Raw genomic sequence first — 72,089 nt, 5'->3', positions numbered from 1 at the left:
TACGAAGAGAAGAAGGGCGCGCTGAAGGACCTGCAGCTCGTCGGGTCCCAAGGCGCGTACGTGAGGTCGCGGATCCAGTTCCTGCGGGACCTGGACCACGGCTCCCCCTTCTTCTACTCGCTGGAAAAAAGACAGGGGGTCCGTAAGCAGCTCTTGGGGCTGCTGGCCGACGACGGATCTCTGGTCTCGGATCTGGAGGGAATCAGCGCGGAGGCCCGCGCCTATTACGGGGCTCTGTTCTCTCCGGATCCGTCCAGCGAGGATGCGCGCAGAGTTTTGTGGGAGGACCTGCCGAAGGTCGGCCTGGAGGGCGCCGAAAAATTGGACGCTCCTCTGAGTCTGGAGGAGCTGACCGGCGCCCTCTGCCAGCTCTCCAGGGGAAAGTCCCCGGGGCTGGACGGGCTGACCGTGGAGTTCCACAGGGTGTTCTGGGACGTCTTGGGGGCGACTATGCTCGGGTCCTGGGGGAAAGCTTGGCGACCGGGGAGATGCCCCTCTCTTGGCGCAGGGCGGTTATTGTCCTGCTGCCTAAGAAGGGCGATCTCCGCCTCCTTAAGAACTGGCGCCCGGTCTCCCTCCTCAGCACGGACTATAAAATTTTTGCCAGGGCCATGTCTGCTCGCCTTGGCACCGTGCTGGCCCACATGATCCACCCCGACCAGTCCTACATGGTCCCGGGCCGGTCTATCCACGATAACATCCATCTGGTCCGGGACCTGGTCCACCATTCCCAGAGGGCTGGTCTGCCGGTCGCCTTCCTTTCCCTGGATCAGGAGAAGGCGTTCGACAGGGTGGATCACGAGTATCTCTTCGGGACTCTGCGCGCATTCGGGTTCAGGACGCATTTTGTCGCCCGGATCCGACTTCTGTACGCTGCCACAGAGTGTCTGATTAAAGTTAACGGGTCCTTGACGGCGCCCCTTCGCTTTGGGAGGGGGCTGCGTCAGGGATGTCCCATGTCCGGTCAGTTATATGCCATTTGCGTAGAGCCTTTCCTGCGCCTCTTGCGGAAGAGGTTGACGGGACTGGCTCTGCAAGGGCCGGGCGTGGAGGTGGTCCTCTCGGCTTACGCCGATGACGTGCTCCTCACGGTCACTGATCCCGCTGACTTGCGGAGGATGCGGGAATGCCAGCAGATTTACTCGGACGCATCCTCCGCCAAGATCAACTGGGAGAAATGTTCCGGACTCCTGGTGGGTCAGTGGTGGGTGGACTCCCTGCCGGAGGAGTTCAGGCCCTTCGCCTGGAGCACCACGCACCTCCTCTACTTGGGAGTCTACCTCAGCCCTGCCGAGGACGCCTGGCCGGCGAACTGGCACGAGTTGGAGGCCAAAGTCACCACTCGCTTAGGACGCTGGACAGGACTGCTCCGAGTGTTGTCCTACAGGGGTCGAGCGTTGGTCATAAACCAACTGGTGGCCGCCATGTTGTGGTACCGGTTGGTCACTCTGATCCCTCCCCCTGCGTTTGTCGCCAAGATACAGAAGAAGCTCATCCACTTCTTCTGGGGCAAAAGGATGCACTGGGTCTCTGCCGCGGTTCTGAGTATCCCGCTTAGGGAGGGCGGTCAGGCACTGGTGTGCCTTCGCACCCAGGCTGCGACTTTCCGTCTTCAGATGCTGCAGAGATACCTGTACATCGAGAATCCTCCGAGATGGTGTGCGCTGGCGACGTATTTTTTCCGCCAGCTGCATGGCCTCAATTACGACATGCAGCTCCTGTTTGTGAAAGTGGGCGGCACGCGTGCCAGCCTGCGGGAGCTGCCTGTCTTCTACCAGGAACTGCTATGGGTTTGGAACTATGTCGCTTCCAGGCGGAGCTCTCCCCCGTCAGGAATGGCGGCTGTCCTTTGGGAGCCGCTGTTCAGGAATCCGCACCTCCACGTCCGTGGGTTCGGGTGGCTGGCAGAATGCAGGGCTGTGCCTGGCAAGGTGACTAGAGTCAGGGACCTGCTCGATGGCGGAGGAGCGGGCTGGATGGCGCTGGAGGAGTTGGCGCGGCGCATGTCTTGGGCCAACGTCCGGCTCACGGTCAATGCCATCGAGTCGATGAAAGCGATGCTGCGCCCCGGCGCCATGAGGTGTATCGAGGCGGCTCAAGCGCGTGGGGCGATCCCGTCCGAGCTTTCCCCGTTCGGATGGAATTCCTTATCGGCGCCCAGCCCCGAAACCCCTCTCGGGAAGCGCCTCACAACTTGAGCCGTCTCGAGGAAATACCCTCCGTGCCTTTTCATTCCGCACGGAGGGGTTTCCTGTACGGGCTGCTCCTGCACACTTTCCACTTTGTCATCTTCGCCTACCGCCCGGACACGCCATGGCGTGCCGTCTTGCCTTCCGGCGGAGGTGGAGGTCCCCAATGGAGGGCTCTCTATGCGGGAGTCCTCCCTTGCTCTATTGGGGACTTGGCCTGGAGAGTGTTGCATGGAGCAGTCCCGTGCAATATATTGTTAAGTAGGTTCACGGACTCCCAGACCGCCTGTTTGTTCTGCGGCCTGGAGGAGTCCGTTTTTCACATATATGTAGAATGTGAGAGGTTGCAGCCCCTCTTCCATTATTTGAAGGGGCTGCTCCTCGATTTTTGGTTGCACTTCAGTCCCACGCTCTTGATCTATGGTCACCCGGTGCGGAGGGGAGCGGGCAGGTTGGAGGACCTCCTCGTGGATCTGCTCCTGGGCCTGGCTAAAAAAGCCATCAATTGGTCCAGGCAGCGGGCAGTCGAGGGGGTCGTCCAGCCAGATTGCCTCCCTCTCTTCCGCGGCCATGTTCTCGCGTGGGTGGCCCTGGAGATGGAGCACGCGGTGTCCGCCGGCGCGCTCGAGCACTTCCGTGACCAATGGGCACCGCGGGGACTGGAGTACATAATTGGATTGGACAACCAAATTTTAATTTGATTTGCTAAGGTTTATTTAAAGTTTTAGAGGTTTAATTACAGTTTATTTGTTTAATTTACTTGGTCCATTTAAAAGAGGGACAAAAACGAACAACTTTATTAACTAGCCGAATTACTCTGATGAGATCAATTACTCAAGAAACAGGTGAGGAGAGGGGCCCAAAGGCATGGCAGCAGTGCACCGAAGCCTCAAAAACCGCCCTCAGGTGGCGAGTAGAGGGAAGTGCCGCTGAAGCCGTTACAGCCATGGCCAAGACCACCAAACCGTGGTCCGCTCGTCAATGTCACTTGACGTTCATTTCCGAATTTACTACGGCCATTCAACATGTGTCTGGTAAGGACAAACTGTTGGCAGATTGCTTCTCCCGTGCGACGCTCCACGCGGTGCACCTGGGGATTGACTACGCCCTCATGGCGAAAGATCAGGTTTCGGATTCGGAGATCCAATCATATCGAACCGTTCCCTTCAGCTTCCAAGCGACTGACGTCGTCTTCCAGGACGCAGGTGCCACGCTCCTTTGTGACGTTTCCATGGGAGTCCCTCGTCCCATAGTGCCAGTCGAATGGCACCGGACGGTTTTTGATGCCATACACGAGTTGTCGCACCCAGGGATGAACGCTTCGCAACGGCTTATGTCAGCCAAGTTCGTCTGGAAGGGGATGCACATCGATGTCCGTGACTGGGCTAATACCTGCGTCGTATCCCAGTAGGCCAAAGTCCAGCGTCATGTCAAGGCTCCAGTAGCTGCGTTCATTGTTCCGGAGCGTCGTTTTGATCACGTGCATGTGGACCTCGTGGGGCCGCTTCTGCCTTCTCAAGGTTATACTCATCTCCTTACCATAGTGGACTGCACCACTAGGTGGCCAGAGGCAATTCCTTTGGTTTCCACCACGTCAGCAGACGTCGCTAGAGCTTTCATCTCCTGTTGGGTCGCCCGTTTCGGAGTACCGGCGGACATTTCCTCTGACCGCGGGCCGCAGTTTTCCTCAGACCTTTGGAATGCTGTGGCTCAGGGGCTCGGTACCAAGCTTCATCTCACCACTGCCTACCATCCTCAGGCAAACGGTCTTTGCGAGCGATTCCACAGGTCGCTTAAAGCCTCTCTGCGGGCCAGTCTTCAAGGCACAGGATGGGTGGACAGACTCCCATGGGTCCTGTTGGGTCTCCGTACGGTGCTCAAAGATGATCTACAATCGTCTTCAGCTGAACTCGTCTATGGCCAGCTGCTCCGGGTGCCAGGAGATTTCCTCCCTTCGGCCACAGAGCCATGGTCCACCTCCCGGCAACTCGTTCGCCACCAAGAAGCGGCCAGATGCTTTGCCCCGATCCTTACGTCCAATCACGGTTTGCAGACCTCTTATGTGCCACCGGGACTGAAGACTGCGGAGTATGTATTCATCCGACACGACGCTCACCGGGATCCACTCAAGCCTCCTTACGCTGGTCCTTTCCGCGTCATCGAACTGGGTGACAAATCCTTTTTGGTCGAGGTCGGAGGGAAACCGAATCACATCTCAGTGGACCGCTTGAAGCCGGCTCATCTGGACCTGGATCACCCTGTCGTAGTCGCTCAACCACCCAAACGTGGCCAACTGCCTGTGGCCACCACACCTGATCAACCAAAGCCGCCTGACATCCCGCCTGCGCTCACCGCGCCTGCTCAGCCGCCACTGTCTGCCAACACGTCCACCGGTCGTCAGCTTCCTCTACCAGGGTATCGAAGTCGATCGGACAGACTCATCAGGCCTCCTCCTCGCCTAACCTTTTCTGTTAAAGACAATTCTGGGGGGGCGCATGTGGCGGAGCCACCAAAGGACTCAGAGCGGTTGTACATAATTCCTTTAACAGCGATGTAGTTACTGTCTGTACCTGTACCTTTAATTACACTGTTTGACTGTACAATGCCAGTTACCTTTACAGCACGTGATGACGTCATGCCGTTAGTCACGTGATGCCCCAATGGCGGGAAGAACGTGATGACGTCATGACGTCACTCTCCTGATCAGGGGATCAGTCCTCGTGGAGTCCTCAGAGAGATTAGACCTGTTATTGATGTGTCCTAGCAGTTTCCAGTTTGAACTCATTTCTTATCATTAAAGTTCATTCATTTAATTATCTGAGTCGAACTCAATCTTTCGATAGGAACCTCCATTCCTACAATACTTACTTTTCCTGTACGGTGAAGGTGATAGAATCGCTCCCTGCACTGTATCCAGGTTCTTCTGGTGACTCCCAGAGAGTTCACATCTGCTGCCACCTGTATCCATGCAGCCTTGGTCTCAGTGGGAGGCCTCTTCCTCCCTGACCTAGGGAAGAGGACCTCCCTGTGGGCCCTAACCCCATCCTATAATGTCTGTAGTGACAACTCGTCGAATTTGATGGCAGCTCGGGGTCTGGCACTGGCCACAGCTGCTGCAGGCTCCTCGGCCATCCTGAATGGCTCATTGGGAAACCTGCAGAGGAAGCAAAGCTTGCTATAGACTTTAAAGCGCCACGAATGATATCATACTGTGGGGCTTTCTGACTGGAAATAGTCAATTAGCAAGGCTTCCCACATGCTGGAAATGAATTGGCCAATTGAGGGAAAATTGCATCAATCTGCCAGACCCATTTAGATTCGTGTGGGAAGCCCGACATTTGGGGAGCCCGACAATTCCCCGCACCTGTGGGAAAATCGGCCCCTAAGTGTACACACACCGATTTAATGGACTGCATCTGTACACACACTGATTTAGTTGACACTATCTGTACACACATTGATTTAATTGACACAAAATGTACACACATTGATTTAATTGACACTAACAGTACACACACTGAGTTAATTGACACTAACAGTACACACTGATTTAATTGCAACTAACTGCACACAAACTGATTTAATTGACACTAACTCTACACACACTGATTTACTTCACACTAACTGTACACACATTGATTTAATTGACACTAATGGTACAAACAATGATTTAATTGACACTAATTATACACACACTGATTTAATTGACATTAACTGCACATGCACGGAATTAATTGAGACGAACTGTACACACTGATTTAATGGACTCTAACTGTACACACACTGATTTAATGGACTCTAACTGTACACACACTGATTTAATGGACTCTAACTGTACACACACTGATTTAATTTACACTAACTGTACTCACACTGATTTAATTGACACTAACAGTACACACACTGATTTAATTGGCACTAACTGCACACACACTGATTTAATTGACACTAACTGTACTGACACTGATTTAATTGACACTAACTGTACACACGCTGATTTAATTGACACTAACTGTACACACACTGATTTACTTGCCACTAACAAAACACACACTGATTTAATTGACACGAACTGTACACACACTGATTTAATTGACACTAGCTGTACACACACTGATTTAATTGATACTAACTGTACACACACTGATTTAATTGACACTAAATATACACAAACTGATTTAATTGACACTAACTATACACAAACTGATTTAATTGACACTAGCTGTACACACACTGATTTAATTGACACTAACAGTACACAGACTGATTTAATTGACACTAACTGTACACACACCAATTCAATTGACATTAACTGTAGACATACTGATTTAATTAACACTAGCAGTACACACACTGATTTAATTGAAACTTATTGTACACACACTGATTTAATTGACACTAACTGTACACACACTGATTAAATTGACACTAACAGTACACACACTGATTTAATTGACACTAACAGTACACACACTGATTTAATTGAAACTATCTGAATCGACACTGATTTAATTGACACTAACTATACACACTCTGTTTTAATTGACACTAACTACACACTTATTTAATTGACACTAACAGTACACACACTGATTTAATACACACTAACTTTACACACACTGATTTAATTGAAACTAACTGTACACAATTATTTAATTGAAACTAACTGTACACACACTGATTTAATTCATAATAACTGTACACACACTGATTTAATTGACACTAACTATACATAAACTTATTTAATTAACACCAGCTGTACACACAGTGATTTATTTGACACTAACAGTACACACACTGATTTAATTGAAACTATCTGAATAGACACTTATTTAATTGACTCTAACTATACACACTCAGCTTTAATTGACACTAACTGTACACACACTGATTTAATTCACACTAGCTTTACACACACAGATTTAATTTACACTAACTAAACACATGGATTTAATTGACACGAACTGTACACAAACTGATTTAATTGGCATTAACTGTAGAAACACTGATTTAATTGACATTAACAGTACACACACTGATTTAATTGACACTAACTTTACACACACTGATTTAATTGACACTAACTGTACACACACTGATTTAATTGACATAAACTGTACACACACTGATTTAATTGAAACTAACTGTAAACACACCGATTTAATTGACACTAACTGCGCACACATAGATTTAACTGAAACTATCTGTACACACACTGATTTAATTGAAACCAACAATATACACACTGTTTTAATTGACGGTAACAGTACACAAACTGATTTAATTGACACTAACTACACACTGATTTAATTGACATTAACTGTACACACACTGAATAAATTGACACTAATTGCACTTACACAGATTTAATTGGCACTAACTGTACATGCACTGATTTAATTGGCTTTAACTGTAGAAACACTGATTTAATTGACACTAACAGTATGCGCACTGATTTTAATGACACTAAGGGCTAGAAATTGACTTTGGGGCGGCCAGCTCGCTTGCGCCCAGAAATTACCGCTGCGCGCGGAGCCACTTGCGCCCGCCGGATATTCAGTTTCAGCGCCCCAAGTCGAAGCCGGCCGCAAATCAAGGGTTTCGGCGCCCCCACTTGGGGTGCTGAAACTGAATATCGGCGCGCTAAGTGCCGCAGCGCCACCCGCTGCGGAGCGGCAGGCTGCGGTACTGCAGGCCTTCCTCCCTCTCTTAAGGGGGAGGTGCCTGCAACAGCGCGATCGCCACTCGCTAGTGCCGGCAAATGAGCCCGGCACCACGGAGAAGTGCCGGGCTCCCGGGAAAACAGCCGGCAATGCGCGGGGGGGGGGGGGGTGGAGGAGGCCGGGGAAGGAAGTGCGGGCAGGCGGCCGCCGAAAAAGCGGCCGGCCGCACATCCGCCTTAACTCGCCCCACTACCACATCAGATAGGCCCCGTTTTCTGGTCGCTGTTTGCGGCCGCCGTGGAAGAGGCGGCCGCAACTCAATATGGCGGTCGGGCCGGTTGCGGGGCGGTAGCAGGGCACTGCGCACACCGATGACGTCATCGGTGGCGGCGCAGCGCTACTGACTAACGCTGCCATTACCGCACCGCTGAATATCGGGGGAAGTTTAGCAAGTGGCGCAAAAGCCCTCTTTGGGCGAAAACTGGGCGCAAAGCCAACCGAATTTCTAGGGCTAACTGTACACACACTGATTTAATTGAAAATAACTATACACACACTGATTTAATTGACACTAAGGCCTAGAAATTCACTTTGGGGCAGCCAGCTCGCTCGCGCCCAAAGGTTAGCGCTGGGCAGGGAGCCATTAGCGATCGTCAGATATTCAGTGTTTGCGCCCCAATTCGGAACCGGGCGCTATACCAGGGTGTGCCCGCCTCCGCTTGGGGCGCTGACACTGAATTTCAGCGCTCTTGGCGCCGCTGCGCCAGCCGCTGCGGAGCGGCAGGCTGCGGTACTGCAGGCCTCCTCCTTCTCTTAAGGGGGAGCTGCCTGCAATGGGGAGATCACCGCTGGATAGTGCCGGCAAATGAGCCCAGCACCACAGAGAAGTGCCGGGTTCGCGGAAAGCAGCCGGCAATGCCGCGGGGGGGGCGGGGGTGGAGGAGGCCGGGGAAGGAGGTGTGGGCAGGCAGCCGCTGAAAAAGCGACCAGCCGCACCTTCCCCTTTAAAGCGCCCCACTAAGGCTACAGCACGGCCCCGTTTTCTGGTCGCTGTTTGCGGCCGCTTCGGAGGAGGCAGCCGCTACTAAATATGGGGATCGGGCCGGTTTCGGGGCGGAACCGGGGCACTGCGCACACCGATGACGTCATCGGTGCCGGCGCAGCGCTAACGGCTACCGCCGCCAATACCGCTGCACTGAATATCAGCGCAAACTCATTTTTGGCGCAGAAGCCCTCTTTAGGCGGTAACTGGCCGCAAAGCTGGCAGCGCCTTAATGAATTTCTAGGCCTAAATGTACATACACAGATTTAATTGACACTAACTGTACACTCACTGATGTAATTGATACTAACTACACGCTGATTTCATTGACACTAACTGTACACTCACTGATGTAATTGATACTAACTACACGCTGATTTCATTGACATTAACTGTACACACACTGATTTATTTGAGACAAACTGTACAAACTGATTTAATTGAGACTAACTGTACCTATATTGATTTAATTGACATTAACTGTACACACTGATTTAATTGACACTAACTGTACACACACTGATTTAATTGATATTACTCTACACACTGATTTAATTGAGAGTAACTGTACACACACTGATTTAATTCATGTTAACTGCACATGCTGATTTAATTGACACTAACTGCACACACACTGATTTAATTGACACAAACTTTCCACGCACAGATTTAATTGAGACTTACTGTACACTCTGATGTAAATGACAATATCTGTACACACACTGGTTTAATTGAGAATAACTGTACAAACTGACTTAAGTGAGATTAACTGTACACACTGATTTAATTGACACTAACTGTACACACACTGATATAATTTTACATTAATGTACACACACTGATTTAATTAACATTAACTGTACACACACTGACTTAATTGAGACTAGCTGTACACACACTGATTAAATTGATACTGACTGTACACACACTGATTTAATTGACATTAACTGTACACACACTGATTTAGCTGACAATGGCCCAGAAATTCGGGTCACCACAGGTGAGTATGCACGGGGTACTCACTCATAGGCCCAATGGAAGTGCCGGTTTCATGCATGCACTGAGCATGCGCGGGAAACCGGCACTTCCATTCCCCTGAAAGCAGGGGTTAAGAGGTGGAACGCTTGCGTGCGCATTGAACTTAAAAAAAATTTTTCAGGTTTTCCTGGGAGGGTAAGTCTCCAGAAGATACACATGTAAAAAGCAGGCGTAAGGCCTGCTTTTTACAAGGTAAGTGGTGAATTAATTAAAATTAAAACATTTTTCACACAGGTTTATTATTTTTAAATACTTTAAAGCAAGGTAAGATTATTTTTAGCCCCGTTAGAAAATAAAATTATTTTTTTCAAAAATTTAAATTATTGTTTAAAATAGTTATTTCATGTCATTTATAGTTTACTAGCTGAAGTGCCCGGCGGTACCGAGGCTTTTTTGAGGGCATGTTGTTGTTGGAAGAGAGAGAAAGAGCGACTGGGGGGAAGAGAGAGAGTGACTGGGGGGAAGAGAGAGAGCGACTGGGGGGGAAGAGAGAGACCGGGTGGGGGGAAGAGAGAGACCGGGTGGGGGGAAGGGAGGGCGGGTGGGGGGAAGGGAGGGCGGGTGGGGGGAAGGGAGGGCGGGGGGGAAGGGAGGGCGGGGGGCGGGGGGGGAAGGGGGGCGGGGGGGAAGGGAGGGCGGGGGGCGGGGGGGAAGGGAGGGGCGGCGGGGGGAAGGGAGGGGGGGGCGGGGGGAAGGGCGGGGGGCGGGGGGGGCGGGGGGGCGGGGCACGGGGGGGAAGGGGGGGCGGGGGAGGGGGGGAAAGGGGGGCGGGGGGAAGGGGGGAAGGGGGGGAAGGGGCCGCTCTTGGAGCCCCCGCCCCGCACTCTCGAGAGCCCTGCTCTCCAAGCCCCAGCCGCCCCGCTGTCCGAGCCCCGCCCCCCGCTCGAGCCGAGCGCGGAACACTCACCAAGGCCGAGAGCACTGTCGAGAGCGCCCCCCCCGCCCGAGCCGAGCGCGGAACACTCACCAAGGCTGAGAGCACTGTCGAGAGCCCCGCCCTCCCCCGCCCGAGCCGAGCGCGGAACAGAGACGCCGCGTCTCACCTGCTGCTGCGCGTGCACCCTGTCCCTCGTGGCTGACGCCATTGCCCTGGGTAACGTGACACGGGGGGGGGGTGAGGAGCTTAGCAGAAGCCCAATCACCTAGCTCGGGCGTGGCTGGGCAAGAAAGGCGCAGGCTTTCAGGCCTAAGAAAAAAACGGGGAAAGGTAGGAAAAAGAATGTTCAGGTTAGAGAAAATATTTACAAATGAGTGATTTTTTAAAAAACAATTTAATAAATTCAATTTTATTTTGGTGGAAATGTATATTTGAAAAGAAAGACGCAGAAAGCAGGAAAAAGAATGGAAGCAAGATGGCGGTGACTCACCTCGGTTCAGAACGATAAGGCCCGCCCACACACGCACCGATTGGTCGACCGTCAGGTCACCAAAGCGTAGGATTGGTCAATCGTCCCATCACTCGACCGTAGGAGGGCCCGGCCGCATGCGGCAGCAAGCCGCCGTACGATTGGTCGACCTCGAGGTCACTCTGTCGCTAATGAGCGGATAATGAGATGCTAATGAGCGGAATGTTGAAGGTTTTTCGGATACCGCGGGCGCGATTTTAGCCCAGCCGAAACGTAAATACGCTTAAAACCGTCTTGGAAGCGTAAGCTTTCTTTGGAGGTAACGCGCGCGTAGGTACGCCCTGTAACTTTCGAGCGCATAGCCCGCCAGACGCACACGCGATGACAGACAGACAGACAGACAGAAGGACAGAAGGACAGAAGGACAGATGTACCGATTTATATATATAGATTTAAAAAATGTGATTTAAAAAAAAAATTATTTGAAGATTTAATGATGTTTTGGGGCCCGTAGTATTTATAGTTTTGACAGCTCTTCCTGTCAATTTTATGAATGGGTATTTCCCTGCTCCGATTGGCTCCCCATGGCCCACGTGATCCATGGGGACGCATTGAACTAACTGCGCCCCTGGGATACACAAGCACTGCGCGCCGGCAGTTGGAGGAGGCTCAGGATCGGAATTCCATGGGGGCCCACAGCTCAAAGGCCGGCGCGCAAGGTAAGTGCAGGTCGGGGGCTTACACCCGTGGGAAGCCCCCGACCCGAATTTCTGGGCCATTATCTCTACACACTGATTTAATTGACACTAACTGTACACACACTGATTTAATTGACACGAACTTTCCACAAACTGATTTAATTGAGACTTACTGTACACTCTGATGTAAATGACAATGAATGTACACACACTGATTTAATTGAAACTAACTGTACACACACTGATTTAATTGACATTAACTGTACACACTAACTTAAGTGAGATTAATTGTACACACACTGATTTAATTGACACTAACTGTACACATTCTGATTTAATTGGCATTAACTGTGCACACTGATTTAATTCATGCTAACTGTACACACACTGATTTAATTGACACTAACTGTACACACACTGATTTAATTGACAGTAACTGTACACACACAGATTTAATTGACACTAATTGTACACACTGATTTAATTGACACTAACTGTACACACTGATTTAATTGACAGTAACTGTACACACCAATTTAATTGACACTGTCTGTACACACGCTGATTTAATTGACAATAACTGTATATACAATGCTTAAATTGACATTAACTGTACAAACACTGATTTAATTGACACGAACTTTCCACACACTGATTTAATTGAGACTTACTGTACACTCTGATGTAAATGACAATGACTGTACACACACTGATTTAATTGAGACTAACTGTACACACACTGATTTAATTGAGACTAACTGTACACTCACTGATGTAATTGAGAATAACTGTACATACGTTGATTTAATTGAGACTTACTGTACACTCTGATGTAAATGACAATGACTGTACACACACTGATTTAATTGAGACTAACTCTACACAGACTGATTTAATAGAGACTAACTGTACACACACTGATTTAATTGAGAATAACTGTACATACGTTGATTTAATTGAGACTAACTGTACACACTGATTTAACTGGCATTAACTATACACACAGTCATTTAATTGACACTAACTGTACACACACTGATTTAATTAAGATGAACTTTCCACACACTGATTTAATTGAGACTAACTGTACACACTGATTTAACTGGCATTAACTATACACACAATCATTTAATTGACACTAACTGTACACACACTGATTTAATTATCATTAACTGTACACACTGACTTAATTGAGATTAACTGTACAAACACTGATTTAATTCACACTACCTGTACACACGCTAATTTAATTGACATTAACTGTACACACTGATTTAATTGACACTAAGGCCTAGATTTTCAGTATAGACAGTTTTGGGGCGCTAACCTTAGCGCCCGCCCGAAGTTAGCGCCCGCCCCAAAGTAGCGCCCCGTTGCCGGAAATTCAGTGGCTTCGCCCTAAGAGGTTGGTGGAGCGCTAAAAGAGGCGTTCCACTACTATCTTTAGGCGCTAAGCCGGCGGTGCAGAGCGCAACACCCGAGCTCGGGCGCAGCGCACGGCAGACACTCTGGTGCCAGTGAGCTCTTAAAGGGGAAGGGTGCATGTGTTTTTTTCAAAGGCAGAGTCTGGGGGGGAAAAGAGGAGGAGGAGGAGGAGGAGGAGGAGGAGGAGGAGGAGGAGGAGGAGGAGGAGGTGGTGGTGGTGGTGGTGGTGTCCGGAAACATAAATACACCGTTCACAACCACACACTGGATCCTTCCACACAACACATGCAGAGTGCCGTATATAGTGCAGGAGGAGTGCCCTTTAATTTGCGCTCCCCAGGGTGTGTTGCGTTCCATTTTACAAACGCTCTGGACGCCAGCCGCACAATGGGGCGGTCCGACTGAAGTTTGGATTCGGGGCGGCCAAAGGGCGTTGCACGAGGATGTGACGTCATTTTCTGCGCGCGCATCCGGGCGGCCGCTAAACTTTGCGCCGGCGCTAACGGGCAACTTAATTTGGGGCGGGGCGCAAACTGCGCTGCGCCCAGGCGCTACACGCATAGCGCCCGAAAATCACTTCTCTTAAGGCGCTAACTGCTGGCGCAAGCAACTGAAAATCTAGCCCTAACTGTTCTCAACCTGATTTAATTGACACCAACTGTAAAAACACTGATTTAGTTGACATTAACTGTACAAAAACTGGTTTAATTGGCATTAACTGTACACACACTGATTTCATTGACACTTAATATACACACACTGATTTAATTGAGACTAACTGAACACACACAGATTTAATTGACACTAACTGCACCCACTAACTTAATTGACATTATCTGTACACACACTTCAATAATTTACACTAACTGTACACACATTGATTTAATTGAGACTAACTGTACACACACTGATTCAATTGACATTAACTGTACACACACTGATTCAATTGACATTAACTGTACGCACACTGATTTAATTGACACTAACTGTACACACACTGATTTAATTGACACTAACTGTACACACACTGATTTAATTGACATTAACTGTACGCACACTGATTTAATTGAGTCTAGCTGTACTCACAATGATTTAATTGACAATAACTGTACACAAAACGATACGATTGACACTAACTCTACACACACTGATTTAATTGAGACTAACTCTACACACACTGATGTAATTGAGACTAGGGCCCCGATTTTCCTGGAGCCGTCAGGTGGGGTTTCTGGCGGGCAGGGGTTGAAAATCGCAGAAATAGGTGGTCGCGACCCCCCCCCCCCCGCCCGATTCCCCGCTCCGTCCGACTTTCGCCCCGTTGTTTCAGCGCGAACCGAATCAGTCCCGCCCGCAGCAGGCGGAACTGGTCGGCGGGAGCCTAATGAGCAATAATTGGCATCTGTAATCCTATTTTAAGGGGCCCTTGCAATATTCAGCCTTTCCCCACGTAAACCACGCCTGGTGGGAACACTGCTGATGAAAACTGGCGTGAACAATGTCGGCTTGCAGCTGCAGGTCAATCAGGAATGAAGAGATTTAATCAGCCAGCATTTGTAGGTTGCAGGACCTTGGTGCTCCAGGCTTGGGGCAACTTGTTGAAGGCTTAGGCACAGCTGTGGAAGGTTGGAGCCTCACACACTTCTCCAGTGTGAGCTCCTGGGAAGCCCCTTTCAGCACCCTAACTCAGCGCTTCCTCAACGGAGGCATCTGCCAGAAGCATGGGAGGCCTTTTGTTCCTTCCCTTCTTGGCATTAGAGGATCTCCAACAGCAGAGGAGGCTGCAGCAGATCCAGCAACAACAGCAGCACCATCAACAGCAGCACCAGCAACAGCAGCACCAGCAACAGGAGCACCAGCAGGAGCGACAGGCTGCGGCTCAGCCACCTGAGGCAGCACAGGCCAGAAGGAGCCAGCGCATGGAAGGCCCTTCGACGCAGGAGATACCCTCCAAACAGGGTCTACAGACACAGGGTGAGCTACCTCAACATGACTGAGCAGCAGTGCCAAATGCGGCTCCGACTTTCACGAGAGGTAGTTAATGACATCTGCGCAATGGTACAGCAAGACCTGGAGCCCAGAGCACCAGGCCGACACTACTTACCAGTGGCCATCAAAGTCACCACCGCACTCAACTTTTATGCCTCAGGCTCCTTCCAGGGATCAGCAGCAGACATCAGTGGCATTTCCCAGGCGGCCGCACACACTTGCATCAAAAAGGTCACCGATGCCCTCTTTGCCCTCGCACACAATCACATCCATTTCACCCTATAATGTATATACCTTTAAGGGGGGAACTATCTTTTACAGCTCATGTATACTGTAGTACCGGCAGTGACCACACCTGTATATAGCACTGAGTAGTAATCTGTACAGCTCAGTTCCAGTGTGAGCCACGTTTAGCAAACACCTGTTGTACCGTTCTCCTGCAGTCTGTGTCTTATTATACACAGGCACAGCATTGGCGACAAGGCAGGTTCGAACCTACCTGCAACTCTGCATCACCTCCCGGGGATTCGTTCCTGGAGATCAGTGGATTGGGGGTCAAGGCCAGAGACTCGGGCGTCGACCACGGGCAACCACCCAGTCATCCAGCAGAGACTCGAGAATTGCGGGGGAGGCTGTCGAGAGCCAGGCTTGGCTTTCCAGTTAAGGTGGTCCAGCGAAACGGGCTGGCAACAGGTAGTGCGCAGACCCTTCCCGGACAGCGGCGGGCTGGAGCCCGACCGAGTGGCACAGCAAAGGGCCGAGCAGCGTCGACGGCGGAGAGAGAGGGCAGAGTGCACAGGGTGCAGTCGTTGTTCAGGGGCCGAGCAGCGTTGAAGAGAGGGAGAGAGAGACGCGCAGAAACCCGCGAGGTGCCGCCGTTGCCACGCGGACCGCCGAGAGCGGCGTTGGCGGAAGCACGCAAAACCTACAGGGCGCCACCATTGCCACGAGAACCGCCGGGAGCGGCGTTGGCAGCAGCGGGGGAGGAAGTAAAGCGCGGGAGATGCCATTTTAAGCCATTGGGAGACGCCATTTTAAACCACACCCAAAATGCCGAAGAGTGGCAGTATCACTGCATTTGACAATGAAGTCGAAGATTGGACTACATATGTCGAACGAATAGAGGTATACTGCAAGGCAAATGAGGTGTCAGATGACAAGAAAGCGTTGGTATTGTTAAATTTAATGGGTGCAAAGACGTATGGTTTATTACGAAATCTAGTAACCCCAACGAAGCCAATGGAAAAGAGTTTTGAAGACATAGTAACGATACTACAGGAACATTTAAACCCCACACCGCTGCTGATAGCAGAAAGATTCAAGTTTCACAAACGGAACCAGCATAAGGATGAAAGCAATGCTGATTATTTAACAGAACTGCGCAAACTATCGAAACACTGCCAGTTTGGAGCGGGACTGGCAGATACCTTAAGGGACAAGTTTGTGTGTGGGCTTCAAAGTGAAGGAACCCAGAAACGGCTTTTATCTGAAAAGGACCTTACGCTGGAAAAGGCTTTCAGCATTGCGGTATCATATGAAGCAGCAGCACGGAGCGCTGCAGAGATACAACAGAGACCGCAAGAATATGGCACAAACGAAATGTCATATGGAACAGAGAAGTGCTATCGCTGCGGCAGAACAACACATGACCAGAATGATTGCTGGTTCAAAGACAAAGTGTGCAGACAGTGTGGAAAAGTAGGACACATAGCACGAGTCTGCAGGTCGGGAAAGAAAACCAGCAATAAGGAACCTACCAAAGAAAAGTACAAGAAGGTACATAAGATGACGGAGAATAGTTCAGATGAACAAAAGAGTGATAACGACTCCGAAAGCAGGGAACTGAGTTGTCTGAAACTACATAATGTGATCACAACGGAGGATCACTGAACCATTTGGGTCACTCTCAAGATAGCAGGAGTCCAGGTAAAGATGGAATTGGACTCAGGATCAGCCCTAACAGTCATAATCCGACGGGAATACGAACGGCTATTCTCACACATACCCTTGAGAGACACAAAAATTATTTTGAAGACGTACACGGGGCAAAAAGTCTACCCCAAAGGAAAAATAAGGGTGACCGTTATATATAACGGTAAGGCAACACCAAAACTAGACCTGTATGTATTGCAAGATGGAGGACCACCATTACTGGGATGTGAATGGATCCAGAAAATACAACTGGATTGGCATTCCATACAGGCACTGACTGTGGCTGACAAAAAGGATGACAACATCACACCTGGGCGACTGTCAAAGATCCTAACTGACGCGAAAGAAGTGTTCCAGCAAGGACTTGGAACACTAAAAGGCATGACAGCGACGAATAAAATTGAAGAAAACGCAAGCCCAAAATTTTTTAAGGCCATACTGATACCTTATGCGATCCGCCCAGCCGTCGAAGCAGAGCTGGAGAGTCTGGAACGTACAGGTGTACTGTCCAAGGTAGACTGGAGCGAGTGGGCTACACCCATCGTCCCTGTGATGAAAAAGTCATTGGGCAGCATGCCTGGGGAACCAAGGAAGGTTCGCATCTGTGGGGACTTTAAGGTAACAGTGAACCCGGTCCTTCACACCGTACAATATCCACTTCCGCAGATTGAAGATATTTTCGCCTCGCTATCTGGAGGGAAACGCTTTACTAAGATTGATCTGGCCCAGGCGTATCTGCAAATGGAGGTAGAAGAAGCATCAAAAAAATACCTCACAATCAACACCCATAAAGGTCTCTACCAATACAACCGGCTGGTATTCGGGGTAGCATCAGCTCCGGCTATTTGGCAGAGGGCAATGGAACAAGTCCTGCAAGGGATCCCAGGGACCCAGTGTTATTTGGACGACATCCTGGTCACGGGCGAAAATGACAGTGATCACCTTGCCAACCTGGAGCAGGTGCTCACTAGATTGCAGGAAAATGGGCTCCAAGCTAACCGCCCCAAATGCGAGTTTTTTAGAAAACAGATCTCGTATTGTGGCCACGTTATCGATAAAGAGGGGTTACATAAGTCCCCAGAGAAGATTGAGGCAGTAGTCAAGGCTCCAGCACCGGAAAATGTGTCACAACTGAGGTCGTTCCTCGGGCTGGTAAACTACTACCATAAGTTCTTGCCAAATTTGTCTACAATACTACACCCACTGAACACCCTACTGCAAACTGGGGTGCCATGGAAGTGGAGTGACGAATGTAGACGAGCTTTCCAGAAGAGCAAAACACTAATCACATCGAAAGAGGTATTGGCCCATTACAACCCAGCATTACCAATTCGGTTGGCATGTGATGCGTCACCCTACGGCATTGGAGCGGTGCTGTCGCACAAATTCTCGGACGGCTCAGAGAGGTCAATAGCCTTTGCGTCACGATCACTAACCTCAGCCGAGCGTAACTACGCCCAGATTGACAGGGAGGCCCTCAGCCTAGTGTGGGGAGTGAAAAAGTTCAATCACTATCTGCACGGGCAGAAATTCACCTTGCTGACTGATCACCAGCCTCTTTTCTCCATTTTTAATCCGAAGAAGGGCGTTCCGGTGATGACTGCGCAACGACTACAAAGATGGTCACTTTTTCTAGGGGCGCACCACTATGAGATTGAATATAAGGGCACGAAACAGCATGGAAATGCTGATGGGCTATCACGCCTGCCACTGCCTACTGCGGAGGAAGCACCAGCAGTGGATCCTGTCGAAATATTCCATTCGACTATAGTTGAATACCTACCGGTAACTAATGCTTGTATCGAAAAGGAAACCCGAAATGACCCGGCACTGTCTCGGGTATATGATTTGAAGGTGAAGGGATGGCCAGCACATGGCGACTCACTGTTGCCAGCATTCTCGACAAGGCGAGAACAGCTGTCAGTGTGCCGGGGGACCTTGATGTGTGGATCCCGAGTGGTAATTCCACCCAAGTTAAGGGATAGAGTGCTCAATGAGCTTCATGAGGGTCATCTGGGAGGGGTAAAAATGAAAAGCCTAGCCAGGGCTTATGTGTGGTGGCCGGGAATCGATAAACAAATCGAGGACCTGACCAAGAGCTGCTCAGGATGCCAGAAAGTCCAAAATGCACCACCACAGGCCCCTCTACACCCATGGGAGTGGCCCTCATCTCCATGGCAACGGGTGCATATTGATTTTGCTGGTCCATTCATGGACTCAATGTTTTTAATAGCCGTGGATGCGCACTCGAAATGGCTTGAGGTCATCAAAATGTCCTCCACCACCACGGAGAAAACTATTGCAGTCCTACGGACCATTTTTGCCAGGAATGGCTTGCCAGAACAGATTTGCTCCGACAACGGACCACAGTTTGTGTCCGAAGAGTTCCGGAGGTTCTTGAAAAAGAATGGGGTAAGGCATTACACATCCGCCCCGTATCATCCAGCCACAAATGGATTGGCTGAGAGGTTTATACAAACCTTTAAGAAGGCAATAAAGGCTATGTACAATGACAACATTCTGCTGCAGCACAAGGTGGACAATTTCCTGTTCGCCTACTGGAATGCGACACATGCAGTCACCAACCAGGCCCCAGCCATGAAGTTCTTTAACCGAAGGTTAAGATCTTGCCTGGATTTGCTCAGACCAAACGTACGAAAAGATGTTGAGAGTAAGCAATTCCAGCACATCCATGAGAAGCCAACAAGGAGCTTCAATGTAGGGCAATCAGTGTTGGCCCGCGACTACCGAACAGATATGCACACGGCAGGGGCCACTAATGTACACAGTGGACGTTGGGGAGAGCATCGTGAGACGCCATGCTGACCAGATCCTAGAGTCACAGGAACAAGTCAACCCCATGCCTCGCCCATACGTACCTGGTGAGGAACCCGACGTACAGGTCGCATCTACCCCAGAAACAGTAGCATGGAAGTCGATGAACCAACCGACGACAAGGGGCCAGAATCGCCTCCGCACCAAAAGCAAGACACTCGGGAAAGGCGCTATCCAGAAAGGATCAGGAAGCCTCCCCAAAGACTGAATATATAAATAGACTATTTTCAGCTAATGTTGCATGTTTAAAGTGTTAATTGTAATTAGTTTGATATTTAATTGTTAAATGAGTGTTATGGTACTGTTAATCTAAAAGGGGAGGAATTGTAATGTATATACCTTTAAAGGGGGAACTATCTTTTACAGCTCATGTATACTGTAGTACTGGCAGTGACCACACCTGTATATAGCACTGAGTAGTAATCTGTACAGATCAGTTCCAGTGTGAGCCACGTTTAGTAAACACCTGTTGTACCATTCTCCTGCAATCTGTGTCTTATTATACACAGACACAACACACCCGGGATCGCGCAAGTGTGAGGGCGCGAGTGCGTGGATTAGCTCAGCTGGCAGACTTTCCAAGGGTGCAGGGCGTCATTGACTGCACACATGTGGCCCTTAGGGCACCCCATCGCAATCCAGGAGTTTTTGTCAACCGCAAGGGCTTCCACTCCCTTAACGTTCAGCTGGTGTGTGACCACAAGAAGGTGATTTTGCATGTTTGTGCCAAGTACCCTGGCAGCTGCCATGACTCCCTCATACTGCGCCAGTCTACTGTGCCTCCGCTATTCAGTCCACCAAACGAACTTCAGGGATGGCTACTTGGAGACAAGGGATATCCCCTGTGGACTTGGCTAATGACGCCGGTGAGGAGACCAGCCAATGAAGCTGAGGAGCGCTACAACTCCAGCCACATTTCCACCAGATGCATTATCGAGCAAGCCATCGGATTGCTAAAGATGCGCTTCAGATGCCTCGATAGATCAGGTGGAGCCCTACAGTACTCAGCAGCCAGGGTCTCCAAAATCGTCGTGGTATGCTGTGTGCTTCACAACATGGCACAGCGTCTTGGCTTGCCGACTCCGCAGGACCAAGAGGCTCCTCACAGAGCCGCCTCAGATGAGGATGATGCTGAGGAGGAGGAGGAGGAGGAGGAGGAGGACGGAACCGAGCATCCTGCAGAGGCCCATCAACCAGCGACACCAGTGTGCGAGAACATGGCTGGGCGGAATGCAAGGAACGCACTCATCCTGGGCAGATTTGCGTAGCCTGGTACCTCAAAAACTGTAGCCTCGCTGCTTCTTAACTGACCATGGACAGTGGTCCATCACTGCGCATTTCTACCTATTGGACCAGCTTGCTGACATCTGCAAGTTATCCTAAGGCCTCAATGTGAAATCCCCATTTGCCAAATGACAGACGCCACAACTGCAGCAGTTGCCACCAGATTTTTTATGTACAAGAAACCGATGGCATTAAAAATATATACAAGACTTTTCACCCAAGTGACTACCCTTGTGATTAATGGTGCTTTATTTTTCACTTATGCGTGCTCCTACGTGGTTCCCCTGTGGCTTCAGCAGATGTGGAGGCCCCTTGCGCACTTTCCTGCTGCTCCTGTATCGACACATTTGGCTGGCGTCCTCTGGGGTGGCGAGCCTGTGAGGGCTCGCCAGCAGTCTGCTGCTCCTGTGGCTGTGCAGGGGTTGAGACTCCTATCTCACTTGGGTGTGGACTCCGGCGGGGCTCTGACCAAGGGCTCTGAAGTGGCATGGAAGTGTGAGCGCGTGGAGAGGAGCCCCCACTTCCTTGAGGTGTGCCAACAACCTCCCTCTCATGGGTCAGCTCCCCCTCAGCGCCTGCAAGTGGCTGGAGAACACCTTGCTGCACATCAGGGGGATCATGGGGACCTGTATCTGCACTGGAAGTCCTGCTCAGAGGGACTTCCATGAAGGTCTGGTTTCGGTGCTCAGTAGATGCCCATCACTCCACAAGAAATGTCATTCTATTCTGAGCACTCACCAGGTTTTCGATACCCTGGCGACTAAGCTCCTCCATGGCCGTAGCCCTCCTCTCCATGCCGTAGCCCTCCTCTCCTCGGCCGCAGCCCTCCTCTCCTCGGCTGCAGCCCTCCTCTCCTTGGCTGCAGCCAGCCTTACCACGGAGGGAGCCATCCTTTCCGTGGTGATGCTTTGATGCGCCAATGACTCCAATAAGGCTCTGCTCATGCTCGCCATGGTCTCCTCCATTCGCTCCACACTCGCAGCGACCCTGGAGACAAAACTGTAGTGTATGTACCTTGAAGAAGGAACTATATTCTGCAGCCCCTGTATACTGCAGTACCAGTAGTGACCACCCCTGTATATAAGCCATGTGTAGTAACTTTGTATAGTAGTTCCAGTTTTGTCTTCATTCAGTAAACACCTGTTATAACCAACTCCTGCAGTCCGTGTCTCAATTACACACGGACGTTACACTGGCGACGAACAGATCCGAACTTACTTCCAGCTCTGCACCACCTCACGGGGATCCATCCCTGAAGCGAAGTTGTTAGAGGTCGAGGCCAGAAGGAAGAAATCCAAAAAGAAAAAAAACAAACAAACAGAAGAAACGGGCGTTGACCGTGGCAACCACCCTCTGATTCATCGAATTCGAAGATTTGCAGGAGAGGCTGTCGAGAGCTGGGCTTGGTTATCCAGTCTATGGTGTTCCAGCTAACCGGGCTGGTGGCAGGTAGTACACTGATACTTCCTGGGCTGCGGCGGGCTAGAGCTCGATCGGGTGGCTTTTCAACGGGGCCGAGCAGCGTTGTCGGGAAGAGGAGAGAGAGAGAGAGGGTGGAGCACACAGGGCGCGGCCGGTGCTATGAAGCCGGACAGCGTACAGACCCGAGAAGAGGGAGGAAAGTGTCCCATAGGGTCTGCTCTGACGACGGGAACAGTAATTAAAATAAAAGAAATTAGAAGCGCAGAAAGCCGCGAGGAGCTGCAGTTGCCACGGGAACTGTGGAGAGCGGCGTTGGCAGCAGCGCGGGGGGGAAGTGTGCGAAGACCATAGGGCGTCACCATCAAGGCATAAAAACGCCAGCAACAGCGCTAGCAGCAGCGGAAAAGACAGAAAGCGCGGGAGGCGCCATCTTAATCCAGCGGGGAAGAAGGCAAAGCGCGGGAGGCGCCATTTTGTTCAATCGGGGAAGAAGGCAAAGCACGGGAGGCGCCATCTTAGATCGCCAAGATGCCGAAGACTGGCAATATCAGTGCCTTCGATAATGCAATAGAAGACTGGACCACGTATGTGGAAAGAGTCGAAGTATATTGCAAGGCAAATGAAGTAGCAGATGAGAAAAAGGCATCGGTACTACTAAACTTAATGGGTGCAAGAACGTACGGCCTATTGCGGAACCTGATCACTCCAGTCAAACCGATGGCGAAGAGTTTTAACGAAATTGTTGATATCCTACAGGAACACCTAAATCCTACACCGCTGCTGATAGCAGAAAGATTTAAATTCCACAAGAGAAATCAGCATAAAGATGAGAGCAATGCTGATTACCTTACGGAACTACGCAAGCTATCAAAGCGCTGCCAGTTCGGAGCAGGACTGGCAGATACCCTACGGGACAAATTTGCCTGTGGACTCCTGAGTGAAGGAACCCAGAAGAGGTTACTCTCAGAGAAAGAGCTGACGCTAGATAAGGCTTTCAGTGTGGCAGTATCATATGAAGCAGCAGCAAGGGGAGCTGTGGAAATACAGCAAAAGCCACAGGAATACGGCACCCATGAAATGACATGGGGATTTGAAAAATGTTATCGCTGTGGCAGAACAACCCATGACCAGAAGGACTGCTGGTCCAAGGACAAAACATGCAGGCAATGCGGAAAGATGGGACACATTGCACGAGTTTGCAGGTCCGGGAAGAAGACTAACGACAACAAAAAGACTACTAAGGAAAAGTACAGGAAAGTACAAAAGATGACGGACAGTAGTTCCGAAGACCAGAAGAGCGATAGTGAATCCGGGAACAAGAGACTAAGCTGTCTCAAACTACACAACTTAATCACAAAAGAGGATCACCGAACCATTTGGGTCACCCTCATGATAGCAGGGTCCGAAGTCAAAATGGAATTGGATACAGGATCAGCCCTGACCATCATGAATCGACGAGACTATGAGCGGCTATTCTCACACATACCCTTGAAAGACACATTCATTGTCTTGAAGACATATACGGGGCAGAAAGTATACCCCAGAGGGAAAATAAGGGTGCCTGTCAAATACAACGGCAAGGAAATACAGAAATTGTATCTGTACATACTGTAAGATGGTGGACCACCGTTATTGGGACGTGAATGGATCAGAAAGATAAGTTTAGACTGGCACTCCATTCAGGCATTGACGGTGGCTGGTAAAAAGGATGACGACGTCACACCTGGACGATTGTCAAAAATCTTGGCTAATGCTAAAGAGGTATTTCAACAAGAACTGGGAACTCTTAAAGGCGTAACCACCTCGATAAAAATGGAAGAGAATGCAATTCCCAAGTTTTTCAAAGCAAGACCGGTACCGTATGCAATTCGCCCAGCCGGCGAAGCAGAGCTGGAGAATCTGGAGAATGCAGGCGTGTTAACTAAGGTAGACTGGAGCAAGTGGGCGACACCCATCGTTCCTGTCATGAAGAAAACGTTAAACAATAAGTCTGAGGAGCCAAGGAAGGTTCGCATCTGTGGGGACTTCAAGGTGACTGTGAACCCAGTCCTTCACACAGTATCCTCTTCCGAGGATAGAAGATATTTTCGCCTCACTATCTGGAGAGAAACGTTTTACAAAAATTGACCTAGCGCAAGCATATTTGCAGATGGAGGTTGAAGAATCCTCTAGGAAATATCTCACGATAAACACTCACAAAGGTCTTTACCAGTATAATCGACTGGTATTCGGAGTTGCATCAGCTCCGGCTATATGGCAAAGAGCGATGGAACAAGTCCTGCAAGGGATTCCGGGGACTCAGTATTACTTGGATGACATCCTAGTGACGGGTGAAAATGACAGTGAACACCTTGCCAACCTAGAGCAGGTGCTCACTAGACTAAGAGAACATGGGCTACGAGCCAATCGCCCCAATTGTGAGTTTTTTAAGAAACAAATATCGTATTGTGGCCACGTGATTGATGAAGAGGGGTTACATAAGTCCCCTGACAAAATTGAAGCGGTAGTTAAGGCTCCAGCACCTGAAAATGTGTCACAACTGAGGTCATTCCTCGGATTGGTGAATTACTACCATAAGTTTTTGCCGAATTTGTCCACAATTCTGCACCCACTGAACGCCCTGCTACAAACTGGAGTAGCATGGAAATGGAGCGATGAATGTAAGCGGGCTTTCAGAAGTGTAAAGGCCTGATCACTTCAAGAGAAGTATTGGCTCACTACAACCCATCACTACCGATAAGACTGGCGTGTGATGCTTCTCCCTACAGCGCTGGAGCGGTACAGTCACATAAATCCCTTGATGGTTCAGAGAGGCCGATAGCTTTTGCTTCACGCTCGTTAACTGCAGCCGAGCGTAACCACGCCCAGATTGACAGAGAGGCCCTCAGCCTGGTGTGGGGGGTGAAGAAGTTCAATCACTACCTGCACGGACAGAAATTTACTCTACTAGCTGACCATCAACCTCTTGTCTCCATTTTCAACCCTAAGAAGGGCGTCCCGATAATGACAGCACAACGGCTACAGAGGTGGTCCCTTTTCCTAGGGGCACACCAATATGACATCGAGTACAAAGGAACTAAACAGCATGGGAATGCTGATGGATAGTCGCGCCTACCGTTGCCGACGGTGGAAGAAGCACCTGCAGTGGATCCTGTGGAGATATTCCACTCGACCATAGTCGAATGTCTACCGGTGACGAATGCAAACATAGAAAAGGAAACACGAAATGACCCGACACTCTCCAGGGTCTATGATTTAACGGTGAAGGGATGGCCAGCACATGGCGAACCACTGCTGCCAGCATTCTCGCCGAGAAGAGAACAGCTGTCAGTGTGCAGAGGAACCTTGATGTGTGGATCCAGAGTAGTAATTCCACCCAAATTGAAGGATAGAGTGCTCAATGAGCTTCATGAGGGTCATCTGGGAGGGGTAAAAATGAAGAACTTAGCCAGAGCATTTGTGTGGTGGCCGGGAATCGATAGAGAAATCGAAGAGATGACCAAGAGCTATACAGGATGCCAAAAGGACCAAAACGCCCCACCACAAGCCCCTCTACATCCATGGGAGTGGCCCTCATCTCCATGGCAAAGGGTACACATTGATTTTGCTGGTCCATTTATGGACTCGATGTTTTTAATTGCAGTGGATGCACATTCAAAGTGGCCAGAGGTAATAAAAATGTCCTCAACCACCACAGAAAAAACTATCACAGTCTTACAAACCATATTCGCCAGAAATGGGCTGCCTGAACAGATTTGCTCCGACAATGGACCACAATTTGTGTCTGAAGAGTTCCGGAGGTTCTTAAAGAACAATGGTGTTAAGCATTACACATCCGCCCCATATCATCCAGCCACCAATGGATTGGCTCAGAGGTTCGTTCAAACATTCAAGAAGGCAATCAAGGCAATGTGTAATGAAGACATACCCCTACAACACAAGGTGGATAACTTCTTGTTTGCCTACCGGAATGCGACACATGCGGTTATAAGAACATAAGAAAGAGGAGCAGGAGTAGGCCAATCGGCCCCTCGAGCCTGCTCCGCCATTCAATAAGATCATGGCTGATCTGATCCTAACTGCCAATCTACTATCACAGAACCATCTCCTGAATCTAACAGAATTAGACACCCGAAATAGGAGCAGGATCAGGCTACATGGCCCCTGGGCCCGCTCCGCTACCCACAGGGCCATGACCGATCCGAACCTAGACTCATGTCCAAATTCCTGCCCGCTCCCCGTAACCCTTTATTCCCTTTACTTCTAGGAAACTGTCTATTTCTGTTTTAAATTTATGTAATGCTGTAGCTTCTACAGCTTTTTGAGGCAGCATATTCCATGGACCTACCACCCTCTGAGTGAAGTAGTTCCTCCTCATCTCAGTTTTGAAAGAGCAGCCCCTTATTCTAAGACTATGCCCCCTAGTTCTAGTTTCACCCATCATCAGGAACATCCTCCCCGCATCCACCCGATCCAACCCCTTCACAATCTTATATGTTTCAATAAGATCGCCTCTCATTCTTCTGAACTCCAATGAGTAGAGTCCCAATCTACTCAACCTCTCCTCATATGTCCATCCCCTCATCCCCGGGATTAACCGAGTGAACCTTCTTTGTACTGACTCGAGAGCAAGTATGTCTTTTCTTAAGTATGGACACCAAAACTGTATGCAGTATTCCAGGTGCAGTGTCACCAATACCTTGTACAACTGAAGCAATACCTCCCTATTTTTATATTCTATCCCCCTAGCAATGAAAGCCAACATTCCATTGGCCTTTTTAATCACTTGCTGCACCTGCATACTAACCTTTTGAGTTTCGTGCACCAGGACCCCCAGATCCCTTTGTACTTCAGTACTTTCCAATTTCTTGCCATTAAGATAATAACTTGCTCTACGATTTTTCCTGCCAAAGTGCATAACCTCACACTTTCCAGTATTGTATTCCATCTGCCAAATCTCTGCCCACTTACTTAGCCTGTCTATGTCCCCTTGCAGATTTTTTATGTCCTCCTCACTCACTACTTTCCCTCCCATCTTAGTATCATCTGCAAACTTTGATATGTTACACTCGGTCCCCTCCTCCAAATCGTTAATATAGATTGTAAAGAGTTGGGGACCCAGCACTGACCCCTGTGGAACACCACTAGTTACTGATTGCCAGTCTGAGAATGAACCATTTATCCCAACTCTCTGCCTTCTGTTAGATAGCCAATCCTCTATCCATGCCAGAATATTACCCCCAATCCTGTGATTTTTTATCTTAAGCAATAATCTTTTGTGTGGCACCTTGTCAAATGCCTTTTGGAAGTCTAAATACACTACGTCCACTGGTTCCCCTTTATCCACCCTATATGTTACTTCCTCAAAGAACTCCAGCAAATTTGTCAAACATGACTTCCCCTTCATAAAACCATACTGACTTTGTCCTATTAAATTATGATTATCCAAATGTCCTGTTACTGTCTCCTTAATAATGGACTCCAATATTTTACCTACCACAGATGTTAGGCTAACCGATCTATAGCTTCCAGCCTTCTGTCTACTGCCCTTTTTAAATAAGGGCGTTACATTAACAGTTTTCCAGTCTGCCGGGACCTTTGCTGAGTCCAGGGAGTTTTGGAAAATTATGACCAATGCATCCACAATCCCTTCCGCCACTTCCCTCAAGACCCTAGGATGTAAGCCATCAGGTCCAGGTGATTTATCTGCCTTGAGTCCCATTATTTTACCGAGTACCACTTCCTTAGTGATTTTGATCGTGTTTAGCTCCTCCCCCCTATAGCCCCCTGTTTGTCCAGTGTTGGGATATTCTTCTATACTGTAAAGACTGATACAAAATATTCATTCAGTGTTTTTGCCATCTCCATATTTCCCACCATTAATTTCCCGGTCTCATCCTCTAAGGGACCAACATTTACTTTAGCCACCCTTTTTCTTTTAATATAACTGTAAAAACTCTTACTATCTGTTTTTATATTTTTTGCTAATTTACTTTCATAATCTATCTTCCCTTTCTTAATCAATCTTTTTGTTATTTTTTGCTGTCTTTTAAAGTTTTCCCAATCCTCTATCCTCCCACTAGATTTGACTACCTTATATGCCCTTGTTTTTAGTCGAAAACTATCCTTAATTTCTTTACTTAGCCACGGATGGCTGTCTTTTCTTTTACACCCTTTTCTTCTCAGTGGAATATATATTTTTTGGAAGTTGTAAAATAACTCCTTAAATGTACACCACTGATCATGTATCGCCTTACCCTTTAATCTATTTTCCCAATCCACTCTACTCAATTCCGCTCTCATAACTTCATAGTCTCCTTTATTTAAGCTTAGCACGCTTGTTTGAGATCCAACCTTCTCACCCTCTAATTGAATATGGAATTCAACCATGTTATGGTCACTCATTCCAAGGGGATCCTTTACTCGGACATTTTTAATTAATCCTGTCTCGTTACACAGGACCAGATCTAAGGTTGCTTGCCCCCTGGTCGGTTCAGTTACATTCTGCTCAAGAAACCCATCCCTAGTACACTCAATGAACTCATCCTCAAGGCAGCCCTTCCCAATTTGATTTGTCCAATTAATATGATAGTTAAAATCCCCCATAATTATAAATGCTCCCTTATTACAAACCTCAACTATTTCCTGATTGATACTCCGTCCAACAGAGTTGCAACTGTTCGGAGGCCTATAGACTACGCCCACTAGTGTTTCTTTCCCCTTATCATTCCTTCCCTCCACCCAAACTGTTTCATTATCCTGATCTTTTGACCCAATATCATTTCTCTGTATTACAGTGATTCCTTCCTTTATTAACATAGCCACCCCACCTCCCCTTCCTTCCTGCCTGTCCTTCCTGATCGTTAAATAACCTGGTATGTTTAATTCCCAGGCATTGTCACCCTGCAGCCATGTTTCTGTAATGGCCACAAGATCATACCCATATGTAGTTATTTGTGCCATTAACTCGTCTATTTTGTTACGAATGCTACGTGCATTCAGATAGAGAACTTTCAAATATGTTTTGTGATGCTTAGTTCCTCCTTTTGCCCTTTTTATTACTTTACCTTTTACTCCATACCTTCTGCCCCTTCCTGACACACTCTGGTTTTTAATTTCCCCACTGCTACCTAAGTCTATGACCTTCTCTATTGTCATTTTTATTATTTGCTCTCTAGGAACCTCCCCCCCACTAGTTAGTTTAAAGCCCTCTCTACAGCCCTAGTTATATGATCCGCCAGGACTCTAGTCCCAGCACTGGCCAAGTGAAGCCCGTCCCAACGGAACAGCTCCCTCCTGCCCCAGTACTGGTGCCAGTGTCCCAGCAAGCAAAACCCATTTCTCCCACATCAGTCTTTGAGCCACGCATTTAACTCTCTAATTTTATTTGTCCTAGCCAAATTTGCTCGTGGCTCAGGTAATAATCCAGTGATTATTGCCCTTGACGTTCTGTTTTTTAATTTGACCCCTGGCTGCTCATACTCCTTTAACAGAACCGGCTTCCTAGTCCTATCTACGTCGTTTGTACCAACATGGGCCATGACAACTGGATCCACCCCCTCCCACTGCAAGTTTCTTTCCAGCCCAGAGGAGATGTCCTTAACCCTGGCACCGGGTAGGCAGCAGAGCCTTCGGGACTCTCGCTCTTTGCTGCAGAGAACTCTATCTATCCCCTTAATAATACTATCCCCTACCACTACAACATTTCTATTTACTCCCCCCTCTTGAATGGCCCCCCGTTCCACGGTGCTGTGGCCAGGTTGCTCATCCTCCCTGCAGTTCCTGCTCCTGTCCCCACAGGGAGTAAGAACCTCGAACCTGTTGGTCAAGAGCAAGGGCTGCGGCTCCTCCAGCTCTACCTCCTGGATCCCCGTACCTGCCTCACTCGTAGTCACACCGTCCTGTCCCTGACCATGGGCTACATCTGAATTACTTAACTTCATAGGTGTGACCACCTCCTGATACACAGAGTCCAGGTACTTCTCCCCCTCCCTGATGTGTCGCAGTGTCTGAAGCTCAGACTCCAGCTCATCAACACAGAGCTGGAGTTCCTGTAGCAGCAGACACTTGTCACAGACGTAATCACTGTGAGCCTCAATGGGGTTCACTGGCTCCCACATCTCGCAACAGTAACACATCACCTGCTCCATTCTATGTAATTAATTAAATTTTTTATTGTTACTTATGGACACCCTCTGCCCGATTTTAGGTGCTTGTATCCCCTTTAATTAATTGGATTTAAATTAAATCAATCCCTCTAGTTACACCAGTTAAATGGTTTACCAACAGTCACTCTGCACCAGAAAGGCCTTGGTACACCACAGCAACCACAGTTACCAACCAAGTTCTTCAATCGAAGACTAAGATGCCGCTTGGATTTGGTTAAGCCAAACATCAGAAGAGATGTGGAGAACAGGCAGTTTCAGAATATGAATGAAAGGCCAACCAGGAGTTTTAAGATAGGTCAACCAGTTTTGGCCCGGGACTACCGCACAGAGAAATGGCAGCCAGGAATGATCTACACACGGCAAGGACCTCTAATGTATACCGTGGACGTTGGAGAGAGCATTGTAAGACGCCATGCTGACCAGATTCTAGAGTCACTGGAAAACATCAATTCTACACCATGATCCTATACACTTGGTGATGAAACGAAGTACCAATTGCATCTACCTCAGAATCGGTGATATTGGAAGCAGACGAACCAAACAACGACGTTGATCCCGAATCAACTTTGTCAGAAGAACCTGATACCCCAAAGAGGCGTTATCCGGACAGAATCAGGAAGCCTCCTCAAAGACTGAATTTATAATTGATTAAATTCAGCTAATGTATATAGCAACTGTAATTGTAAATATGTTATTTAATTATTAATCGAATGTTATCTACTGTTTAGCTAAAAGGGGAGGAATTGTAGTGTATGTACCTTGAAGAAGGAACTATACTGTGCAGCCCCTGTATACTGCAGTACCAGTAGTGGCCACCCCTGTATATAAGCCTGTGTAGTAACTTTGTATAGTAGTTCCAGTTTTGTCTCCATTCAGTAAACACCTGTTATAACCAACTCCTGCAGTCCGTGTCTCAATTACACATGGACGTTACAAAAACCTGCCAGAGACTCCTGCATCTGTGCATGGAGACCCATCACCTCCTCTCTTGTGGATGGACCCAGTGGCATAGGTTCGACATGCACCTGAGCTGAGCTGGCAGAGGCCTGCGCCCTCCGACGAGGACTCTCCACTGCAGTCCCTGTCTCCACAATCTGCTGATGCTCACTTGTCAGCTGTGATACACCAGGTGACAAGACTACTCTATCTCACGAAGGCCCCACCGAGATGTGAGTGTCTGCACTGGTGCTGGGTGCGCTGAATTCTGCTGATGCTGCGCCCTCAGAGGTTGGAGCTTCCTCTGAGGCGTCTGGCTGCTCAGCCTCTTCCTCCTCCGCTGTGGGGATGGGGGCTTTGGATGGTCCTGTGGGGGAGTAAAGGAAAGAGTTAGAGATGTGATGCCAAGGTTACATGCACATTGGATTTTGCAGATGCTCATAAGGCCAAATGATGTAGCTTCAGAATCGTTACAGCGACTCATGCTATGTCAATGAGAGAGATGGAAAACTATTCTGTCACCAGCTTGCGGGCTTGCTCCTGTCTCTCCTTCCCCAGCTTCCGGAGCGACGTCAGCCCTGACAATCTCCATCACAGCTTCCTCCCAGGGGGTCAGGTGTGTGATTGAGGGAGGCCCTCCGCCAGTCCTGGCTCGCACTCTCCTGTTGTGAGCTCTCTTTTCCTGCAATGAGGGAGACAAGTGGAGTTTGAGTGAGAGTGCAGAAGTGAGTGTAGAGATTGCATAGCATAGATGCTTAGAAGGAGCCAAAGATGGAGTGAGGTTGCAAGACCAAGGGCCCTCCCTGTGTGTTGTCAGTTGTGTTCCAAGCATCAGAGTGAGAGGCAGTGTGAGGGCTGCATGGTGGAATAGTTATGTGAATGTGAGCATAGAGAGATCGGGAATGGGTAAGGGTGCATGGATGTGACTGTGAAGTGGGATGTGGAGGAAGAGATTGCTGAAGCTGAGTGCTGTTGGGGAAAGGCAATGGGGATCAGGTTAAGGGTGATGGAAACTTCATACTTACTTTTCCTGTACGGTGAAGGTCATGGAAGCCCTTCCTGCACTGCATCCAGGTCCGACGGGTGACTCCCTAAGAGTTCACCTCTGCAGTCACCTCCATCCATGCAGCCCTGGTCTCTTTGGGAGGCCTCTTCCTCCCTGAGCTAGGGAAGAGGACCTCCCTGTGGGCCCTAACCCCTTCCACCAATGTCTGGAGTGACGTCTCATCAAATTTGGCAGCAGCTCGGCCTCTGCCGCTGGTAGCAGCTGGTGCAGGCTCCTCTGCCATTCTGTACGACTGGTTGGGAAGCCTGCAGAGGTTGAAAAGCTTGCTGGACACTTTAAAAGCACCACGAATGATGACATCATACTGTGGGGCTTTCTGACTGGAAATGGACAATTAGCAAAGGTGCCCACACGTTGGAAATAAATTGGCCAATTGACGGAAAATTGCGTGCAGCTGGCTGACCCATTTAGATTTGTGTCGGAACCCGACATTCGGGGAAGCCGACAATTCCCCGCACCTGCGGGAAAATCGGCCCCTAGCTGTACTCACACTGATTTAATTGACAAAAACTGTACACCCACTGATTTAGTTGAGACTAACTGTACACACTGATTTAATTGGCATTAACTATACACACTGTCATTTAATCGGCACTTGCTGTACACACACAGATTTAATTGAGATGAACTTTCCACTCACTGAATTAATTCAGACTTACAGTACAGATTGATTTAATTGAGACTAACTGTACACACACTGATTTAATTGACACTAACTGTACACAGGTTGAATTAATTTGCATTAAATATACACACTGATATAAATGACAAAAACTGTACACACACTGATTTAATTGAGAATAACTGTACACACGTTGATTTAATTGAGACTAACTGTACACACACTGATTTAATTGACACTAGCTGTACACAGACTGAATTAATTGGCATTAAATGTACACACTGATTTAATTGAGAGTAACTGTACACTCACTGATTTAATTGAGAATAACTGTACACACACTGATTTAATTGAGACTAACTGTACACAGTCTGAATTAATTGGCATTAAATGTACACACACTGATTTAATTGAGACTAACTGTACACAGTCTGAATTAATTGGCATTAAATGTACACACTGATTTAACTGACACCAACTGTACACACACTGATTTAATTGTCATTAACTGTACACACATTGAGTTAACTCACAATGGCCCAGAAATTCGGGTCGGGGGCTTCCCATGTGTACAAGCCCCCGACCTGCACTTACCTTGCGTGCCAGCCATTGAGCTGTGGGCCCCCGTGGAATTCCGATCCGGGGCCTGGTCCAGCTGCCGGCGCGCAGTGCTTGCGTATCCCAGGGGCGCAGTTAGTTCGATGCATCCCCAGGGCTCACGTGGGCCATGGGGAGCCAATCGGAGCAGGGAATGCTCCATTCATAAGATTGACAGGAAGAGCTGTCAAGACTTATAAATACTACGGCCCCCAAACCAGCACTAAATCTTCAAATACATTTTTTTTTAAATCACATTTTTTAAATAAACTATAAATTACATGAAATAACTATTTTAAACAATAATTTAAACTTTTGAAAAAAATAATTTTATTTTCTAACGGGGCTAAAAATAAACTTACCTTGCTTTAATGTATTTAAAAATAATAAACCAGTGGAAAAAAGTTTTAATTTTAATTAATTCACCACTTACCTTGTAAAAAGCAGGCCTTACACCTGCTTTTTACATGTCTAACTTCTGCAGGCTTACCCACCCGGGAAAACCTGCAAAACAAAATGAAGTTCGATGCGCACGCGCAGCCTCTCCCGCGCACATGTTCGAACTCTGAACCCCTTCTTTCAGGGGAACGGAAGTGCCGGTTTCCCGCACATGCGCAGTGCATGCAGGAAACCGGCACTTCCATTGGACTTACGGGTAAACCGGCACTTCCATTGGGCTTACGGGTGAGTACCCCATGCGTACTCACCCATGGAGACCCGAATTTCTGGGCCATTAACTGTACACACACTGATTGAATTGACACTAACTGTACGCACACTGATTTAATTGAGACTAACTGTGGACACATTGATTTATTTGAGACTAACTGTACCCAACCTTATTTAATTGACACTAGCTGTATACACACTGACTTAATTGTCACTAACTGTACACACACTGATTTAATTTGACATTAACTGTATGTAGTGTATGTGCCTTTAAGAGCCCCATGTGTGCTGTAATGCCGGTAATGGCCACTCGGGCTATATAAGCCTGTGTATTGTGTTATATCCGTTAGTACCCCTCCAGACTTTGCTTAGTAAACACCTATGAACCAACTCCTGTCTTCAGTGTCTCTATCAACACACGGACACTACAGTGGCGACGAAGTGGAAACGGACTTACCTGCAATTCGGCAGCACCTCAAGGACATCGATTCCTCGGACGTCCAGAAGACTCTAGAAAGTGAAAGAAGCTGTGGTTTCACCAGCTGGCCAAGCTGGTGGCAGGTACTGCGCTAATCCTTCCTGGGCGTCAGGCTGGGGCTCCAGCAGCTGGCTCTACAGCTGGGACAAGCAGCGAAATCAGAGGCAAGCAATAACAGACGGGGAGGGAGCACTCAGGAGATGGCCGCGGCAGCAAGCAGGTCGGCGTTCAGACCTACAGAGAGAGTCCGGCGGGAACGAGTCTCCAACTGTAAATAAATAAATAAATTTAAAAAAAGAACGGAAACCGCGGGAAACAGCGTTGTCATCGGCAGCAGCAGCGGGAAATCAAGGGATGCACCATATCTTTTCTGCAGAAAAGAAAGAAAAGCGCAGGAAGCGCCATATCTTTTCTAAGATGCCTAATTCTGGCAATATTGATGCTTTTGATAACGAGATAGAGGATTGGACCACATATGTGGAAAGAGTGGAGGTATATTGCACTGCAAATGGAATAGAAGATGAGAAAAAAGCTTCAGTACTTCTGGATATAATGGGCGCAAAGACAAACAAGCTGTTACGAAACTTAATCACTCCAGCCGAACCGATGGACAAGAATTTTAAGGAGATTGTTGATACCCTACACTGCCAATTCGAGGCAGGACTGGCAGATTCTCTGCGAGACAAATTCGTCTGTGGTCTCCTAAGTGTAGGAACACAAAAAAGACTATTTTCTGAGAAAGATTTAACACTGGACAAGGCTTTCAGTGCAAGAGGAGCTGCAGAGATACAGCAAAGGCCACAGGACTTCGGCACCCATGAAATGACACGGGGTTTCGAGAGATGTTATCGCTGCGGCAGATCCACCCAGGACCAGAGGGACTGCTGGTTCAAGGACAAAGCATGCAGGCAATGCGGAAAGATGTGACACATTCCACGTGTGTGCTGATCTGGAAACAAAAAATCCACTGACAGGAAAAGAATCAATAAGGAAAAGCACAGAAAGGTACAAATGATGACGGACAGTAGCTCCGAAGACCAGAAGAGCGATAGCGACTCCGGGAACAAGAGACTAAGCTCTCTCAAATTACATAATGTAATTGCCAAAGAAGATTACCAGACCATTTGGGTTACCCTCACAATAGCAGGGTCCCCAGTTAAAATGGAGCTAGATACAGGATCAGCTCTGACCGTCATAAATCGACGGGATTATGAGAGACTATTTCCGCACATACCTTTAAAAGACACATCCATTATCTTGAAAACATATACGGGGCAGAAAGTATACCCCAAAGGAAAAATAAGGGTGCCTGTTGTATACAATGGCAAGGAAATACAGAAGTTGTATTTATACGTTCTACAAGATGGTGGTCCACCGCTGTTGGGACATGAATGGATCAGGAAAAGACGTTTAGACTGGCACTCCATTCAGGCACTGACGGTGACCAGTAAGGAAAAAAATGATGATGACATCATACCTGAACGATTAAAAGACATCTTGGCCAACGCCAAGGAAGTGTTTCAAGAGAAACTAGGAACCTTGAAAGGCATCACCACCTCAATAAAAGTGGAAGATGCAGCAATTCCCAAGTTTTTTAAGGCAAGACCGGTGCTATACGCAATTCGTCCAGCAGTCGAGGCAGAGCTGGAGAATTTGGAAAAGGCAGGCGTATTATCTAAAATAGATTGGAGTGAGTGGGCAACACCCATCGTCCCAGTCATGAAGAAAGCATTGAAGAATGATAAATCTGAAGAACAGAGAAAAATTCGCATCTGTGGAGACTTCAAGGTGACTGTAAACCCGGTCCTTCACACGGTACAGTATCCTCTTCCGAGGATAGAAGATATTTTCGCCTCACTATCCGGAGGGAAACGTTGCACCAAAATTGACTTGGCACAGGCATATCTACAGATGGAGGTTGAAGAGGCCTCTAAAAAATATCTCATGATAAATACACACAAAGGTCTGTACCAGTACAATCGACTGGTTTTCGGAGTAGCATCCGCTCCAGCTATCTGGCAAAGAGCTATGGAGCAAGTCCTCCAAGGGATTCCGGGGACTCAATGCTACCTAGATGACATCCTTGTAACAGGAGAAAACGACAACGAGCACCTTGCCAATTTAGAGCAGGTGCTCACTAGGCTGAGAGAACGGGGCCTACGAGCAAATCGCCCCAAGTGCGAATTTTTCCGAAATCAAATATCATATTGTGGCCACATAATAAATAAGGAAGGGTTGCATAAGTCACCTGAAAAAATTGAAGCGGTCATAAAAGCCCCAGCACCTGAAAATGTTTCACAATTAAGGTCGTTCCTGGGATTAATAAATTACTGTCATAAATTTTTACCGAACTTATCAACTCTTCTGCATCCTCTTAACAAACTGCTACAAACAGGAGTAATTTGGAAATGGAACGAAGACTGTAAACGTGCCTTCCATAAATGCAAAGACTTAATCACATCCGAAGAAGTTTTGGCTCAGTACAACCCATCACTGCCAATCAGACTGGCATGCGATGCATCCCCTTACGGCATAGGAGCAGTATTATCGCATAAATTCCCTGATGGCTCGGAACGGCCGATAGCTTTTGCGTCACGCTCATTGAACTCAGCTGAGCGTAACTATGCCCAAATCGACAGGGAAGCACTCAGCCTGGTATGGGGAGTGAAGAAATTCAACCATTACCTACACGGACAAAAATTTACCTTGTTGACTGACCATCAACCCCTCATCTCCATATTCAACCCTAAAAAGGGTGTTCCCATTATGACAGCGCAAAGGCTACAGAGGTGGTCCCTTTTTCTAGGGGCACACCAATACAACATAGAATACAAAGGATCAAAACAGCATGGGAATGCTGACGGTTTATCGCGCCTACCGTTGCCAACGGTAGAAGAGGCACCTACAGTAGACCCAGTGAAGATGTTCCACTCTACCATAGTGGAATGTCTACCAGTAACAAATTGTGCCATTGAAAGGGAGACAAGAAATGACCCGACTCTCTCACGGGTCTACGATTTAACAGTGAAGGGATGGCCAGCACATGGCGAACCACTGTTGCCAGCATTCTCGCAAAGAAGAGAACAGCTGTCAGTGTGCCGAGGATCCTTGATGTGTGGATCCAGAGTGGTGATTCCACCCAAACTCCAGGATAAAGTGCTAAAGGAGCTTCATGAGGGGCATCTGGGTGGAGTGAAAATGAAGAACCTAGCCAGGGCGTTTGTATGGTGGCCAGGTATCGATGGAGACATCGAAGAAATGACCAAGAGCTGCCTAGGATGCCAGAAGGTCCAAAACGCTCCACCACAAGCCCCCCTACATCCATGGGAGAGGCCCTCATCTCCCTGGCAAAGGGTACACATCGACTTTGCTGGTCCATTTATGGACTCAATGTTCTTAATCGCGGTTGATGCACACTCCAAGTGGCCGGAGGTAATAAAGATGTCCTCCACCACCACGGAAAAACCATCACAGTATTAAGGACCATATTTGCCAGGAATGGGCTGCCGGAACAGATCTGTTCTGATAATGGACTGCAATTTGTGTCCGAAGAATTCAGGAAGTTCTTAAAAAACAATGGGGTTAAGCACTACACGTCCGCCCCATACCATCCCGCCACCAATGGATTGGCTGAAAGGTTTGTCCAGACCTTCAAGAAGGCCATAAAGGCCATGGGTAATGAAGACATAAAACTTCAGCACAAGGTGGATAACTTCTTGTTCGCATACAGGAATGCAACACTTATGGTTACCAACCAAACTCCCGCCATGATGTTCTTTAATAGAAACCTAAGATGCCGGCTGGATTTGGTCAAGCCCAACATCAGAAGGGACGTGGAGAACCGGCAGTTTCAAGGCATGAATGAAAGGCCAACTAGAACCTTCCAGATAGGTCAACAAGTTTTGGCCCGGGACTACCGTACCGAGAAATGGCAGCCTGGAACTATCTGCACATGACTAGGACCACTGATGCATACCGTGGACATCGGAGAAAGCATAATAAGGCGCCATGCTGACCAAATCATAGAGTCATCCAAAAAGGGACAACCTACACCACAACTCTATACGCCTAACGATGAAGTAGAGATACCCATATCTACCTCCGATCCGGTGATACTGGAACCCGATGAACCCGACACTGGCATTCAAGCCGAATCAGCCTTGCCAAAAGAACCTACTACACCACCAGAAACTACTACACCACCGAGGCGTTATCCGGACCGAGTCAGGAAGCCTCCTGAGAGACTGACTTATAATTAATTAACTACAGCAATGTGTATATTATTTTTCTTATAACATGTAATTAATAATTACTTAAAATATGATGTACTGGTTAGCTAAAAGGGGAGGAATTGTAGTGTATGTGCCTTTAAGAGCCCCATGTGTGCTGTAATGCCGGTAATGTCCACTCGGCCTATATAAGCCTGTATATTGTGTTATATCCGTTAGTACCCCTCCAGACTTTGCTTAGTAAACACCTATGAACCAACTCCTGTCTTCAGTGTCTCTATCAACACACGGACACTACACTGTACACCCACTGATTTAATTGACACTAACTATACACACTGATTTAATTGAGACTAACTTTAGACACACTGATTTAATTGAGACTAACTATACACACTCTGATTTAATTGAGACTAAATATAAACACACTTATTTAAATGCGACTAATTGTACACACACTCATTTAATTGATACTAATTGTACACACACTGATTTAATTGACACTAATTGTACACACACTGATTTAATTGACACTAACTGCACACACTAACTTAATTGACATTAACTATACACACTGATTTAATTGAGGCTAACTGTACACATACTGATTTAACTGACATTAACTGTACATACACTGATTCAATTGACATTAACTGTACATACACTGATTTAATTGACACTAACTGTACACACGCTGATTTAATTGACACTAACTGCGTACACACTGATTCAATTGACACTAACTGTACACACACTGATTTAATTGACACTAACTGTACACATACTGATTTAATGGACACTAAGGCCTCGATTTACATTGGGCCGTGAGGCGGGCTTTTAGGCGTGCGGGGGGTTAAAAATCGCAAAACCTAGGGGTCGCGACCCCCCCCACCTGGTTTTCGTCTCCACGCCATTTTAACCTAGGTGTGTCTGATTGACCCGAATCAGTCCCGCCTGCAACACTGATTGGCCTTTATAATCCCATTTTAACAGGCCCTTGCCTGTTTAACCCTTTTCCCATGCAAAACGTGCCTGGTGGGGATGACGCCTGTGAAACCTGGCGTGAACACTATTGGCTTGCTGACTATCAGCTGCAGATCCAACATTAAAGAGGAGATTTGATCAGTCATCATTTGCAGGTGGCAGGGCATTGTTGTCTCAGGTCTGGGGGAACTTCTACCAGGCTTAACCACAGCTGTGGAAGTTTGGAGCCTCACACACTTCTCCAGTGTGACCTCCTGCGAGACCCCTCTCACCACCCTCACTCAGCGCTTCCTCAACTGAGGTACCTACCAGAAGCATGGGAGGCCTTTTTTCCTTCCCCTCTTGGCATTAGAGGTCCTTCAGCCCCATTTGCGAAATGACACATGCCACAACTGCAGAAGTTGCCACCAGAAATGTTATTTACAATAACCAACTGATGGCATTTTAAAAATAAACACATTTCACCCAAGTGACTACTATTAGTGGTTTATTCTCCTCTTACATGTGCTCCTCCGTAGTGGTTCCCCTGTGGCTTCAGCAGATGTGGAGGCCCCTTGCTCACTTTCCTGCTGCTCCTGTCTCGACACCTTTGGCAGGCATCCTCTGGGATGGCGAGCCTGTGAGGGCTCGCCAGCAATCTGCTGCTCCTGCGGCTGTGCAGGGGTTGAGACCTCTATCTCCGTTGGGTGTGTACTCCGGCGGGGCTCTGCCCGAGGGCTTTGCAGTGGCATGGAAGTGGAAGCGCTTGGAGAGGAGCTCCCACTTCCTTGACGTCTGCCACCAACCTCCCTCTCATGGGTCAGGTCCCCCTCAGTGCCTGCAAGTGGCTTGAGAGCAGCTTGCTGCACAACAGGGGGACCATGGGGACCTGTTTCTACAATGGCAGTCCTACTCAGGGGGCGTGCCGTGAAGGTCTGGTTTCTCTGTTAAATAGCTGACCATCGCTCCTCAAGAGATGTCAGTCAATTCTGAACACTCACCATGTTTTCAACACTCTGGCAACTTAGCTCCTCCATCGCCGTAGCCATCCTCTCCTCTACTGTAGCCATCCTTTCCACGGAGGTTGCCATCCTTTCCATGGTGATGTGTCCATGCGCCAATGACTCCACAAAGGCTCTGCTCATGTTCGCTATGGACTCCTCCATTCGCTCCACACTCGCAGCAACCCTAGAGACAAAACCTGCCAGAGACTCCTGCATCTGTGCCTGGAGTTCCATCACCTCTGATCTTACGGATGGACCCAGAGGCAGAGGGTCGACATGCAGCTGAGCCGAGCTGGCAGAGTCCTGTGCCCTCTGATGAGGACTCTCCACTGCTGTCCCTGTCTCCACAATCTGCTGATGCTCACTTGTGAGCTGTGATACACCAGGTGACAACTCTACTCTATGTCCCGAAGGTCCCACCGAGGTGTGAGTGTCTGTGCTGGTGCTGGGTGCGCTTATTGCTGATGATGCTGCGCCCTCAGAGGTTGCAGATTCCTCTGAGGAGTCTGGCTGCTCAGGCTCTTCCTCCTGCAGAGTGGGGATGGGGGCTCTCGATGGTCCTGTGGGGAAGTCAAGGAAAAAGTTAGAGATGTGATGCCAAGGTTACATGCACATTGCATTCTGCAGATGATCATAAGTCCATATGATCATCTGCAGACTGTTGCGAGATGTGGGAGCTGGTGAACCCCATTGAGGCTCACGGTGATGACGTCTGTGACAAGTGTCTGCTGCTATAGGAACTCCAGCTCCGTGTTGATGAGCTGGAGTCTGAGCTTCAGACACTGCGACACATCAGGGAGGGGGAGAAGTACCTGGACTCTGTGTATCAGGAGGTGGTCACACCTATGAAGTTAAGTGATTCAGATGTAGCCCATGGTCAGGGACAGGACGGTGTGACTACGAGTGAGGCAGGTACGGGGATCCAGGAGGTAGAGCTGGAGGAGCCGCAGCCCTTGCTCTTGACCAACAGGTTCGAGGGTCTTACTCCCTGTGGGGACAGGAGCAGGGACTGCAGGGAGGATGAGCAACCTGGCCACAGCACCGTGGAACTGGGGGCCATTCAAGGGGGGGGAGTAAATAGAAATGTTGTAGTGGTAGGGGATAGTATTATTAGGGGGATAGATAGAGTTCTCTGCAGCTGAGAGCGAGAGTCCCGAAGGCTGTGTTGCCTACCCGTTGCCAGGGTTAAGGACATCTCCTCTGGGCTGGAAAGAAACTTGCAGTGGGAGGGGGTGGATCCAGTTCTCGTGGTCCATGTTGGTACAAACGACATAGATAGGACTAGGAAGCCGGTTCTGTTAAAGGAGTATGAGCAGCTAGGGGTCAAATTAAAAAACAGAACCTCAAGGGTAATTTATTACCTGAGCCACGAGCGAATTTGGCTAGGACAAATAAAATTAGAGAGTTAAATGCGTGGCTCAATGACTGGTGTGGGAGAAATGGGTTTTGCTTCCTGGGACACTGGCACCAGTACTGGGGCAGGAGGCAGCTGTTCCATTGGGACGGGCTTCACTTGGCCAGTGCTGGGACTAGAGTCCTGGCGGATCATATAACTAGGGCTGTAAAGAGGGCTTTAAACTAACTAGTGGGGGGGAGGTTCCTAGAGAGCAAATAATAAAAATGACAACAGAGAAGGTCATAGACTTAGGTAGCAGTGGGGAAATTAAAAACCAGAGTGTGTCAGGAAGGGGCAGAAGGTATGGAGTAAAAGGTAAAGTAATAAAAAGGGCAAAAGCAGGAACTAAGTGTCACAAAACATATTTGAAAGCTCTCTATCTGAATGCACGTAGCATTCATAACAAAATAGACGAGTTAATGGCACAAATAACTACATATGGGTATGATCTTGTGGCCATTACAGAAACATGGCTGCTGGGTGACAATGCCTGGGAATTAAACATACCAGGTTATTTAACGATCAGGAAGGACAGGCAGGAAGGAAGGGGAGGTGGGGTGGCTATGTTAATAAAGGAAGGAATCACTGTAATACGGAGAAATGATATTGGGTCAAAAGATCAGGATAATGAAACAGCTTGGGTGGAGGTAAGGACTAATAAGGGGAAGAAAACACTAGTGGGCATAGTCTATAGGCCTCAGAACAGTTGCAACTCTGTTGGATGGAGTATCAATCAGGAAATAGTTGAGGCTTGTAATAAGGGAACATCTATAATTATGGGGGATTTTAACTATCATATTAATTGGACAAATCAAATTGGGCAGGGCTGCCTTGAGGACGAGTTCATTGAGTGTATTAGGGATGGGTTTCTTGAGCAGTAAGTAACTGAACCGACCAGGGGGCAAGCAACCTTAGATCTGGTCCTGTGTAATGAGACAGGATTAATTAAAAATGTCCTAGTAAAGGATCCACTTGGAATGAGTGACCATAACATGGTTGAATTCCATATTCAATTCGAGGGTGAGAAGGTTGGATCTCAAACAAGCGTGCTAAGCTTGAATAAAGGAGACTAGGAAGGTATGAGAGCGGAATTGAGTAAAGTGGATTGGGAAAATAGGTTAAAGGGTAAGACGATACATGATCAGTGGTGTGCATTTAAGGAGTTATTTTACAACATCCAAAAAAAATATATTCCACTGAGAAGAAAAGGGTGTAAAAGAAAAGACAGCCATCCGTGGCTAAGTAAAGAAATTAAGGATAGTACTCTACCAAAAACAAGGGCATATAAGGTAGCCAAATCTAGTGGGAGGATGGAGGATTGGGAAAACTTTAAAAGACTGCAAAAGTAACAAAAAGATTGATTAAGAAAGGGAAGATAGATTATGAAAGTAAATTAGCAAAAAATATAAAAACAGATAGTAAGAGTTTTTATAGTTATATAAAAAGAAAAAGGGTGGCTAAAGTAAATGTTGGTCCCTTAGAGGATGAGACCGGGAAATTAATGGTGGGAAATATGGAGATGGCAAAAGCACTGAATGAATATTTTGTATCAGTCTTTACAGTAGAAGACACTAAGAATATCCCAACACTGAACAAACAGGGGGCTATAGGGGGGGAGGAGCTAAACACGATCAAAATCACTAAGGAAGTGGTACTCGGTAAAATAATGGGACTCAAGGCAGATAAATCACCTGGACCTGATGGCTTACATCCTAGGGTCTTCAGGGAAGTGGCAGTAGGGATTGTGGATGCATTGGTAATAATTTTCCAAAACTCCCTGGAATCAGCAAAGGTCCCGGCAGACTGGAAAACTGCTAATGTAACGCCCTTATTTAAAAAGGGCAGTAGACAGAAGGCTGGAAACTATAGACCGGTTAGCCTAACATCTGTGGTAGGTAAAATATTGGAGTCCATTATTAAGGAGACAGTAACAGGACATTTGGATAATCATAATTTAAAAGACAAAGTCAGCATGGTTTTATGAAGGGGAAGTCATGTTTGACAAATTTGCTGGAGTTCTTTGAGGAAGTAACATATAGGGTGGATAAAGGGGAACCAGTGGACGTAGTGTATTTAGACTTCCAGAAGGCATTTGACAAGGTGCCACAAAAAAGATTATTGCTTAAGATAAAAAATCACGGGATTGGGGGTAATATTCTGGCATGGATAGAGGATTGGCTATCGAACAGAAAGCAGAGAGTTGGGATAAATGGTTCATTCTCAGACTGGCAATCAGTAACTAGTGTTGTTCCACAGGGGTCAGTGCTGGGTCCCCAAATCTTTACAATCTATATTAACGATTTGGAGGAGGGGACCGAGTGTAACATATCAAAGTTTGCAGATGATACTAAGATGGGAGGGAAAGTAGTGAGTGAGGAGGACATAAAAAACCTGCAAGGGGACATAGACAGGCTAAGTAAGTGGGCAGAGATTTGGCAGATGGAATACAATACTGGAAAGTGTGAGGTTATGCACTTTGGCAGGAAAAATCGTAGAGCAAGTTATTATCTTAATGGCAAGAAATTGGAAAGTACTGAAGTACAAAGGGGTCTGGGGGTCCTGGTGCACGAAACTCAAAAGGTTAGTACGCAGGTGCAGCAAGTGATTAAGAAGGCCAATGGAATGTTGGCTTTCCTTGCTAGGGGGATAGAATATAAAAATAGGGAGGTATTGCTTCAGTTGTACAAGGTATTGGTGAGACCGCACCTGGAATACTGCATACAGTTTTGGTGTCCATACTTAAGAAAAGACATACTTGCTCTCGAGTCAGTTCACTCGGTTAATCCCGGGGATGAGGGGATGGACATATGAGGAGAGGTTGAGTAGATTGGGACTCTACTCATTGGAGTTCAGAAGAATGAGAGGCGATCTTATTGAAACATATAAGATTGTGAAGGGGTTGGATCGGGTGGATGCGGGGAGGATGTTCCTGATGATGGGTGAAACTAGAACTAGGGGGCATAGTCTTAGAATAAGGGGCTGCTCTTTCAAAACTGAGATGAGGAGGAACTACTTCACTCAGAGGGTGGTAGGTCCATGGAATATGCTGCCCCAAAAAGCTGTAGAAGCTACATCATTACATAAATTTAAAACAGAAATAGACAGTTTCCTAGAAGTAAAGGGAATAAAGGGTTATGGGGAACGGGCAGGAATTTGGACATGAGTCTAGGTTCGGATCGGTCATGGCCCTGTGGGTAGCGGAGCGGGCCCAGGGGCCATGTAGCCTGATCCTGCTCCTATTTCGTGTGTCTAATTCTGTTAGATTCAGGAGATGGTTCAGTGATAGTAGTTTGGCGGTTAGGATCAGATCAGCCATGATCTTATTGAATGGCGGAGCAGGCTCGAGGGGCCGATTGGCCTACTCCTGCTCCTATTTCTTATGTTCTTATGTTCTTATGATGTAGCTTCAGAATCATTATCAGCGACTCATGCAATGCCAATGAGAGGGATGGAAAACTATTCTGTCACCAGCTTGCGGGGATGCTCCTGCCTGTCCTTCCCCAACATCCACATCTCGGTCAGCCCCGTCAATCTCCAGGACGCCTTCCTCCCAGGGGGTGAACTGGGCTAATGAGGGCAGCCCTCCTCCTGTCCTGGCTCGCTCTCTCCTGTTGTGAGCTCTCTTTTCCTGCAATGAGGGAGACAAGTGGAGCTTGAGTGAGAATGAAGGAGTGAGTGCAGAGAATGCATAGCATAGATACTTAGAAGGAGACAAAGATGGAGTGAGGTTGCAAGACCAAGGGCCCTCCCTGTGTGTTGTCAGTTGTGTTCAAAGCATCAGAGTGAGAGGGAGTGTGAGGGCTGCATGGTGGCATAGTTCTGTGAATGTGAGCATAGAGAGAGAGGGAATGGGTAAGGGTGCATGGATGTGAGTGTAGCGGGATGTGCAGGAAGAGATTGCTAAAGCTGAGTGCTGGTGAGGAAAGGCAATGGGGATCAGATTGAGGGTGATGGAAACATCATACAGTAGTTACTTTTCCAGTGCGAAGAAGGTCATGGAATCTTTTCCTGCACTGCAACCACGTTCTTCGTGTTAGCCCCAAAGAGTTGACTTGACCTGCCACCTCTAGCCACACAGCCTTGGTCTGGCTGGGAGGCCTCTTCCTCCCTGAAGAAGGGAAGAGGACCTCCCTGTGGGTCCTAGCACCATCCAATAATGCCTGTGGTGAAGCCTCCTCAAATTTGGGTGCAGATCTGGCCCTCCCGCTGGCCGTTCCTCCTGGAGGCTCCTGTGCCATCTTAATGTGGAAGGTTGGGTGTTGGAATCACTAAATTCGGGGAAACCGCCAATTCCCCACACGAAAATCGACCCCTAAGTGTACATACACTGATTTAATTGACACTAACTGTGCAAACTCTGATTTAATTGACACTAACTGTACACACACTGATTAATCGAGATTAACTGTACACACTCTGATTTAATTGACATTAACTGTACACAGACTGACTTAATTGACATTAAATGTACACACTGATTTAATTGACATTACCTGTACACACACTGATTTAATTGACACTAACTGAACACACTGATTTAATTGACACAAACTGTACACACACTGATTTAATTAACATTAATTGTATACACTGATTTAATTGAGACTAACTATAGACACATTGATTTAACTGAAGCTAACTGTACACACACTGACTTAATTGAGACTAACTGTACACACACTGATTTAATTGATACTAACTGTGCACAGACTGATTTAATTGGCATTAACTGTACACACTGATTTAAGTCATATTAACGGTACACACACTGATTTAATTGACATTAACTGTACACACAGATTTAATTGACACTAACTGTACTGGAACTGATTTAATTGACACCAACTGTAAAAACACTGATTTAATTGATACTGTTTTTACACACGCTGATTTAATTTATATTAGCTGTACACACAGATTTAATTCACGTTAACTGTACTCACATTGATTTAATAGACATTAACTGTACACACTGATTTAATTGAGAATAACTGTACACACTGATTTAATTCACGTTAACTGTACACACTGATTTAATTGACACTAACTGTACACACACCAATTTAATTGACACGAACTGTAAACTCTCTGATTTAATTGACACTGACTGTACACACACTGATTTAATTGACAATAACTGTACACACACTGATTTAATTGGGACTTACTGTATACATGCTGATTTAATTGACACTAACTGTACACACACTGATTTAATTGACACTAACTCTAAACAAACATATTTAATTGACATTAACAGTACACACACTGATTAATTGACACTAACTGTGCACACACTGACTTAATTGACACTAACTGTACAGACGTTGATTTAATTGACACTAACTGTACACACACTGATTGTTATGAATCTTATGATCCATGAAGAAAGACTCATGAAATAACACTGGACGGCCAGCTGGTGGCGCCGTCCAAGGAGTATAAATCCTCGGGCATGGGCCCAGCTTGCCAGGACATTTTGTAAACAGGAACTAGTGAAAGATAACTAACCTCCATGTTTTGAAACAAGTTGATTAAAGCCTTGCTTTATACTCGAACCAAGTGCGTAATGAGTTTTATTACGTCACTGATTTAATTGACATTAACTGTACACACACCGATTTAATTGACTTTAGCTACATACACTGATTTAATTGATACTAAATATATGCACACTGATTTAATTGAACCAACTATACAGACACTGATTTAATTGACATTAATTGACATTAACTGTACACACTGACTTAATTGAGACTAACTGTACACACACTGATTTAATTGACACTAACTGTACACACATTGATTTAATTGAGACTAACTATACACACACTGATTTAATTGACATTAACTGTACACACTGACTTAATTGAGACTAACTGTACACACACTGATTTAATTGCCACTAACTGTACACACATTGATTTAATTGAGACTAACTATACACACACTGATTTAATTGACATTATCTGTACACACTGATTTAATTGAGACTAACTGTACACACACTGATTTAATTGTGACATAGGGCTCAATTTTGCCAGGCCCGAGGAGGCGAGATTGGAGGCGTGTGAGTTGTTAAAATCGCAAAAAATGGCGAGCGGGTCCGATCCCACTTCCATCCCGCCTCCGAGCAATTTTCCCACATGTGAGTTTTCTGACACCGTTTCCATCCCACCTCCAAGAGACGGGATAGGCCCTTAAAGCCCTTAACAACCACTTAATTGCCTCTATTATTATGTCCGTGTATAATTGAGACACGGACTGCAGGAGTTGATTATAACAAGTCTTTACTGAATGGAGACAACCTGGAAACTGAAACTACAGAAGCCTGCTAGGGCCTTTTATACAGGTGTGGTCACTGCCGGTACTGCAGCCTGAGACCAGTTATTCCCTTAAAGGGACATACACAACAATTCCTCCCCTTTTAGATAAACAGTACATAACATTCATTTAACAACTAAATAATAACTAATTACAATTACAATTACGGTTGCTAGATACATTGGTTGAAGTTAAGCAATTATAAGTTCAGTCTTTGAGGAGGCTTCCTGATTCTGTCTGGATAACGCCTCTTTGGGATATCAGGTTCTTCTGGCAAGGTTGCGTCGGGGTCAATGTCGTTGTTTGGTTCGTCTGCTTCCAATATCACCGATTCTGCGGTAGATGCAATTGGTACTTCGGTTTCATCGCCAGGTGTATCAGATCGTGGTATGGAGTTGACGTTTTCCAGTGACTCTAGAATCTGGTCAGCATGGCGTCTTACAATGCTCTCTCCAACATCCACGGTATACATTAGAGGTCCTTGCCGTGTACAGATCGTTCCTGGCAGCCATTTCTCTGTGCGGTAGTCCCGGGCCAAAACTGGTTGACCTATCTTAAAACTCCTGGTCGGCCTTTCATTCATATTCTGAAACTGCCTGTTCTCCACATCTCTTCTGACGTTTGGCTTAACCAAATCCAAGTGGCATTGTAGTCTTAGATTGAAGAACATCATGGCTGGAGTTTGGTTGGTAACCGCATGTGTCGCATTCCGGTAGGCAAACAAGAAGTTGTCCACCTTGTGTTGCAGGGGTATATCTTCATTACACATTGCCTTGATAGCCTTCTTGAATGTTTGAACAAACCTCTCGGCCAATCCATTAGTGGCTGGATGATATGGGGCAGATGTGTAATGCTTAACACCATTGTTCTTTAAGAACCTCCGGAACTCTTCAGACACAAACTGTGGTCCATTGTCAGAGCAAATCTGTTCAGGCAGCCCATTCCTGGCGAATATGGTTTGTAAGACTGTGATAGTTTTTTCTGTGGTGGTTGAGGACATTTTTATTACCTCTTGCCACTTTGAATGTGCATCCACTGCAATTAAAAACATCGAGTCCATAAAGGGACCAGCAAAATCAATGTGCACCCTTTGCCATGGAGATGAGGGCCACTCCCATGGATGTAGAGGGGCTTGTGGTGGGGCGTTTTGGACCTTCTGGCATCCTGTACAGCTCTTGGTCATCTCTTCGATTTCTCTATCGATTCCCGGCCACCACACAAACGCTCTGGCTAAGTTCTTCATTTTTACCCCTCCCAGATGACCCTCATGAAGCTCATTGAGCACTCTATCCTTCAATTTGGGTGGAATTACTACTCTGGATCCACACATCAAGGTTCCTCTGCACACTGACAGCTGTTCTCTTCTCGGCGAGAATGCTGGCAGCAGTGGTTCGCCATGTGCTGGCCATCCCTTCACCATTAAATCATAGACCCAGGAGAGTGTCGGGTCATTTTGTGTTTCCTTTTCTATGTTTGCATTCGTCACAGGGAGACATTCGACTATAGTCGAGTGGAATAACTCCACTGGATCCACTGCCAGTTCTTCTTCCACCGTCGGCAACGGTAGGCGCGACAATCCATCAGCATTCCCATGCTGTTTAGTTCCTTTGTACTCGATGTTATATTGGTGTGCCCCTAGGAAAAGGGACCACCTCTGTAGCCGTTGTGCCGTCATTATCGGTACGCCCTTCTGAGGGTTGAAAATGGAGATGAGAGGTTGATGATCAGTTAGTAGAGTAAATTTCTGACTGTGCAGGTAGTGATTGAACTTCTTCACCCCCCACACCAGGCTGAGGGCTTCTCTGTCAATCTGGGTGTAGTAACACTCGGCTGAAGTTAACGAGCGTGACGCAAAAGCTATCGGCCTCTCTGAACCATCAAGGAATTTGTGTGACAGTTCCGCCCCAATGCCGTAGGGAGACGCATCACACGCCAGTCTTATCGGTAGTGATGGGTTGTAGTGAGCCAATACTTCTCTTGAAGTGATTAGGTCCTTACTCCTCTGAAAGGCCCGCTTACATTCATCGCTCCATTTCCATGCTACTCCCGTTCGTAGTAGGGCGTTTAGTGGATGCAGAATTGTGGACAAATTCGGCAAAAACTTATGGTAGTAATTCACCAATCCGAGGAATGACCTCAGTTGCAACACATTTTCAAGCGCTGGAGCCTTAACTACCGCTTCAATTTTGTCAGGGGACTTATGCAACTCCTCTTCATCAATCACGTGGCCACAATACGGTATCTGTTTCTTAAAAAACTCGCACTTGGGGCGATTGGCTCATAGCCCATGTTCACGTAGTCTAGTGAGCACCTGCTCTAGGTTGGCAAGGTGTTCACTGTCATCTTCACCTGTCACTAGGATGTCGTCTAAGTAACACTGAGTCCCCGGAATCCCTTGCAGGACTTGTTCCATCGCTCTTTGCCATATCGCCGGAGCTGATGCAACTCCGAATACCAGTCGATTATACTGGTAAAGACCTTTGTGAGTGTTTATCATGAGATACTTCCTAGAGGATTCTTCAACCTCCATCTGCAAATATGCTTTTGCTAGGTCAATTTTTGTAAAATGCTTCCCTCCAGATAGTGAAGCGAAGATATCTTCCATCCTTGGAAGAGGATATTGTACTGTGTGAAGGACTGGGTTCACCGTCACCTTGAAGACCCCACAGATGCGAACCTTCCTTGGCTCCTCAGACTTATTGTTTAACGTTTTCTTCATGACAGGAACGATGGGTGTCGCCCACTCGCTCCAGTCTACCTTAGATAACACGCCTGCATTCTCCAGATTCTCCAGCTCTGCCTCGACGGCTGGGCGAATTGCATATGGTACCGGTCTTGCTTTGAAAAACTTGGGAATTGCATTCTCCTCTATTTTTATCGAGGCGGTTACGCCTTTAAGAGTGCCCAGTTCTTGTTGAAATACCTCTTTGGTGTCAGCTAAGATTGTTGACAATCGTCCAGGAGTGACGTCGTCATCCTTTTTACCAGCCACCGTCAGTGCCTGAATGGAGTGGCGGTCTAAACTTATCTTTCTGATCCATTCACGTCCCAATAACGGTGGTCCACCATCTTGCAGAATGTAGAGATACAATTTCCGTATTTTCTTGCCATTGTATTCGACAGGCACCCTTATTTTTCCTCTGGGGTATACTTTTTGCCCCGTATACGTCCTCAAGACAATGGATGTCTCTCTCAAGGGTATGTGTGAGAATAGCCGCTCGTAGTCTCGTCGATGCATGATGGTTAGAGCTGATCCTGTATCCAATTCCATTTTGACTTGGGACCCTGCTATCGTGAGGGTGACCCAAATGGTTCGGAGATCCTCTTTTGCGATTACGTTGTGAAGTTTGAGATAGCTTAGTCTCTTGTTCCCGGATTCACTATCACTCATCTGGTCTTCGGAACTACTGTCCGTCATCTTTTGTACTTTCCTGTACGGTTCCTTAGTAGCCTTTTTGTTGTCGTTGGTCTTCTTCCCAGACCTGCAAACTCGTGCAATGTGTCCCATCTTTCCGCATTGCCTGCATATTTTGTCCTTGGACCAGCAGTCCTTCTGGTCATGGTTTGTTCTGCTGCAGCGATAACATTTTGCAAATCCCCGTGTCATTTTGTGGGTGCCGTATTCCTGTGGCTTTTGTTGTATTTCCGCAGCTCCCCTTGCTGCTGCTTCGTATGATACTGCCACGCTGAAAGCCTTATCTAGCATCAGCTCTTTCTCTGAGAGTAACCTCTTCTGGGTTCCTTCACTCAGGAGTCCACAGACAAATTTGTCCCGTAGGGTATCTGCCAGTCCTGCTCCGAACTGGCAGTGCTTTGATAGCTTGCGTAGTTCCATAACGTAATCAGCATTGCTCTCATTTTTATGCTGATTTCTCCTGTGGAATTTAAATCTTTCTGCTATCAGCAGCGGTGTAGGATTTAGGTGTTCCTGTAAGATAGCAACAATTTCGTTAAAACTCTTCGCCTTCGGTTTGGTTGGAGTAATCATGTCCCGCAATAGGCCGTACGTTCTTGCGCCCATTAAATTTAGCAATACCGATGCCTTTTTCTCATCGGCTATTTCATTTGCCTCTCAATATATCTCGACTCTTTCCACATACGTGGTCCAGTCTTCTATTGCATTATCGAACGCAGTGATTTCGCCAGTCTTTGGCATCTTGAAAATCTAAGATGGCGCCTCCTGCGCTTTGCCTTCGTCCCCGATGGATCAAAATGGCGCCTCCCACGCTTTTCCTTCTTCCCCGCCGAGTTAAGATGGCGCCTCCCGCGCTTTCCCGCCGCTGCCGCTGCTGCCAACGCTGTTGCTGGTGATTATATTTATTTTACTATCCTGTAATGGCGATGCCCTATGGTCTTCGCGCCTCCCCGATCGCTGCTGCCAATGCCGCGCTCCGCGGTATTTTTATTTTTCTATCGCGCTTCAATATTTGCTCCGTTAATTGAAGAACCATCCCCGTCGTGGAGCGGACCCTCTGGGACACTTCCCTCCCTCTTCTTAAGTCTGAACGCTGCCCGGCTTCGAAGCACCGGCCACGCCCTGTGTGCTCCACCCTTTCTCTCTCTCTTTGCTTCCCGACTCGCTGCCTGGCCCCGTTGCAGAGCCACCCGATCGAGCTCTAGCCCGCTGCAGCCCAGGAAAGATCAGTGCACTACCTGCCACCAGCCCGATTAGCTGGGAAACCACAGACTGGAGAATCAAGCCTGGCTCTCGACAGTCTCTCCTGCACTTTTCAATTCGATGATTTGGAGGGCGGTTGCCCACGGTCGACGCCCGTTTCTCGAGTTTCTTTGGATTATTTATTTATTTATTTATTCTTCTGGCTTCGACCTTCAATAACCTCATCTGAGGTGCTGCCGAGTTGCAGGTAAGTTCGTTTCTTACTCGCCGCCAGTATTATGTCCGTGTATAATTGAGACACGGACTGCAGGAGTTGATTATAACAAGTCTTTACTGAATGGAGACAACCTGGAAACTGAAACTACAGAAGCCTGCTAGGGCCTTTTATACAGGGGTGGTCAGTGCCGGTACTGCAGTCTGAGACCAGTTATTCCCTTAAAGGTACATACACATCTATAATCCCATTTTAATCCGATTTTAACCCTTTTCCCACATTCTGCACGCCTCCTCTGGAACACGCCAGTGAATCCTGGTGGCTTCACAAGTGGACTGCTTACGAACAGCTGCAGCTCCACCATTATAAAGGAGTTTTCACCAATGATCATTTGCAGGTGGCAGAACTTTGTTGTCTCAGGTCTGGGGGGATTTTTAGCAGGCCTATTCATTGTTCTGGAAGTTTGGAGCCTGACACCCATCTCCAGTTTGACCTCCTGGGAAACCCCTCTCCCCACCTTGACTGAGCACTTCCTCAACTGAGGTATTTACCAGAAGAATGGGAACTATTTATTTCCTTTCCTCCTGGATATCAGATTCAGACGAAGACCAGCCGCGGCAGCAGCAGAACCATGAACAACAGCAGCACCAACTGCAGGAGCAACAGCAGGAGCTCCAAGCTGTTGCTCACCCACCTGAAGCTGCACAGGCCAGAAGGTGCCAGTGCATGGAAGCATGTCGGCGTAGGAGGTATCCCTAAAACAGGGTCTACAGACAGAGGATCAGCTACCTCAACATGACTGAGCAGCAGTGCCAAAGGAGGCTCAGACTTTCGCGAGAGGTAGTGGGAGACATCTACTCAATGCTGCAGCAAAACCTGGAGCCCAGAGGAGCAGGTGAACACCCCTAACCAGTTGCTGTCAAAGTCACCACCGCACTCAATTTTTTTGCTTCAGGCTCATTCCAGGGATCAGCAGCAGACATCAGTGGCGTCTCCCAGGCGGCCGCACACACATCACGCAGGTATAGATGCCCTTTTTGCCATCGCGCACAATCACATCAATTTCTCCAAGGATCAAGCCAGTGTAACTGCGCGTGCGGTTGGGTTTGACAATCTGGCAGGCTTTCCAAGGGTGCAGGGCATCGTTGACTGCACACATGTGGCCCTAAAGGCACCCTATCACAATCCAGGTAATTTTGTCAACCGCAAGGGATTCCACTCCCTCAACGTACAGCTGGTGTGTGACCACAAGGAAATTTTGCATGTTTGTGCCAAGTACCCTGGCAGTTGCCATGACTCCTTCATCCTGTGCCAGTCTAGTGTGCCTCCGCTCTTCAGTCCGCCAGACCAACTTAGCGGGTGGCTACTTGGAGACAAGGGCTATCCCCTGAAGACTTGACTAATGATGCCATTGAGGAGCCCATCCAACGAAGCAGAGGAGCGCTACAACTCCAGCCACATGTCCACCAGATCCATAATAGAGCAAACCATCGGCTTGCTGAAGATGTGCTTCAGATGCCTTGATAGATCAGGTGGAGCCTAAAGTACTCAGCAGCCAGGGTCTCCAGAATGGTCGTGGTTTGCTGTGCACTTCACAACATGGCACAGCATCGTGGCTTGCAGATGCCTGAGGAACAAATAGCTCATCGCATAGCCTCTTCAGATGAGGAGGAGGAGGAGAGCGACAACGAACAGCTTGCAGAGGCGCATCAACCAGCGGCAGCAGCATGCGAGCACATTGCTGCCCGGGATGCAAGGCACGCATGTTGCGTTTGCAATGATAATCCAGAGGCCGTATGCAGAGCTCAGTTCATGTTGCTTTTAATGGCTAATCCAAACACACTCTCCCAGGCAAAAGCAATCGAATACCTATATCCAATGTCAGACACAATTAAACGATAACAGCACTATCAAACTCCATGTGCTCAGGCCAAGGCAATCGAGTACCTATCACCAATGTCAGACATAACATTTCCTCCCCCCTCACAGAATTTCAAACATGAAATGTAGTGACAACGTCCTGTAGGTGGCCAGGGCGAGAATGTGTACGAACAGGCCGAGGTGCGGACTGGTGAAGAGCAGGCCGAAGTGGGGACTGGTGACGGGCAGGCTGAGGCATAATACCTGCTTGAGGGTTGGCTGGCTGAGCCACATGTGCATCCCGCCACTCTGGGGGTAAGGCTTGGGGATTAGGTCCGTATAATCCCGCATCAGGGGGTGCTGGCACCTTCCGAAGGCGCCTGGCATGCCAGTGGGAGCCGTCAGTGAGGCAGAAAGTGGCTGGTCCAAGTTGGCGGCTGATTTGGAGAGGGGAGGACCAGAATGAGGCCATCTTATTGTTGCGGTGAGGCCTGCGGACTCTGACCCAATCGGAGAATGAGATGTTGGGCGCCTTGGCCCTCTTCGACTGGTCGAAGCGGAGTTTCATCTTCTCCTGCTGTCTAGCGACTGTGGCTTGAGCCCGTGGAGCAGGGCTCTGAGCTAGCGAGGGGCGGAGCCTGCCAAGGGGCTGCATGAGCTCACGGCCTAGCATGAGAGATGCAGGTGAGACCCCTGTAGTGGAATGCTGGGAGGCTCTGTAGTGCAGCAGTGTGTGGAGGAGGGCCTTGTCAAACGCAGACCCCTGGGATAGGTGTACTCTGAGGCCATTTTTCAGTGTCTGGTTAAAACGCTCCACCCCCCCATTTGACTCGGGGTGGTAGTACACTGTGCGAATGTGACAGATGCCCTTGCTCTCAAGGTAAGAGGAGAGTTCCAAAGAGACCATTTGGGTGCCATTGTCTGTGGTGATGGCCTTTGGATGCCCCCAGCGGGAGAAGAGGGACTCAAGGATAACAATGATGACCCGAGAGCTGACGGAGCCCACGGCAGTGACCTCTGGCCATTTTGAGTGTAGGTCATAGGTCACCACTAGGAACTGTTGATGGTGGGGGAGACCATGAATCTCCCCGCAGACGTCCAGCTGCAGGTGCTCCCAGGGCTGAGAGTGCCAGGCAAGGGGTTGCAGGGGTGGAGGAGCTTGGTGGCCAGTCTTGCCACTTACAAGGCAGACTGCACAGTCCTTGACCAGGGCCTCGATTTCCCTGTCGATGCCCGGCCACCACACTAGGTCTCGGCATCGTTGTTTGAGCTTCACTATGCCCAAGTGGCCCTCGTGCGCCATGGATAAAACACGCCCACGAAGGGCACTTGGGACCACAGTGCAGAGCCCACGTGCAACACAGGAGTCATTCCAGCAGGAGAGCTCCTCTTTAACTCTGAAGTAGGCAGACAGTTCCTCAGGCACCTTGCGAGACCAGCCATCTCTGATGAAGGTGCACAGCTGGGAGAGGGCCGGATCCTGTTCAGAGGCCTCTTTGAGCTCCTGGAGAGAGACTGTGGTTTGGAGAGGCATGTGCAGCATCTGGACGATATCCTGTTCCACATGTTCAGACCCGACGAGTGGGGCTGGGGCAGAGACAGTGCGGGAGAGCAGATCTGCAACAACATTGTCACGTCCTGGTGTGAACTGGAGACTGAAATTGTATTGGCGGAGGCGGTCAGACCAGCGGTGTAGACGCAGTGGTCTGTGGATCGTGCCGGATGTCGATAGCAGGGCAGTGAGAGCCTGGTGATCGGTTTGCAGGGTGAAGGCACGGCCATACGTGTACAGGTGCCACCGCTCACATGCCCAGGCGCACACCAGCGCCTCACGCTCACCTACTGAGTACTTCTGTTCAGTGGGGCTAAGGGATCGGGAGGCAAAGGCGATTGGTTTCTCCACTCCATTCTGCATCTGTGATAACACCGCCCCCACAGCTGCAGCGGATGCGTCGCAGGTGATGAGGGTGGGGCTGGTGACGTCAAAGTGAGCCAACACTGGAGGCGATGTGAGCTGCGATTTGAGGAGGCGAACAGCTTCCATACAAGCTTGTGACCACACACAGGGCTCATCCTTTCGCAGGAGCTGGCGCAGTGGGGCTGTGGTGGCTGAGTACTGGGGCAAAAACTTCAGGTAGTACCCAGTCATGCCAAGGAAGGAGGCAACCTGTGCTGCAGAGCTGGGTTCTGGGATGCTGTGAATGGCATCCATGTTTGACTGGAGTGGGGATATACCGTCAGCCGACAACCGAAACCCCACAAATTCAATCTCTGAAACAGCAAAGACACACTTTTCGCCATTCAGTGTGAGCTTGTGTTTCGCTAGAGCCGTGAAAGCTCTGCAAAGGCGTTCGTCATGAGTGGAGGTCGAGGGCCCATGCACGACGATGTCATCCAGGTAGATGGCCACCCCAGGAATGCCCGCGAGCACAGAGGACATCACCTTTTGGAAGCAGCTGGGTGCAGAGCTAAGTCCAAATGGCATCCTGGTGTACTGAAAGACGCCAGCATGTGTCACAAAAGCAGTGAGGTCCCTGCTGCTGGGGTGGAGGGGAACCTGTAGATAGCCCTGTCGAAGGTCCAGTTTCGAGAACAGGATGGAACCATAGAACTGCGCTGTGAGTTCCTCTGACGTGGGCAGTGGATATTTGTCAGGGAATATGGCCTTATTCACTGCTCGAAGATCAACACAGACGTGTAGGCCACCTGACTTTTTCGTTGCGACCACCAGGTTGGAGACCCATGGGGAGGCATCAACTGGTTCGATGATGCCAGCTTCCAGTAGCTGCTTTAGTTCAGCTGTGACCCCGTCACGGAGAGCAAGCGGGATGCGGCGCAGTGGCTAAATGACAGGGGTAATGGTGGAGTCAACCATGGGCTGGTGGGTGAAGGCAGTCAGGCAGCCCAGACCCTTGAAGAGTGCTGGCCATGTTTGGTGCCACGGTGAGGCGACGTGCAGAATCGCAGACCCGCCAGTGTCCAAGAGAGAAAAACCCAGGTCAGTGAAAAGATCCAGTCCCATCAGGTTAGCTCCTACACGTGCCACATGAAAACAAAAATCTGGCAAAACTTTTGTTCCATAGCGTACAGTGAGGTTGACTGAGCCCACTAGTCCAATTTTCGAATTACCATACCCGCAAAGGGCAGTGGAGGGCGCAGAGAGTGGCAGGGAGCTGAAAAAATGTTTGAATGCGTCCACATTCAGCAGTGAGACGCTGGCGCCAGTATCCAACAACAGAGGGATGCACACATCATTCAGGTTAATTGTGCATGACTTGAAAGCCACTACTGGCCCAGAGCTCACATTGTGAATTATAGTGCTTGAGGACTGAGAGTGATCATTTGTAGCAACCGGGGCAGAGGGGCAGACATTGGCAAAGTGATTTTGCTTTCCACAACTGCGACAGGCTTGGCCGTGCGCAGGGCAATTCTGCGCTCTGGTAGCATGTGAACGAGATCCACAGTTTCCACACTGTTGCCACGGTAGTGCACGTGGCTGCCGTCATGCGAGCATTACAGTGTCAGGGCTGTGGGGGCCAAGGGCGCCGTCACTGGGTGTGTGTGCTAGTTTCGCTGCACATTCGGCTGCAGACTTCACTTGAAAGGCAATGTTAACTGCCTGTGACAACGACAGATCGTCGGACTCGAGTAACAGTCTTTCACGCACTCTCACGTTGTTGGTGTGCTCTATTAGTTGATCACGCACCATCTCATCTTGTAGTGCACCAAACTTGCACGAGCTAGCTAACCCCCTCAAATTCGCCACGTATTGATGCACAGATTTGCCGGGAAGTTGGTGACGCTGTTTAAAAATGACTCGCCGCAGGAGGGCACTTTGTGGGGCAGAGAAGTGTGTGCTTAACAGAGCCACAGCCACATCATATGTTTGAATTGAGTCTGCTGTGCCTAATGTCCCAAGAACACGCTGACCCTCCGCTCCCAAGCAATGGGATAACAGTGCCTTTTTCACATTTTCTAGTCCGAGAGCGGTGAGGTAGGTTTCAAAGGACTGTAACCAGCGAACCCATGGGATCGGGGACTCACCGGGTAGTGCGAGGAAGGGAGGAGGTGGTGGAAGAGAGATTTCAGCCATCGTCATCGCCAAATGTTGCGTTTGCAAAGATAATCCAGAGGCCGTATGCAGAGCTCAGTTCATGTTGCTTTTAATGGCTGATCCAAACACACTCTCCCAGGCAAAAGCAATCGAATACCTATATCCAATTTCAGACACAATACAATGATAACAGCACTATCAAACTCCATGTGCTCAGGCCAAGGCAATCGAGTACCTATCACCAATGTCAGACATAACAACGCACTCATCCTGGCCAGATTTGCTTAGCCTGCATAATCAAACACTTTTGCCTTGCACCTTCTTGTCAGACCCTCGAAAATGGCCAGGAACCTGTGGATTCCTATCACTCTGACCACCATACTGACAATTGCAAGTAATCCTAAGCCCTCAATGTGGAAGTCCCATTAGCGACATGACACACGAAACAACTGCAACAGTTTGCCATCAGAAATTTTAATGGCAATAACCAACTGATGGCTTTTCAAAATTAAACATAACATTACACCCAAGTGATTACCCTTGTGACTACTTGTGCAGTATCTTCCTCTTACGCATGCTCCTACTTGGTGCTTCCCCTGTGGCTTCAGCAGATGTGGAGGCCCCATGCTCACTTTCCTACTGCTCCTGTCTCGACACCTTTGGCGGGCGTCCTCTGAGGTTGCGAAGTTGTGAGGGCTCGGCAACAGTCTGCTGCTCCTGCGGCTGTGCAGGGGTTGAGACACCGATCTCAGTTAGCTGGGGACTCTGGTGGGGCTCTGACTGAGGGCTTTGCAGTGGCATGCTCGTGTGAGCACTTGGAGAGGAGCCCCCACTTCCTTGCTGTCTGCCACCAACACTCCTCTCATGGGTCAGCCCCACTTCAGAGCTAGCAAGTGGCTTGACAGCACCTTGCTGCACTTCAGGGGCGCCATGAGGACCCGTTACTGCACTGGAAGTCCTACTCCAGAGGACTTGCCTGAAGGTCTGGTTTGTTTGCTCAATAGCTGACCATCGCTCCTCAAGAAATATCAGTCTATTGTGAACAATGACCATGTTTTCACGACCCTGGTGACTAAGCTCCTCCATGGCCGTAGCCATCCTCTCCTCTACCGTAGCCATCCTCTCCTCTATGGTAGCCAGCCTTACCATGGAGGTAGCCATCCTTTCCACGGAGGTTGCCATCCTTTCCGTGGTGATGCTTTCATGTGCCAACGCCTCCACAAAGGCTCTGCTCATGTTAGCGATGGACTCCTCCATTCGCTTCACACTCGCAGCGACCCTGGAGACAAAACCTGCTAGAGACTCCTGCACCTGTTCCTGGAGTTCCAGCACCGCTCTCCTTCTGGATGGACCCAGAGGTACAGGGTCGGCATGCAGCGGAGCCGAGCTGGGAGCATCCTGCGCCCTCCGACGAGGACTCTCCACTGCTGTCAGTTGAAAACAGTCCAGCAAGGTGGGAGTTCAAGAAGTACAGAGAGTTCCAAGTTCGAGTTCAGTAGAGTTCAAGCATCTCGAAGCAGCTCTCTCTCAAAGAAGAAGAAGTAACACACAAGAAGAAACCAGAGCAACAGTTTCAGCGACCATCGGACACCTCGCGGCAATAAGGGCCTTATGAAACAACCAACCGAACATTACTATCAGCCAACCGGATAATATTGGGCCACCGTGACCAACGAAAAAACCAACTCGAAAGAAACTGAAGATCCGCAAGTTTTTCCACTCTACAAGCTATTCCTGTGTTTTGGTGAGCATTATCCCTGGTCCTTTAGAGCCTAACTTAGCTAGTAAGGTGGGATTGGGAGGGGTGAGATATTTGTCTACTGTAATTTTTCCCTCGTGTATGTCGAAGTGTTTCCCCATTTTACTAGAGTGTTATTATTGTGTTATGTATTTTCTTTCTCAAATAAAAAGATCAAAGTTCTTTCACCAAAATTCAGTTGTCTGCTGCAATTTCATTACAGCCCCCAAATAAGTCCAAGGTCTAGAACCAAGGGAATGGGAGCGATTCAAACCGCTCATAAGTCAGAGGCGAAGCTGACCCAAACACCACCCCCTACAATGGTCCTGTGGGGGAGTAAAGGAAAGAGTTAGAGATGTGAGGTCAAGGTTACATGCACATTGAATAGTGCAGATGATCATAAGTCAATCTGTTTGAGCATCAGATTCATTATCAGTGACTCATGCAATGTCAATGAGAGAGAGGCCAAACTATTCTGTCACCAGCTTGCTGTGATGTGCGTGCCTGTCCATCCCCCACTTGGGAATCATCCTCGATCCCGGCAATTTCCAGGGCTGCCTCCTCTGAGGTGGTGCGCTGGGATACTGAGGGTGCCCCTCCACCTGTCCTCGTTCTTTCCCTCTTATTGTGGGCTCTCTTTTCCTGCAATGAGGGACACAAGTGGAGCTTGAGTGAGAATGAAGGAGTGAGTGTAGAGATTCCATAGCATAGACGCTTAGAAGGAGACAAAGGGCCCTCCCTGTGTGTTGTAAGTTGTAATTGCATCACAGTGATAGAGAGTGTGAGCGCTGCCTGGTCGAATAGTTAAGTGAATGTGACCATAGAGAGAGAGGGAATGGGTAAGGGTGCAGGGATGTAAGTGTCAAGTGGGATGTGGAGGAAGAGGTTGGCAAAGCAGAGTGCTGGTGAGGAGAGGTGATGGGGATCAGATTGAGGGTGATGGGAAAGTCATACTCACTTTTCCAGTGCGCAGAAGGTCATGAAACCTCTTCCTGCATTGCATCCAGGTTCTGCGGAACATAGAGATGGCATTGACCTCCCTGGCCACTTGCAGCCACACAGCTTTAGTCTGCTGGGGTGGCTTTTTTCTCCCTGAGGATGTGAAGAGCACCTCCTTATTAGATCTTGCACCCTGCACTAGAGCTTGGAGGGAGGGCTCATCAAATTGAGGTGCACACTTTTGCTTGCTGGTGGACATGGTCGGTAAATGAAGTCTTTCATACAATGTCCAAAGCGTTTCCAGTCTCCAGAAGAAGCAAGGCTGCTTGCAGGCCTTAAATCCAGCAGCACTGGTGACGTCATCGGAGATGACTTTTGTTGAGTCTGTGTTTTCAATTGCAGTTATACTGAATAACAGGACACAGACTACAGAAGTAAGTAAACAGGTCTTTAGTGATTGAGGGTCAGGGCTGAACTGGGATACACTTTGCTCTGCAGGGTTTATATACCGGTGTGGTCACCACCGGTACTACAATGTACAGGAGCCATCAAAAAGTAGTCCATCACCTTAAGGTATCCTCTTAAGGTGGTACAGGTTACATACACTACAATTCCTCCCCTTTTAGCTTAATAGTGTACACCCCAAATTAAACATTACATGGATAACATATATACAATTTACACACAAAACTGTTCAAAGATTCAGTCCCTGAGGAGGCCTCCTGATCCAGCCCGGATAACGCCTTTCAGGGGTCTCTGGTTCTCGTTGCTGGGGTGACTCATCCACTTGATCTCCTATGGATTGAACATCATCAGGTACGTTCGACTCTGAGGTAGATGCTACAGGCTCAATAAGTTCTTCAACTGGTGTCTCTGCCGTAGACATGGGGTCGACCCTTGTTCTCGATTCCACAAGTTGGTCAGCATGACATCGTATTACGTTCTCTCCAACGTCTACCATGTACATCAAGGGTCCTTGTCGTGCACGAATTGTTCCAGGTTGCCATTTATCATCCCTATAGTCCCTGGCCAACACTGGTTGTCCTATTTCGAAACTACGAGTGGCCTTGTTATTTACATGCTGGAATTGCTTGTTTTCGACTTCCCTTCGCACATTGGGTTTTAACAAATCCAACCGGGACCGCAACCTTCTGTTATAGAACATTATGGCAGGGCTTTGATTTGTCACTGAATGCGTGGCGTTTCGATACGCCATCAGGAAATTGTCCACCTTGTGTTGTAGTGGAATATGGTCTTCACCATGGCCTTTATCACCTTTTTGAACGTTTGTACAAATCTCTCGGCCAACCCATTTGTAGCCGGATGATATGAGGCAGATGTATAGTGTTTCACTCCATTCTTTTTCATGAATTTCTGGAATTCTTCTGACACGAACTGTGGTCCGTTGTCTGAACATATTTGCTCCGGCAACCCATTCCTTGCAAATATGGTTCTTAGAACTGCGATCATCTTCTCAGAGGTAGTGGCCGACATCTTAATCACTTCTGGCCATTTAGAATGCGCGTCTACTGCTATCAAAAACATGGAATCCATGAATGGACCTGCAAAGTCGATATGCACACGTTGCCATGGGGCTGAAGGCCATTCCCACGGATGCAGCGGTGCAATTGGAGGTGCATTTTGAACTTTTTGGCACCCTGAGCAGCTTTTAGTCAGATCCTCTATTTGTTTGTCGATACCTGGCCACCACACATAAGCCCTAGCAAGGCTTTTCATCTTGACTCCCCCCAGATGACCTTCGTGCAATTCTTTCAGAACTCTCTCTCTTAATTTTGGAGGAATAATCACCCTTGTTCCATACATCAATGTTCCTTGACATACGGACAGCTGTTCTCGTCTGGCTGAGAATGCTGGTAACAGTGGTTCGCCATGTGCTGGCCGTCCTTTCACTGTCAAGTCGTAGACCCGAGACAGTGTCGGGTCATTTCGGGTCTCTCTCTCAATACCCGCATTGGTGGCTGGTAAGCATTCGATGATGGTCGAGTGAAATATCTCTACAGGGTCAACTGCCGGTGCCTCTTCCGCTGTAGGTAGTGGCAGGCGCGACAGCCCATCAGCATTACCATGTTGTTTTGTACCTCTGAATTCAATATCATATTGATGTGCCCCTAGGAAAAGGGACCATCTCTGAAGCCTCTGCGCCATCATTACACCCTTCTTAGGGTTGAAAATGGAAACCAACGGCTGGTGATCTGCCAGCAGCATAAACTTTTGGCCTTGCAGGTAATGGTTAAATTTCTTAACTCCCCACACGAGGCTGAGAGCCTCCCTATCTTTCTGAGCATAGTTGCGCTCAGCGGAGGTCAATGATCTGGATGCGAAAGCGACTGGCCTTTCCGAGCCATCTGGAAACTTATGTGAGAGCACTGCCCCGATACCATATGGAGAAGCATCACAAGCTAAGCGAATAGGCAGCGTTGGGTTAAAGTGAGCCAACACTTCCTTAGAGGTGATCAGTGCTTTGCTCTTTTGAAAAGCCCGCTTACAATCATCGCTCCACTTCCATGGTATTCCCATTTGCAAAAGAGCGTTTAGCGGGCGTAACACCGTGGATAAATTTGGAAGAAACTTATGGTAATAGTTAACCAACCCGAGGAACGACCTCAACTGGGATACATTCTCTGGTGCAGGAGCTTTTACAACAGCTTTGATCTTGTCAGGTGACTTATGGAGCCCCTCCCGGTCAATGACGTGGCCGCAGTACGAGATTCGCTTTTGAAAGAACTCGCATTTCTGGCGATTAACTCTGAGCCCATATTCTTTCAATCTGATGAGCACCTGCTCCAAATTCGCGAGGTGATCGTTATTGTTATCTCCTGTAATCAGGATGACATCCAGGTAGCATTGTGTGCCTGGAATTCCCTGCAATACCTGCTCCATGGCCCTTTGCCAAATCGCTGGAGCCGATGCCACTCCAAAAACCAGTCTATTATACCGATATAAGCCCTTATGCGTGTTGATCGTGAGATACTGACGTGACGCTTCATCAACTTCCATCTGTAGGTACGCCTGCGCCAGGTCTATCTTAGTGAAGTGTTTCCCACCAGACAGCGAAGCGAAGATATCTTCAATCCGCGGAAGCGGATATTGCACCGTGTGAAGAACTGGATTAACAGTGATCTTGAAATCGCCACAGATGCGAACATTCCCAGGTTCCCCCGGCTTGTTGCTCAACGAACGCTTCATGACAGGAACAATGGGTGTAGCCCATTCGCTCCAGTCCACCTTGGACAGTACCCCTGAACGTTCTAGCCCTTCCAGCTCTGCTTCCACAGCAGGTCGTATCGCATAAGGCACCAGTCTGGCTTTGAAAAATGTTGGGTTTGCATGTTCTTCAACCTTGATGGTTGCCGTAATTCCTTTCAGTGTTCCAAGTCCCTGTTGGAACACCTCCTTAGCATCGTCTAAGATTTTGGACAGTCGTTTAGGTTTGACGTCGTCCTCCTTACAGGCATCTACAGTCAGTGCTTGTATGGAATGCCAGTCCAAATTTATTCTCTGGATCCATTCCCATCCCAGTAGTGGCAGACCTCCATCAGGTAACACATACAAGTCCATTTTCTGAAATTCTTTACCATTGTAGACCACGTTTACTTTTATCTTTCCTTTGGGGTATACTATTTGCCCCATGTATGTTTTCAATACAATCTCCGTATCCCTCAGGGGAATGTGCGAGAATAACCTTTTGTAATCTTGCTTATTCATGACCGTTAATGCCGACCCAGTGTCCAATTCCATCTTCACTTGGACTCCTGCTATCCGAAGCGTGATCCAGATAGTTTGGTGGTCTGCTGTGTTACCCACATTATATATTTTCAGACAACCCAGTTGCTTACTGCTGGAGTCTGAATCCGTCTTCTGTTCATCCGAACTGTTCTCTGTTACCTTGTGCACTTTTTTGTACTTCTCCTGCGGTGACTTTTTGCTGCTGGTCTTCTTTCCTGACCGGCATACTCTCGCTATGTGACCAAGTTTGCCACATTGCCTGCATTCTTTATCTTTGAACCAGCTCTGGTTCTGGTCATGCGTTGTCCTTCCACAACAATAGCACTTTACTGTGCCCAATGCCATTTCATTGGTGCTGAATTCCAATGGCCTTTGCTGTATCTCTGCAGCACCTCGTGCTGCTGCCTCGTGGGATGCTGCACTGCTGAAAGCTTTGTCCAGCGTAAGGTCCTTTTCCTCTAGCAGTCGCTTCTGGGTTCCTTCCCTTAGGAGCCCACACACAAATTTATCTCTCAGTGCGTCTGCTAGTCCTGTTCCGAACTGGCAGTACTTTGATAACTTGCGCAGTTCTGTTAGGAATTCAGCGTTGCTTTCTTCTTTAAGTTGAATTCTTTTGTAGAATTTAAATCGTTCCGCTATCAGCAGCGGCGTGGGGTTTAAATGCTCCTGCAGGATAGTAACAATATCCACGAAACTCTTCCCTACCGGTTTGTCTGGTGTTACAAGGTTCCTTAATAACCCGTACATCTTCGCACCCATTGAGTTTAATAGGGTTAGTGCTTTCTTATCATCCGGTACCTCATTCGTTGTACAGTAAACTTCAATGCGTTCCACATAAGTGGCCCAATCTTCCACATCGTTATCAAAAGCAGTGATGTTACCCATTTTTGGCATCCTTGCTGAGTTTCTCCTTCCCCTTTAGATATTATTATTATTATTTTTTAATTTTTTTTTCAAAATGGCAGCTTTTCCCGCACTTGGCGGCTTTTCCCGTGCTTGTCTTCTTCCCCCGCCGACTCAAAATGGCGATTCCCGCGCTGTTGCCGTCCACGCCTCCCAGCGGTCCTTTATTTTCCACTGCGTTGCTGCTCTTGTTCCCCCGCCGCTCCCGCGGTCCTTGTGGCCATAAACGCTTTTCTGGCTGCTGCGCGTCTCTGCCCGATTGCAGTCTGGCCCCTGACACCGGCTGCGGTCATGTTCTCTGCCCTTTTCGTCGTTTTCCCTCCCCTTCTCCCACTGACAACTCGGCCGACTTTCCCCCCCGTGCCGCTCGATCGGGCTTACCCGCCGCTGTCCTAGAAGGGATGCTCACTGATGGTTGCCTTTGTGGTCAGCAAACCAACCTGGGTTTCCGATGGCCTCCCGTGCGATGCAGGATGTTGAGGGCGGATGCCCTTTTTCGACGTCCGTGTCTGAGGACGAAGCTTCCTTTGAGGCAAAACTGCCGCAAGGTAAGATCAGACTCGTCGCCACTGTTGAGTCTGTGTTATACTGAATAACAGGATACAGACTACAGAAGTAAGTAAACAGGTCTTTAGTGATTGAGGGTCAGGGCTGAACTGGGATACACTTTGCTCTGCAGGGTTTAAATACCGGTGTGGTCACCACCGGTACTACAATGTACAGGAGCCATCAAAAAGTAGTCCATCACCTTAAGGTATCCTCTTAAGGTGGTACAGGTTACATACACTACAACTTTCAGGATGGAAAGACTAATTGGGCCAGGGGTTCCCACACGCTGGAAATTAAGTGCCTAATTAGGGGAAAATCGCTCTTTTTCCCCACATCACACTGGAGTCGGGTTCAGGACTCTAAAAACACCTGACACGCCCCAGCCCGCCCACACTGGCAAAATCAAGCCCTAACTGTACAAACACTGATTTAATTCACGCTAACTGTAAACACACTGATTTAATTGAGGCTAACTATACATACACTGATTTAATTGGCATTAACTGTACACACACTGATTCAGTGGACATTAACTGTACGCACACTGATTCAATTGACATTGGCCCAGAAATTCGGGTCTCCACGGGTGAGTCCGCGCTGGGTACTCACCCGTAGGCCTAACGAAAGTGCTGGTTTCGAGTATGCACTGCGCATGCGCAGGAAACCGGAACTTCCGTTCCCTTAAAGGAAGAGGTACAGAGGTCGAACGAGTGCGCCGTAGAGGCAGCGTGTGCACCTGGATCTTACGTTTTTTTTCCAGGTTTCTCCGGGAGGTTGAGTCTCTAACAATTATACTTTTAAAAAGTAGGCGCAAGGCCTGCTTTTATCATGGTAAGTGGTGAACTAATTAAAATTAAAACATTTTTTCCACAGGTTTATTATTTTTAAATACTTTAAAGAAAGGTAAGTTTATTTTTAGCCCCGTTAGAAAATGTAATTAATTTTTTCAAAAATTTAAATTATTGTTTAAAAGTTATTTTACGTCATTTATATTATTTTAAAAATGTGATTTAAAAACATTTATTTGAAGTTTTAGTTATGTTTTGGAGATTTTAGTATTTATAGTTTTGACGGCTCTTCCTGTCAATTTTATGAATGGTCATTTCTCTGCTACCATTGGCTTTCCATGGCCCACGTGATCCCAGGGGATGCTTTGAACTAACTGCGCCCCTGGGATACGCCAGCGCAGCACGCCGGGAGTTGGAGGAGGCCCAGGATTGGAATCCCACGCGGGCCCACAGCACAACGGCCGGCGCGCTAGGTGAGTGCAGGTCAGAGGCTTGCACCCGTGGGAAGCCTCCGACCAGAATTTCTGGGCCATTAACTGTACACACACTGATTTAATTGAGACTAACTATACACACACTGATTTAATTGACACTAACTGTACACAGGCTGATTTAATTGACACTAACTGTATACACACTGATTTAATTGAGGCTAACTGTACACACACTGATTCAATTGACATTAACTGTACACACACTTGGTCCAAACATGGACAAAAGAGCTGAACTGAAGAGGTGAGGTGAGAGTGACTGCCCTTGACGTCAAGGCAGCATTTGATCGAGTGTGGCATCAAGGAGCCCTAGCAAAACTGAAGTCAATGGGAATCATGGGGAAAACTCTCCATTGGTTGGAATCATACCTAGCACAAAGGAAGTTGGCTGTGGTTGTTGGAGGTCATTCATCTCAATCACATGACATCACTGCAGGAGTTCCTCAGGGCAGTGTCCTAGGCCCAACCATCTTCAGCTGTTTCATCAATGACCTTCCCTCCATCATAAGGTCAGAAGTGGGGATGTTCGCTGATGATTGCACACTGTTCAGCACCATTCGAGACTCGTCAGATACTGACGCAGTCCGTGTCCATATGCAGCAAGACCTGGACAACATTCAGACTTGGGCTGACAAGTGGCAAGTGACATTCGCACCACACAAGTGCCAGGCAATGACCATCTCCAACAAGCGAGACTTTAACCATCTCCCCTTGACATTCAATGGCATTACCATCGCTGAATCCCCCACTATCAACATCCTGGGGGTTACCATTGATCAGAAACTGAACTGGACCAGCCATATAAATACTGTGGCTACAAGAGCAGGCCAGAGGCTGGGAATTCTGCGGCGAGTATCTCACCTCCTGACTCCCCAAAGCCTCTCCACCATCTACAAGGCACAAGTCAGGAGTGTGATGGAATACTCTTCACTTGCCTGGATGAGTGCAGCTCCAACAACACTCAAGAAGCTAGACACCATTCAGGATAAAGCAGCCCACTTCATTAGCACTCCATCCACCACCTTCAACATTCACTCCCTCCACCACTGGCGCACTGTGACTACAGTGTGTACCATCTACAAGGTGCACTGCAGCAACTCGCCAAAGCTCCTTCAACAGCACCTTCCAAACCCGCGATCTCTACCACTTAGAAGGACAAGAGCAGCAGACGCATGGGAACATCACCACCTACAAGTTCCCCTCCAAGCCACACACCATCCTGACTTGGACCTGTATCGCCGTTCCTTCACTGTCGCTGGGCCAAAATCCTGGAACTCCCTTCCTAACAGCATTGTGGGTGTACCTACACCATATGGACTGCAGCGGTTCAAGAAGGCGGCTCACCACCATCTTCTCAAGGGCAATTAGGGATGGGCACTAAATTCAGGCCTAGCCAGCGACGCCCACATCCCATCAATGAATAAAAAAAAAAATTGACACTACCTGTACACACACTGATTTAATTGACATTAACTCCACACACACCGATTTATTTGACACTAACTGTACGCTCACTGATTTAATTGACACTAACTGTGCACACACTGATTTAATAGACATTAACTGTACACACACGGATTTAATTGAGACTAACTGTATACAGACTGGTTTAATTGAGACTAACTGTACACACTGATTTAATTGACATTAACTGTACACCCTGATTTAATTGACTTTAACAGTGCACACTGATTTAATTGACTTTAACTGTGCACACACTGATTGACATGAATCTTGTCATTCATGTGGAAGTGACTTATGAAGTAATACTGGGCGGCCTGCTGGTGGCGCTGTCCAGGGGGAGTATAAATAGTTGGGCATGGGCCCAGCTTGCTCAGGACATTCTTTAACAGGAACTAGTGAAGGACACAACTAGATCTCCATGATGAAAAACAGTTAATTAAAGCCTTGTTTAATACTCAGACCAAGTGCCTAGTAGTTTTCTTACGTTACTGATTACTTGACTTTAACTCTATACACTGATTTAATTGACATTAACTGTACACACTGATTTAATTGACACTAACTGTACATACTGATTTAATTGACATTAACTGTACACACTGATTTAATTGACACTAACTGTACACACTGATTTAATTGACATTAACTGTACACACTGATTTAATTGACACTAACTGTACACACTGATTTAATTGACATTAACTGTACACACTGATTTAATTGACATTAACTGTACACACTGATTTAATTGACACTAACTGTACACACACTGATATAATTAACACTAATTGTACACGCACTAATTTAATTGACAGTAACTGTACACAAACTGATTTAATTGAAACTAACTGTACAAACACTGATTTAATTCATGCTAACTACAAACACACTGAGTTAATTGAGACTAACTGTACACACACTGATTTAATTGACACTGTCTGTACACAGATTGATTTAATTGACACTAACTGTATGCACACTGATTTAATTGATATTAACTCTACACACACCAGTTTATTTGACACTAACTGTATGCACACTGATTTAATTGACACGAACTGTGCACACACTGATTTAATAGACATTAACTGTACACACACGGATTTAATTGAGACTAACTGTATACAGACTGGTTTAATTGAGACTAACTGTACACACTGATTTAATTGACTTTAACTGTGCACACACTGATTGACATGAATCTTGTCATTCATGTGGAAATTACTTATGAAATAATACTGGGTGGCCTGCTGGTGGCGCTGTCCAGGGAGAGTATAAATACTCGGGCATGGGCCCAGCTTACTCAGGACATTCTTTAACAGGAGCTAGTGAAGGACACAACTAGATCTCCATGTTGAAAAACAGTTGATTAAAGCCTTGTTTAATACTCAGACCAAGTGCCAAGCAGT

This window comes from Somniosus microcephalus, chromosome 16 (genome assembly GCF_052327205.1).
Source record: "Somniosus microcephalus isolate GS21.2 chromosome 16, FLI_Smic_1.0, whole genome shotgun sequence".
Lineage (NCBI taxonomy): Eukaryota > Metazoa > Chordata > Chondrichthyes > Squaliformes > Somniosidae > Somniosus > Somniosus microcephalus.
Note: the sequence above shows the minus strand (reverse complement) of the source record.